Genomic DNA, 72089 nt, shown 5'->3' with positions numbered 1-72089 from the left:
ACGGTATATTCCGTTGTCATACTCCTACCATAAAACCCACAAGTAAAACAATCAAATGTTATAAATTGTCTCGAAGGCGCCTCTCTGTCTGGATGCACAACCTGGAGGGAGGGGCGATATTCCCTCCGACTTTCACCGACGCACAAAGAAATGGTTAAAAAGTTTTAAGTTAACATTTCATTTCATCAGAGTTCCACAGTTATGATTCTGTATTAATCCAAGGTCTGGGTCAGCTTCCCGTTGTGGTGTTTGACTCGTGTTTCCCCAAGCGTATACACACTCCTACCCCGCGCTGCAGGGATACAAAGACGGCCGGGATTTCCCTTTCTCTCCGACCCTGGGTTTAACATCACCCTTTGCTTACGTTGCAGTTTTGCTGTGCGCTTGCATTTCTTTTCCTCTCTACTCTTACTTTAACCCTGCTTATTATTTGTGTATGGGTGGATTTGAGCATTCATGTTGATTTAGGAAAACCTTATTGTTAGGCTTCGGGTCAAGTCGTATAGAAATTATTAAAATATGTAAATACATTTCATATTAAATTAATAGACGGGTGATGGTTACATTGACGTAGCTTGTGGCAGGGTTCAATTGAAGTGGGTGTGAAGATCAATAACTTTAGCCAACCCTGTCGTTAAATTCCGACTTTAAGTTACTTTAATAGTAATGCAGAACCAATTAGCTTTTTTGACTTAACTAGATCTAGGCTAACGCAACCTCCCAGTGACCCTGGCTTTGTGTTTACGTCAGCCCCTTTGCAATCCGCTGCGCTCTGCTCTCTATCTGCTCCCTCTGACCCTGGGAGGGCTCTGAACGTCAAAATCGTGTTAGTGGGTCAAGGTAAATATGACCTCCACATGCCATGCTGAGGCCTGGTTTGGTGTTTTTATTCATTATTAAAATTAAAAGAAACAATAGAAATATGTATCTATATGTATTGAAAAAATACTTGTTAATATTAAGATGGAAAGGGGGGCATATACAACACAGGGCACTCAGATTTCTAAACTCAAAATTCCACAGCCAGTCGACACGAGTCAACTTCTGTATGGCTAATCTTTATCTCTTGTGGCTCCCACGGCCATCTGAAGATTATGGTATGCTGCTGGTAGGGTCAGGAAAGTTGGTCACCCTTGGTATATATCTGTATATGCGTTGATGATTTTGTGCAATGTTCAGCTGCTCCGTCACGACAGGGGTCCCAGTCAGTTTGAGACTGCTAAATTAAGGTTCTCATGTGCTTTACAGATTTTGATACAAATTTCAGTCTTGAATTTCTCCCAACAGGTATGGACCCTGGGCAGGAGGATGTAGAGTATGTGGGTTTCATACGGCTATATGCTGTGGTTACATCCCACATGTGATCTCCGCTTTAAAGTCATGAAACTGGTTGTAGCCCATTTAAATTTTAATATACCCGTTTAACACGTAGGCTTTCGCGGCCAATATCATCCATAATATCGTTTTTTTTGGGTTAGATCGTTGAAATATAAATTTGTCGTTAAACCCGCCACCACCGACACAGCCAATTCGTAAGGTTTGTCACATAAACAGAACATTCCAATTCGTGAAGGGCTCACAAGTGACGTCATCACATCTATCCCTCCAAGGAATGAAACAAGAGGATTTCTCTACGAATTTGGCTGTCCACCTAATGATGATAGTTGTAATTACTGGCGAAACGTCATGCTCAGATTGTAAATGTTGTGGATTTTCTCTCCAACACTTCGGTTTGCTGTACTAGTAGCGGATTGGCATGTTCCGTTTACGTGACAACCTTACTAATTGGCTGTTAGGTGGTGGTAGGTTTAACGGCTCATTTATTTTTATGCGATCTAACCCAGAAAAAAACTATATTATAGATTTAATATACCCTTTTGTTGAAGGACAGCCTGGGTGACCAAAGTTTTATAGGAACGGCAATAATGTTTACTTGATTAAATTAGTTTTATCATGGAGCGGTGAAATCAGCTGTTGTTCAGATGTCAGTCTAATTAGTATTACATCGAAGAAATATGAGAGTCCTTTGTATAATAGTCTATTAACCACTGATGATGGTAACATTGGTTTAAGGTTACATTTTAAGAAGAACTAGATTGACTTACATTTTATCTTGCATAAGTACACAAATTTATAAAACAATATATTTGATTAAAAAATGCATATATTTTCTTCTATTGCACACAGTTGTACCATTGATAACAGGGCACAGAGTTACAACTGACATCACCACATGTCACTCAAGTTCCCTAAGAGATCGATCTTGCATAACCAGTGTTCACATAATCAGTTATGTTTTCGCTAATTACCAATTACACTCAGCCGGGTTTGACAGACTTGTATGAATGTATGTTGAACTTCCTTTCCACCGTACATAGCCAACCGTGCTAAGCGGAGTTGCGGGAATTAAGCGCAGAACCTATCGTTAGGATCAATGCTGTTGTAATTTTTTTATGAGGATATCAATTGGTGGCTAAAATGAGATGTTCAAAGACTACAGCATGATAATCGGTACATAACATGAGTGTCGAATTATGTCTTAAGAATTACCCAGCCATTTGTACATAAAATTCAACGTTTCTGGGTGACTGTGTTCTTCATTGCAAGGCCCGCGGGCCGGTGGCAGTCCCTGGTGTCCTTTTTACTGCGACCCCTGACGTGCAGTCCCCGACAATACACACAAGTGAAAGCACCCCATCATGCTGTCAAACCCCCCAATGGTTTCAAATGTGAGATGGCTCTTTCACTGATAATGTCTTATTCGCGAAAGTGGCCCCCATCCGAAAATGAGTGAATATCACTGTTTTAGGTCAAGGATTGGCCAAATGAAGTAGGTATTATTTGCTTATGTTTCTAAATGTCCGTAATAAAACTATATTTAGGCCACCAGCTGAATGAGTGGCAGGAGGACCGGGTGACGTTCTTCTCACGGCAGCGACTGCAGCTTCAGCTGGACATGATAGAGAAGGACTACGGTGAACGGGAAACCCGCGAGCTCTGGTCTCGGCTTCAAGTTCGTAAGCTGTTTCACTCTCGCCCTTAACCCTTTCCTGTTCCGAGACGACTGCTCATTTCAGGATGGGTCTCGTTCACCACCGAATCTCGGAACCCGCAAGCGGTTCAGCGGTAATTTTATTTAGAGAGGCATAGCGCCGTTGTTTTTAAAGACATTGTACTCGCCGCAGAGCACCGTAGCGACAGGACAGCACTCTATTATAGCTGGTACCAAACTGTGCTACACACCTTCCCGCACGGCCTTGTGGGATCCTCGGTACCGATAAAGTTATTTAATATTTACTTCCTATTACGTTCCGATGACGTACACGAGATTCAGCGGTGAACGGGATGCACCCCGCAACTTGCAGTCATCTCGGAGCAGGAAAGAGTTAATACATGCAGCAGTGTAGCTCATCATGTGCACAGCCATATGGGAAACCCATTTGATCGCAGTGGGTTTTCGAGGTGACTTTAAAGGTAAAGTGGTGTTTCACACGCAGGCTTTCGCGACCAATATTATTCATGATAAAGTTTTTTTTGGCTTAGATCGTGTCAGTGTAAATGCGTCGTACACCCACATCCACCCAACACAGCCCATTAATAATGTTTCTGACATGAACAGAACGTGCCATTTATGTTATTGCTTCAGCACTCTGGTGTGTTAGAGAGGAAACGCAGAACATTTTCAAACGAGTACGACCTTTCGCTGGTGATTACAACCAGCATCATCAAGCAATTGCCAGAAGCGTTCTGACCAAGTTGAGACCACAGCATTCCTGCCCTCAATTCGCAGGAACGTTTGTTGATAGATGGCTCACTGAATTTTGAACGGAGGACCTCAATGGCATTGGCTCGGTGCTCTGACATTTAAATTAACCTCGAGCCACTCAATTTCCTGCATTACGTTGAATTTGTGAAAATGTTGTTCATTGTTATGTTGTTCGTGCTGGAACAGCAGCATTGTAAGATTTTGAATGTTTGGTGTTGTTTGGGTACAGGATGTTCCAGGAGCTTTAGCTCCACGCTTCACTCATCCTACCACGCTCTCATCCCAAAGTCACAAGGCTTCGGCAAGAACCAGAAGCTCTAGCAACTCTTCCACTACCTGAACCACTGGAATCACTTTGAGACAGGATACCGAGGGTCATCCATCTCCACCATGCGCAGTCTCCTCAAGTGAATGAACGGTGCAGGAAATCGTGGGCTATGGTGTATGACTATAAAAATTCTTATCGGCCATGATATACATTGTTGAATAAAGGCCTTCGCTAAGCCACCACTCAATCTCACAAAACTAGTCCATTTACATGCTGTGCAATGCCCTAGGCATTCCACGTGAGTGTGACCGGGGGTCCCTTTGTTCCACATCCTGGCCGTGAACTCCACGTGAAAACTGGGTCAGTTAATGTCCGAATCAGAATCTTTAATTAGGCTGGACGAATCTGAGGAGCTATCCAGTCGGGGCGAGTCAGAAAATTACAACAACAAACAACAATACAAACAGATAGGAGGGCAAAGTAAAGGAACGCGAAGCAAATTTTGACTTAACTTTCGTGACTGCGGGAATTCATATTCTTGGTTCTTTCGGTAAAGTCACGTAAACAACAAACAATAAAATAAAGACCGCTTGTGTTGCGATTGAAACGTCCTGGGTTTTTTGCTTTTATTATTTTCAATAAATGTGTTATTTATTTATTTATTTTTATTTAATTTGACTTTTATTTCTTGTTTTCTATTTACGTGACTTTATTTACGTGACTTTACCAAGAATATGATCGCTAAGCAAGTCAGGAAATAAAAAATATATAAGAGTTCAAATTGCATTAGTGCATCAATTCCTGCCAATTTTTTTTTTATCACCAAATGCCATTTTGGGCAATGCAGCATAACAAAAACAATCCCAGATGTTTGGCTAGTACCAGTTACAGTGTATGTTTTCTTGTTGTTGTTGTTTTGCTATGGGAGTAAACCCATGCAGAGAAAGGGACCAGAATTAGGAAAGCGAAGCCAGGCACTCCTTCAGAAGATGCCATGCACGGGCGTGACCACTGCACCACCCTGACGCCCAAACAAATGTAATTCAAATAATCTACAATACTGGCAAATAAACCCTATTAGTATCAACCGAATGTCTGGACAATCTGACCCCTCTACACAAGCAACAGCTGAGAGTCAACGCTGTGATGTTGTGCGATTGGTGCAAGCGACCCATCGTTGTGTTTTAATGTTGAGCGGTTAAACTTGCACTGTTGTGGGGTGAGGTCAAGGCCGATGACTGCTTCCAGCGGTGTCAAGATGAGCGTTTTGAAGAGGCTCGCGAAGGATGATACTTGGCAGTTGGGTGCAGTCTCCCTCCATTAACAACAGAGGGCAGAGGAGCGACGCTCACAACAATTGGCTGAGCACTGGGCGTATACAACGCATGAAGTCGGCAGCAAGTTTATCTCAGGGAGTTGACCCGCACACGACAACTGGGTCTGTCCCGCGTGTTCACGCTATAACGCGGTTGCCTTCATTTAGGGAACGCGCACCGCCATAAGGCGACTTGTGAGTGGTCGCCGCCAAACTACTTTTTTGAGCTGCGCGGTTGAGCGAGACGAGACGGTAACGCGGCGGCGTCCCCTCAAGTTGTTTGTAACCCAATTCTGACTGCGCTTGGACATTCATTACGGGGGAAATAGTTTTCGCTTAGCGCGGCACTTTTCAGGAACGCATCTACTGCGTTAAACGAGGACTCGCCGTACAGGTGCTGTGCACACTGTACTCGGAATCAAAATCCGAAGCGCTATCAAGCTCTCACTCACAGGTGTCCAGTAAGAGGCGGTGGGGGGGTCACCAAGTGACACGCAGCTTGACCGTGGAGTAGACCGCGAGGACGCCAACGTCGCCTAGGCAACGCCGCCCCCCTCTGGCTCTGCCTGCCTCGCTCTGTGCACGTGAGGTGCCAACCACGTGACGCGGGCCACTGCGCGCGTTGCGTCACCGCTCACCGTGGGGGGCCCCTCCGCTACGTCCACATCGTACAGTCGCACATTCATTAATAGTCACACTCTTAATCATGTTTATGGTCATCGTCATTAAAGGTGAGTTTAATAATAATACCACTACACAATGTGTGCATTAATATATACGGCATGAATAAAACGCACCTGTAAATATCCTAAGTAAGTTTGACCTGACATTATTGCACAATTGCCCAGCCACCGTGGGATGTTTATCCTCCAATGTGTATCTGGCTCTGACCTGACGTATATAAAAGTGCAGCTCTGCAATTGCTTGGTCACACCACCGCTGGTGAAAAGACTTTCATGAGAGCGAATTCTTTACGAGTATTTGGTCTACTTTTCCATATAACAATAGGTTTTACCCTTTCTGGCAATACAACAGGTGTCAAGATGTTAAAACACCAAACAGAATCCTCATTCAAGGAATCCTGTCTGCATTAACCACACGTACTTGTGGTGAACATGCAAACATGCTCTGATAATATATGCATTGTCTTTGAAACTGATTAGTCCACACCAGGAAGGTCCCATATTCTACTTTTCCACGTTGACCAGATGTGTTGGAAGAGCCGGCTGAAAGCCACACTTTGCTGCATCACACGTGACTTGCCGATCAGCTAACTGTGGTGTGCCCATTTAGCGACCTCTGGTCTGTGAGTTCAGTTTACTAACCATTAACAGCATGGCAGCTTTCTAATTGGCTTGTGTGACAATTAACCCATGTCATTATCTCTTGCACAGCCTGAAATAAGTTTTGGCGTCAGGGATGGAAATTATGACTCACCCACCTGCACCTGCCTTGTGCTCCCAGACACCTAAGGACCTTACTACCGCTGTGAGAAATTGACGGGCGTAGACTGCTGCATGGCGATGATGTATTCACGTCGTTCCTGCTGTTTTCCTCTTTTGCTAGGTGATGCAATTGGTGTGCCAACACCTCCAGATGCAGTTCCTGAAGGACGTGGGCATTCGGGACATGTTCGTTTTGCCTGTGATGAATGAGTTTGTCCAAACACACAGGGAAGTCAGCCTGTTCATCGAGGTGCGTTTCCCATGTTTATTTCACTCGATTGGTCGTCTGTTTGCAAGGTCATGCTCTGCCCAGAGGTCACCCACTGAGATTTTTTTTACCGTAACATTACCGTCACTTGGGTTTGGTGATCGATTCAACGGGGCAAAAATATTTGTAAGAAGCGTAAACATGGCAACGTGATCATTGTCAGACCACGGAGGACCTTCAGAATGCCGAGTATGATCTTTAAATTGATCCTGGACTCGTTCGGGGGATATTTGAACAATTTGAATATTGGGGCGATATCGTCTTGCTACGGGTCTGAGTGAGAAGTCTCCCAGCCGTTTTTTGAGTCCATAATCGAGATTTTTGGGTTAGAGCACGTAAACATGCACTCAATAATACACTAAATATGCACTATTTATTTATATATACAGTGAGGGAAAAAAGTATTTGATCCCCTGCTGATTTTGTACGTTTGCCCACTGACAAAGAAATTATCAGTCTATAATTTTAATGGTAGGTTTATTTGAACAGTGAGAGACAGAATAACAACAACAAAATCCAGAAAAAAAGCATGTCAAAAATGTTATATATTTGACCCCCTCCCAATCAGAAATAAATTAGGTTAGCTTTACATTTGACTGACAGTGAATCAGCAGAAGAAGCAGTCATGTTGTTTATGTGATTCCAATCAGAAGGTGACATTTTTTGTGTTAACATTAAATGAGCTTGTAGGAGAGTCCTGTCTAAAGTATCGAGTTCAAATCGGAGTAGCCTTATCCTCTCTGAGATTTAAGATAGGCTGGCCTTAAACAGAATCTGTTTAGAATTCGGAGAAGATACAGCAGAAGAAATGAGTGTGAAAGCGATGGGTATTACCTTGTGATCGCGGCATCTTTTGAGGAAGGTCAGCGTCTCGATGAGCTGTGACTTCTTGTCCCGTTGTCTGTTAAAAGCTCTAACAGATAGGTGAAAGCCCTCCCCGTAGAGGTGATCAATTCTAGATTTAAAGCTTTCGTGACTGCAAGGATCCATACTCTTTGGTTCTATTCGGTAAAGTCAAGTAGGTAAATAATAAAACAACAAAAATCACGACGTTTCGGCCACAACACAAGCGGCCTTCATCAGGTGAAGGAACCAGGCTGTCTCGAGGACAGCGCTGGAGTGAAACACAGCCACGCTCAGACCGTGACCGTTAAGCTGTGTGCGAGGAAACAAGGTGCCTTGACAAAGGAATTAGCATAAAAATTAGCATTTGATTGGCTGACCTAGCATGATGAACGGTGTAGAGGTGGTATACATGTGGGTGCACATGCCGGTTGGTGCGGATTGGAATCACATAGACAACATGACTGCTTCTTCTGCTGATTCACTGTCAATCAAATGTAAAGCTAACCTGATTTCTAAATTCAACCAGCTATTAAAGAAGAACCCAGTTCCACGTATAACAAAACTCGACGTCAACAAAATCGTCATTAATCAGAGTAGCACGCCGATTTCGGACAATCTGAAAACAGTACTGGCTAGGGGACTGAATTTTGCTGTCACCCCAAAACACATACCAGTAGATGATATCATCTCTCAGGTCGATGTAGCCCTCAAAGGCGTGGCACACATCCAAGCAGACGTTGCGAGAGCTGAAATAGCCACTATTCTTAAGAATGCTAAGAAACCCATTAGTAACATCAGCAAAAATGAACGCTCTGAACTCGCGAATTTAAAAAAACAGAAGTGATATAGTCATATTCTCAGCCGATAAAGGCAACGGTACTGTAATTATGGATAAAGATTCATACAACAACAAAATCCAGAATCTGCTCAACGATGGAAGTTACTCAAAAATTAAAAATGACCCTACCAATAGCCTAGCGATGAAAACCAACAAGATCATCACAAGTTAGACCTCCCTAATCGACCCAACTAAACGTCCCTCCCTAAAACCTTCTGCTGCAAGACTCCCTAGATTCTATGGTCTTCTCAAGATCCATAAAGAAGGCACCCCACTACGACCCATCGTATCCACAATCAACTCCCCTACCTATAGACTAGCCCGTTTTCTGTCATATTCCTTGCTGCCTTTCACTGGCAAGACCGCCTCAGCAGTAGTTAACTCAGCCCAATTTGTCTCTATGGTCAAAGACGTTGTACTGTCCCCTGACGATATCCTTGTCAGCTTCGATGTGGTCTCTTTGTTCACCAAGGTCCCAGTACCTGATACCATTGAAATAATTGAAAATTTTGTCCAACATGGACTAGACGCCGATACACCTGCACTGGTTAGGCACTGCCTCAACAATACCTACTTTACTTGGAATGGCTCCTTCTACAAACAAAATGAGGGTACCCCCATGGGTTCTCCCTTGTCACCAGTGATAGCCAATATTTTCATGGAGAAATTTGAATCAGACGCCATCCAGACTTCCACCCTCAGACCTTCCCAGGGGAAGAGATATGTGGATGACACTTTCGTCATTTGGCCACATAGCCTCCCAGCTTTGAACCTTTTCCTACACCACATCAATTCCAGACAATCCCGCCATCAAATTCACCATGGAAGTGGAGAAAGATGGCAAGCTACCATTCTTAGATGTTCTGTTTCAGAGGAGACCTGATGGCTCATTGGGGCATTCTGTCTACAGGAAACCCACCCACACAGATTCCTACTTGAAGCCTGATTCCCACCACCACCCAGCCCAAAAGAATTATCTCATCAAAACTGTATACCATTGGATTCATTGCATTTCGGACCAACACCACCTGACCAGTGAATTAAAACATGTGCACCTGGCCCTCAAAAGGAATGGATATTCTGACCGTACCATCCGCCAAGCTGTTTCTCCCTCCATACAGAAACAACCACTTAATACTCTGGTCAAAACCATCACACTACCATATATAGCAGGCGTTACTAAAAAGATTTCCAAAATTCTAAACAAACACAAGATCCAGGTCCGGTTCAATACAGTACACAAAATTCGTGATCTTATCCCATCCGTGAAGGATGTCATTCCTGACTTACAGTACCCCGGGGTTTACAAATTGAGTTGTACCTGTGGTGATTGCTATATCGGGGAGACAAAGCGACATGTCTCTGACCGAATTCACGAGCACAAATGAGATTTGAAACACGGCAGGACGAATTCTTCTGCTGTGGCTGATCATTGTCACAACGCTATGGGTGATCATGAGATTGTCTTCTCCGATACCAAGGTTCTCTGTAAACCTATAGGTTATCACCAGAGATGTGTTCACCAAGCCATTCAGATATACAAATACAGGCATACCTTCAACCGAGAGGATAGTTTCAAATTAAGCAACCACTGGAAGGACGTTTTAAATCATACCAAACGTCAACTAATTTCTAACAGCAATTTCAAGTAGTGGTATACCAAGCATATTCCTTCCGAACTTTCTATTTCCCTTTTTTCTACTTCCCCCTTACAGCACATTCTTGCCGATCTTTAATTTTTCTATTTTTTTCCGTTTCTATTGCACACACACAGTGACCCATCCCCCGCACCCTCTACACAACAAAAGACGGATTAACTCAGCCCCGCACCCCACTAAGGTCCCCCTACATGGCTCCCCCCCCCCCCCTCCCTTAACCTGTATATAAGCCAGAGGTTCCCAGAGCCTCGCCACTTGGTGCAGCGATTTTTTGCTGTGACTGTTTCCACCTGAAGAAGGAAGCCTGTGTTGCCTTCAAAACGTCGTGTTTTAATTTTTTCTTTTATTTAATTTTACTTTATTTTTTACCTTCGTGACTTAACCGAATAAAACCAAAGATTATAAAATAAAACCCCAATTCAGGACCTTACTGTGTGGATTTCTTGGAGTGTATTTTATTATTATAAAGAATTACAGGGGCTGTTTGATGACACGACTAGCGAGCTGGCTTGCACTGCGGGGAACTTAATATTCAATTTGGATTCTGCAACCCTCAATGGCCTTTTTAAGTTCCATTTATGCATGTAAAACTCGCACAAACAACCATACCCAGAAACCCATAGACTCCAACAGAGACCCATGCATTCCTACAGACACTCAGACTCACACGGCAACCCCATAGACTCACTCAGAGTCCTTTTGACATGCACAGAGACCAATAGCCTCACACAGAGATCCATACACTCAAGAGACCCAAAAACTCACACAGAAATCCATAGATTCGCACAGAGGTCAATAGAATTTTAATTTGAATATTTATTTATACTGGATGAATCTGATGAGCTATGACGATCTGTTTTCACAGACGTCCAATCGGGCGGGTCAGAACATAACAAAAATACAATACAAAAACATGACAGGAAAGGTAAACAAATTGTTTAAATATATACAAATTAAACTGAACTGTTTTTATCTTACCATAGACTAAAATAAACCTGTTGGACTCGCACAGAGACCTTAACCACTAAACCTCGAACAAATAAAACCCTCTAAACCTCTAAACCCCGTAACTATCTAAATCCCTAACCATTTAAACCCATAACCATCTAAACCGCTAACCCTCTCAAACCCTTTACCCTTAAAACCCTAACCCACCAAAAACCCCTCACTCTCCAAACCCCTTAGTCTTTTAACCCTAACCTTCGAAGCCATTAAAAACCAAACCCTCAACCCTCTGAATCCCTAACCCTCTTAACCTTGAAACTCTATCCTTCTAAAACCCTAAATCCCTAAAATTCTAAATACCAACCAATCTAAACCACAACCCTCTAATGAACTAACCCTCTAGACCCCTAACCCTCTGAACTCATAACCTTCTAAATCCTCAACTTCTAAAACCCTAACCCTCAAAACCCTAACGTTCTAAAACCCTAAATCCCTAATCTAATCCCAACACATTTAAACCCCAACCCTCTAAAGAACTAACCCTCTAGATGCCTAACCCTTAAAACACCCATACCCCTAAAATGCTAACCCTCTAAACACATAACCCACTAAACCCCTAACTCTCTAAACCCATAAATGTTTTTTTGGGGTTAGATTGTGTAAATATAAATGTGTCGTTAAACCAGCCACCACCCGACACAGCCAATTAGGAAAATTTGTCACATCAACAAAAAGTGCCATTTAGTGTTGGAGACTAACCCAATATTAGTTGTGAAAGTCTAGGTGTTAAACCCTCTAAACTCTCTAACCACTAAACCCCTAACACTCTAAATCCCTAACCCTTGAAACCCCTATACCTCTAAACCCCTAAACACATACCCTTATAACCTCCTCAACTCCTAACCATCTAAACCATTCAACCTCTAACAATCGAAACCCATAAACCTCTAAACCCTCTAAACTCAAAACGTTCTAAACTCTAACCCTCTAAACACCAAATCCTATAAAGGACTTTACCCTGAAGACTCCAACCGTCTAAACACCTCACCCTTTAGAACCCTAACCCATAAACCCCAAAAACTCTTAACTGTCTAAACCCTTAACCTTCTAAACCAGACATGGGCAAAGTACGGCCCCCGGGCCGTATACGGCCCCGTTGGGATTTTTAATCCGGCCCGCCGAACTTGTACAATTATTATTATTAAATTAAATTTTACCTTTCTCCTGTAATGCCCCCATTTCCCCATTAGATGGCGCACTTTGACCGGGAGTTACGACGTTTTTGTATTGTTCATGCAATTTGTTAAATTGCCTTGCAAATAAATGCTTTGCTACCTGTTAAAGGCCAAATCCTTTCATGTTATTATTTTTACACGACATTTATATTAGTTCACACAAACACTCCATCCATCTGTTCCTGGCCCGGCCCCTCTGTCAAATTTTAGAACCCATTGTGGCCCGCGAGTCAAAAAATTTGCCCACCCCTGTTCTAAACCCTTAAACCCCAAACTGTCTAGACCCCTAAACCTGTAAAACCATAACCCTGTAAACCCCTCACCTTATAAACCTCTAATCCCCGAAACACTGAAACCTCTAAACCCAAAACCTTCTAAAACTCGTAACCTTGTAAACCACAACACCGAGCAATCAAAACCCATAAACCCCCTAAACCTCTAAACACCGACAGTAACTCTAAACCCTTAACCCTCTAAACCCATAACCTTCTAAACTCTACTAAATAAAAACCTCAACCCCTTCACCCTTAAAACCCTATCCGTCTAAACTCCTCACCCTTTGAAATCCTAACCCAAATACCCCGAAAACCCCAACCCTCTAAACCCCTCACCCTCTAATCCCCTAACCCTCTACACCCTTAACCCACTAAAACCCTAACCCTCAAAACCCCTAATATGCTCAACCCCTAAACATCATAACCCTTAAAACCACCCAAACCTCTAAACTGCTTACCCCCTAAAAGCCCCAAAACCTCTAAACCCCTAAGTCCATAACCTTATAAACTCCTAACCCTCTAAACCACTAACCCTTTAACAATCAAACCCCATAAACCCCTAATTCTCTAAATCGAGAACCCTCTAAAACCACAACCTTCTAAACTGTAACCCTCTAGAACTCAACCCTCAAAACCCCTTTACCCTTAAAACCATAACAGTCTAAACCCATCACCCTCTAAAATCCTAACCCATAAACCCCCAAACCTCTAACCCACTGAACCCCTAACCTAAACCCTTAAACACAAAATCTTTAAACCCAAAACCCTCTAAATCCCTAACCCTCTTAACCCCTCTACCCTTAAAACCATAACCCTCTGAACCCCTAAACCCCTAACTCTTTAAACCCCTATACCCCTAATAGCCTAATCCTCTAAACACCTAGCCCTTTAAACCCCTTTACCCTTAAAACTCTAACCCTCTAAACCCCTAACTCTAGAATCCCCTAAACCCCTAACACTCTCAACCCCTAAACCCTATAACCCTCAAAATACCTAAACATATAAACCCCGTATCTCCAAAATACCCCAAAACCTCTAAACCCATAACTTTATAAACCCCTAACCCTCTAAACCACTAGCTCTTTGTGTAGTGTGTGGTGGGTATCACGGGGTAGGTGGGTGCAGGGTGTGTGTGGTGGGTGGTGGGTATCACAGGGGGGTGTATGTGTGGAGTGTGCGTGGTGGGTGTGGTGACAGTGGTCGTGGTTCACAACTATCCATGACCACCACCTCTACTGTGTGGTGGACCGGCCACCACACAGCAGCGCGCGTCGGAGGAGTGCACGGATGGTTCTCCCTATGCGGGCCAGGCCCCCTCGCTTCCTCTTCTCCTCCTGCATCACCATCGCCTGATCCTCTTTCCTTGTCATCTCCTCCTCCACCACCATCTCCTGCACCACCATCTGCTCCTTCTTCGTCTCCACCTCCTCTGTCTCCCCCCCCATCTCCTCTTCGTCCTGCACCACCAGCTCCTCCACCCGGGTTTCCTCCTCCTGCACCACCAGCTCCTCTACCCGGGTCTCCTCCTCCTGCACCACCAGCTCCTCCACCCAGGTCTCCTCCTGCACCACCAGCTCCTCCACCCGGGTCTCCTCCTGCACCACCAGCTCCTCCACCCGGGTCTCCTCCTGCACCACCAGCTCCTCCACCCAGGTCTCCTCCTGCACCACCAGCTCCTCCAGCAGAGTCTCCTCCTCCTGTACCACCAGCTCCTCCACCAGGGTCTCCTCCTGCACCACCAGCTCCTCCACCAGGGTCTCCTCTTCCACCACAACCGTCAGCTTACATTTAGAGGCCAGGGCAAACGCGGAGGATGGGGGCAGCGCCGGCTCCGCTCTGTGAAGAGATGCGCACGACACCGTTCCAACTTCCTGCTACAGCAGAGATCGCAGTCCCCCCCCCCCCCCCCCACCATCATCCGCGTACGGACTAACTGTGTGCGGAGATATATTAACCAGGTTAATAACGCTGCAATAATGCAGCATACCATGCCCATCGTGGGTCTGGTTACAGAATCGTCATTAGTCTTGCGATATCACACTGGATGAAGGGCTACATGGCAAAGATATGGCTGCCTCATTATTTGTCCTCACCCAGGAACCAATTATAAAAATACATCCGTATATAACTGAATGTATACGTGGGGTTTGAACTGTACATGTGTTCGTTTGCAGGCAGCAGGGCTGGAACTCGGTCAAAGAGGGACCTGGGTTTGATTCCCATACTTGGGCCACTTCTCCGTGTGGAATGTGGAGTGTGTTCTACCCCCCCCCCCCCTCGTTTTGTCCTACATTGGTTTCCAAAATCAGAATACATTATTTAGACTGGATGAAGAGGAATCCGATAAGCTATGAAGCTCTTCCTTTACAGATATGCAGTCGAGGCACAGGGTCAGCAAGTTACAACAACAAACAAAAGGAGTGCAACGTGTAAAAATGTAAGCAAGTCACAAAAAATTGAGCACATAAGCACAAAGTACATAAAATCTGGCCAGATTTTCAACACTAAATGTAAACTTGGGCAAGGCAGCAAAACATCAACAAAACAGCCCCAGACCCCACCAAGACAACACACAGTCCCTCAATAAAATTGTACATTAAAATGTAACTTTCATTCCTTTGGGTTTGGCATTTTCCTCCACGTAACTGAACCCTACACACGCAACGCAACCAGTGTTGGATGGACATCCTCGCCAGTGTTAGAAATTGAACCTCCAAATCACTCAATTGGGATCGCATAGCAGCAGTAGCAAAAGCAAATTTGTTCTGTACTGCAAACAACTTGGCAGGACTCTACTGAAAAAGAGTCTTGAGACTGAGTGAGGCTCATGCTGGCTAAATAAGGGTAGTAGTAATAAATGTAAATACATTAACAGGAGCAGAGCCGTCCCCCGGGTACGGTGTACTGGGGAAACCGCCCCAGGCACCGTGCTTTTGGCGGCCCTGTGCTTCGATGTTACGGTGTCAGACGTAAAATGTCTTTTTAACACGTAGGCTTTCGCACCAGATTGGCTCACAAATGATGACATCACATTCACATTTATCACTATTTAAGACCGAAACAGGAGTATTTCTCCACAATTCTGGCCGTCACCTTATGAGGCTGGTTGCAATCCCCGGCAAAATGTCGTATTCGAATAGTAAATGTGGTGGGTTTACTTTCCAACACACTGGTGTGCTGATCTAGTAACTAATTGGCACATTTTGTTTACATGATACACCTTACTAATTGGCTGTGTTGGGTGGTGGTGAGTTTAACAACACATGTATATCTATGCGATCTAACCGAAACAACCCCTGTATTGTTGGTAATACTTCCGATTTAATTGTGACTTGCCCCGGGCCCCACACCTCCCTATGGACTGCCTTGAACATTGGACAAGCAGCTCATGGCTTACCGTCGCTCAGCAGCTCCAAAACACTGTACACTGCCAGGAGCAGCAATGGTGATGGCGGTGGCGTTGCTGGTGGTGCTGGTGGTCACGGTCCGGAGCCAGCTGTGACCCAGCGCCTGCGCTGGCGTCATGCGACAATCCGGATCCCATCTGTTGAGAGACGCACCGGGGTCACACGCAGCGCACGTGGTGAGAGAGGCGTGGTGAGAGGATTGACGTTCCTTCCCTTCTCCCATGAGGTCCAGGATCGCACAGCATCAGCGGTAGTCGCGGTAGCAGCGGCAATCCTTCAATACGCAGTACTCTAAAAATGCCCTGAGCCTCGCACTGCCGAGGATCATCTTTAACGGACCTCCAAAGAGGGCGATCTTAACACCGGTGGTACTGGTTATCGGCAGGTTCACTCAGCTCCACATCTTCCTGGTGATCGGTGGAGGGCATTCGTTGATCACCTTGGTGGGAGAAATCCTCATGGGGAGGGGGGAGGTGGTGGGGGATGATTCTTACCGCAGGCAGGAGCTGACAAAGTCAACAAACTCCGGGTCGTGGCTTTTGAGTGCCCCGTGAAGTGACAAGCTCCCTGGCACCCTTCTCTTGACTGGGGTGAACATCATGCCCAAACGATCTGCAGGAGACATGCACAGCAGGAGAGACACACAGTCACCAACCACCACTTTGCCCACCTACCCACTTGCCCACGCGCCCATTTACCCACCCACTCACCCAAGGAATTGAAAATACAAAGAGGCCCCCCCCCCATGGCCACCCCCCCAAAAAGAACTACAACAGCTCCAGGCCACACCCTAACACTGAATCCGGCCGGTTGCTCGCCCCACCCTTCAACTCACCAAAGTAGTGCATTCCGTCAGGAGCTGCATCCATCATGCATCTTGGAGGCAACCCGAGGATCTGCACATGGTTGAGATAAAGGCAAAAGTCACCCGTGTAGCCGCAGCAGACTGTAGGGGCAAGTGCTTTTAGTAGTGAGTAGAAACAGCAGCAGCAACAGTAGCGGCACCTGTTGAGGGCCAGGACTGTGGCACACACAGAGAGGGGATGGTTGGCCATATTGAAGCAGGTACACACGGCACCAGGTACTCATTTGAGGCTGATTTGTACTAGGGGATGCCCAGTACCGGTTCAGATAATCATCACTGATGTTGGCCGTGAATTGGAATCAAACTCGCATTACCGGGTTTGTAGCTGAGCACGCTAATTGCTACACCACTGCTCCCCCCACACGTACAAGACACACACGTGTACACACATAAAACATACGATGGCTGCCATTCGCCAGATCACCAAGTAGCCAATCGCCCCCCCTCTCCTGGCTCCCCCCCCCCCCCATAGCCTACAACTTCAAGAAAGGAGGGGGGAATCACGAGCGGGTGAACGCCCAGTTGGAAATACCTCCATGCAGCACGGGAGGTGGTCGTCGCGGCTGTCCGAATGGAATAATTCCCTGCCGGTTGCCAACTCCGCCACTGTGCAGCCCAGTGCCCACATGTCCACTGCACACGTTAATCTGTAGCCCAGCAATACCTCCGGAGATAGGTATGGCAGGGTCCCACCAACATGCAGAGCTGCACAACAACAACAAATATATATGTACGTGTGTGTGTATACTCACTGTGTCATGAACAGCATCGTTATCACACACTGTCACATGTACAGACACTAAGAGACTTGCACACACACACACACACACTGGAACACAGACACACCCACACGCAGAAACTCACACCCACACGCAGAAACTCACACCCAGGTGAGGTTACTCACGTTGCCTTTTCACAAAAAAGCTGGTGCCGAAGTCCGTGACCCTGACAGTGCCAGTCACGGTATCCTTGAGTAGAACATTTTCCTAAAGGAAGAAAGGCAGAAGGAATTCACACTCGGAGGTTACGCCGATAGCATTCAGCCAGCAGTGGATCAATTACGTACCACGGTACAAGCTAAACAGGGAACTAGGTGAGGCGTAGCACCGTCATCAACCTTGAGTCAAGTGCAACATTCGCTGTTTTCTGACAGCTGCCACTGGGGGTGCCCCTTTCAAATGTGTCAAGATGAGCGATGTTAGTCGAGGCTCATCACATTTAAAGCTCTCTGAAGCACCATCTAAGTAAAAGGGTGCAGCTCTATAGACAACTTATCATAGATGCTCACAGCTGCCCGATAACAAGTTACGGACCAAAAACCACACTCAAGGGCGCACGGATTTCGTGACACTTTCCACCGCGCGTTTGTCTTGGGAAGCTGACAATGAGCAGCTGTCAGTTCAAACGCGTATTTGGCACGTTTTGAAATTCATTCTTTTCAGCTCCGGTTTGTGTTTCCCAAAGTTTGGGGCAACGCTGTGATCTACATTGCTGGTTTTATCTGTGGTGAGTCCCGCAATAGCGACACGACTCTACACGACAGTTGAATTCATACCAGATCATCACCAGAGGTAACGTGACCCTGCTTCCTTCCAGATAGACGGACAGAGCTAAAACATCGACCCTGTGACCAACGTGGTTAGTTTTCTCTATGGACCGAGTCCCCAATAATGACACAACTCCGGAATAAAGTCGCGCTGAATGCTGTGTCCACTCACTGGCTTGATGTCTGCATGGATGATGCTCCTGGCCTTGGTGTGGCAAAGGAACTTGAGGATGCCCCTGGTGTAAGTTTTCACCATCCCCATGTGCAATTTCCGGAGCCTCCCTTCCGTAATCACATCATAGAGGCTCTCCCTGTGAAAGAGGCAGCAGCAGCAACAACAATGACAACAACGAACCAGCGTCAGTGTCATACCCTGCAATACTGCGTGGATTCTGATAACGACAATATTAATATTCTATTTGCACATTCACGACTAATATGATTCATAGCTCAGTGTGGGTTTAGGTCATCGGTTTGCTGATAAACCAAATCAGTTAGCACATTTGTCCACTTGCTTTCATTGGCTCTGTTTCCGGGTGGTGGAATTATCCATTAGGAGATACAAACTCCACAGAGAAAGGCGTCCGAGTTGAGAATCGAACTCAGGGATTTTCACCGAGGGGCTCAAGCATTACCACTGCGCTGATCGAGTGGAGGCGTGGCTATATAAAAGTGGGCGGGGCTGATTGAGAAAAGAGGTGTGGCCTCGTGCACCCGGGACACATGACAGCTCCACAGTATCACAATGCGTGGGTGGCACAGGAATCCCAAAAGTAACATCTAGCCCCGGTGGTGTGACGTTATCACCCTCCCCTGGTGTGGAAGAGATCGGGGCTTTGATCCCGACCGTGACGCATGTATATTTTGAGTTTGCATGTTCTACCCCTGGTCACGTGGATTTTTCTCCGGGTTCTCTGGTTTGTCCCTCCACATTTAGAAACTTGCTTTTAGAGTATTTGGCTACTATACATTTCCACATCAGCCACTTTTTTTAGCTATCATTTGTAGCCAGGCCGCTTGTGAAAAATAACTGATAGGGCAGTGGGCTTTACCTGTTAAATAAAAGTTTTAGTTTAGCTAATGAAGTTAACCACGCTATGGGGGGGGGGGGGGGGCGGTGGGAACACATGGTACGTACTTCAACAGCTCCAGGACAATGCAGTGGTGTCCTCTGAAGTCAAAATGGTTCAGGACTTTGATGACGTTGTAGTCCTCATCACTGCCCTCGCCCTGAAGTTCCAGAGCCATCTGGAGCTCCTTTCTCTGAAATTTATCATGCTTGGAGCTGTGCAGAGAAAATCCACAAATGAATCATGACTTAGACTTGCTTAAGGAATAACCAGAAACAAATTCTATTCAGAATTAATGAATAAATATTAGTTCCCCAAGTGTAATGGCATTGTGAGTTCCAGTAGTGCGCTCATGGAAGGTTCCAGAAAGGATCGGGAAGAGGATCAAATAAGCAAGGGATAGAAGGGGGTTTGGGGTGCTGCCTGAACGTAGTGATTCCCTAATGTGTGAATTGAACCGACTCTGAGCATGGCCCCAGCCACACTCAGGATTCCCAGGAGCTGAGCCAAGCCACGGCTGAGCCACTCATGTATCTTTAACAGCAGCTGAGCGGCTCAAGCCTGGGCCAAACCATGGCTGAGCTAGAGCTGAGCCTGAGTTTTAAAGACTGAGCCACAGCTGAGTCGTGACTGAATGTGGCTCTCACAGAGCAAGGCATTATAACGTGGAATATCATGGGACCTCCTTTGCCAGTACCAAAATATCAGAATATATTTTCTCCTTTTTTCTAGCAAGAAAACAGGTGTTAAGATGTTAAAACACCAAACTGAAACCTTTTACAAGGAATAATGTCTGCATTAACCACAATACTTGTGGTCAGAATGCAAACAAAAAACATACTCTGATAATATATGCATTGTCTTTGAAACTGATTGGTCCACACCAGAAACACCTTTCTTTTGAGCCTCGTCTCAAAAACGGTGTTAGACCAGGGGACGCCAAAAGGCGTACAGCACAAAGACAAGCGTTTTCAGAGTAATGAGAGCTCGGGGTGAATGGCTACATCATGGGACCTCCTTTGGGAGTATATTTTGGTACTGGCAAAGGAGGTCCCATGATGTAGCTGCTATAACGCAGAACGCACACGTTATAACACGGAACGCGCCCGTTATGACATGGGACAACTCCATTACAGTGTGGAACACGCCTTTTATAGCGTGGAACGTGCCCATGATAACGTGGAAGGCTCCCGTTATAACGCGGACCGCACCCATTATAATCCGGAATGCTTCTGTTCTAATGCAGGAAAGCGCCCATTATAACGTGGAATGTGCCCACTATAAAATTGCACAGTTGAGCGGTATGACACAGTAGGCGGAATGCGGAATGATCACGTGACGTGACAGCATGCCCTCCGTTATTGGTCTCTTCACATCACTGTGTGCATGTATTATATCTTGCAAAACTTTATCGTTACATTATATATGGGGATATTATGTTTGCTTAATGTGCTTTCCCTTAACGTGGCACTTTTCAGGAATGCCTCTACTAGGTTAAATGAAGACTTAATGTAATGTAAGAGTGAACTGATCCAGAACAGGGGGAGAACATACAAACTCCACACAGGAGGGCACCCGAGTCAGGAGTCGAACCGGGGACCCTCTACGTGAGGCACGAGTTGTCACCACCTCATCACACGGCCGCCCACAGCACTGGACGTAACAACAACGTCGTCCTTGTGACGACACCATTCTGAATTCTTACCTCAATGGTGATACCAAGATCTTCACGGCCACCAGGGTGTTCATCTTGTGGTCAAGGCACCGGATCACCTGGCCTTGACCTCCGTGCCCAATCTTCTTCAGCACCTCATAGCGGTAGTGAAGGTGCTCATGGTGGACCTGCACAAAATTACACAAATTTAGACTGATATATTTTAAAAATCACAACATGTGAGCATTATTTTACGAAATAATTGCTTTTATTAAGTGTTTGGCTTTCTTAAATCTGTAATTGTGGAATGCTCTGATGTCTGCTGGCCGAGTCACCCTAAAAAAAGCTCTTTAGCTCAATGGGCTTAACTTGGGAAATAAACTTATGATTGTGAAGTGTGTGGGAGAGTGCACGTGTGCTTTCTCTGGTTGGTTGGTGCTTAAGTTGCAATGACAAGAAGCCACGAACCCCGCGACCGCTGCGCCCTGTGACCGCCCCCACGGTGGGGGCTTTGTGGCGAGTCTCACCGGAATGTAATGATGTTCGTGGTCGTCGTATCCATCGTTGTTGTGTCCCCGGGATCTGTTGCTGAGCGCAAAGTACCATACTTTCTGTATGGCGACAAGCTCCAGCTTCTCCCGGTGGGTCATTTGTGGGCCAAAGAGAGCCAGGATTGCTGCAGGCAAGAGAATAAAAACAGCTGTCGGTGATCTTTCGTTTAAGCAGCACAGCCTCAAAAAGTCTCAAGATTCCTTTTTAGGAGGTTCCTGCAGATGATTTACAGAGAATGGGGGCGACGCTGCTGCCATTACGTCTGCTGTGTGATCCCAATTTGAGGAATTTGCAGGGGATTTGAATGTTTTGGCCAATACCAGTTATGTCCGTATGTTAAACTGTGCTTCGGCAGCCCTGCTAATCAGAAGTGAGGGGGAAAGACAACAAACTAACAAGTTCGCAAAAATGATTGATGTAAAAGTGCATCGCTCCAGTGGCTGCCTAATGTCGGAAGAGCATTCCAGATGACTGCAGAAGCACATCTGAAAGCGTGCCATGCAGTGACCATCTTTGTTCGATGTCCAGCTATATGCAGCTCTGAGGACATCTTAGGTTGCTTGGGTTTGAAAACGGGGTTAATGAATTAGATAAATATAACACAGATATGCAAGAAGGATTTTATAAAAAATAAGAATAGCTTTTACCCTTTCTGGCACAAAAACAGGTGTTAATATGTTCAAACACCAAATAGATACCTTTTGCAAGGCATCAAGTCTGCATTTACCACACGTACTTGTGGAAAAATATGCAAACAAACATGCTCCGATAATATATGGGCATTGTCTTTGAAACTGACTGGCCTGCACCAGAGACAGCCTTCTTTATGACCGTGTCTCGCCGGTGTTAGACGAGAGAACGGCAAAATTCGAACGGTACATCACCCATGCAACATGGCCACCATGAAGTCCCCCATGCATCATGGTCACTGTGACGTCCCCCTTGAAACATGACCGTCGTGATGTCCCACCATTCAGCGTGGCCATCTTGACGTCACTCATTTCTGTTCTTACCTTGTGGCGATTTGCTGCGGATGGAGCCGGTGCGCGCTGAGGACAGCGCACTCCACGTGGTGCAAGACTCGCAGTTACTCCGAGCCTCTCCAGCTCGGCTGATCTACACACGCAAAGACAAAGGTCCACCACATGGGCTTGATTAAGATGTTGGAGCAAGTGCAGTGGGCGAGCACTGAGCCAGCATCTCTGACATCCTGGGCTCCACATTCAGGAGGGTCCTGCCGAGATGTTGCCAGTTCTCAGCGTTGGGATATTTGGCCAATATCAGTTGCCATGCTTGGATTTACAATGAAAGACGTGTGGATTTCGAGGTCACACGCAGGTCAATGGGATCGTTCAAACTGTTAAGAGGAGTGAGTGGGACTCGGGCAGGACGAGCCATGGCTAGGAGGGACAACAATGGCTAACGGAATAATAACGGAGCGACAACCAAGGAACGGAACACATCAGAGAGCCGAGCCGCCAGAGAGATGGTGCGACGAAATCGGCGCTTGGCGGATTATTCTATGACAGCATGCGAAGGGTAGCAGGGTCTCAGGGAGGGAGGCGTTCATCCATCAGTGGATAGAAAACAGCGCCGTAGATGCTCGCGCGTAGACGGGCACGTACACCAACAGGATCTCGGAGAGACACTCTGATAGACGCGCACACACTCAGGCGGGCAAGGAGAAGCACACCCAGGTATACAGGTGACAGGTAGGCACACGCAGTGGGGAGAACACACGTCCACCCATACTTCACCACACGAGTCGAGGAGCCACATGTACCTCCATGGTAGCAACTTGCAGACGAGGGTGCTCAGAGCTCACGGTGTCTCTCGCGCGGTCCGGGTCTCTGCGTGGAGAGCGGGAGACAGAGGTGAGGGACACGCAGAGTTGAAGGGGCGTGACACACCCACGTCTAAACGCACGTCACGTCACAATGCGGACTCTCATCATCAACACGGACTCACATCCTCACCAGTCACACACAATACGAAAAACACAAAAAACAACAACTGCCATTCGCCACTAAGTAGCGGTGATGTGACCACGGCGCCTGTGCCAGGCCAGGTGCACTTTGAGACCACGTGAAGTGCCGAAGGCTCACTGACAGGCAGTCAGGTCAGACCCAGGTGCCATGAGTTGTCTGACTGAGATGACTGTGCCAACTTGCTGCATTTTAGATGCCCGGCTCAAAGGTTGTTGTCGTGAGCGTTGCTCCTCTGTTCGGACACCACTACTAACACTACTCCTAACACCACCAACACCACCACTACGAACACCACCACTACGAACACCACCACTACGAACACCACTACTACGAACACCACTACTAACACCACAATTAACACCACGAACAAAGACAAAGATCCCCCGTATAGCCTTAACAGACTGTTGGGGCAAGTGCTGTCCGCGAGCACCTATGAAGGCCGGCACGGCACACGAGGGGGTGGGTGGCCAACACCACGCCCGGCCGCCTTTGTCTCCCCAGTGGCAATGTTTGCACCTCGCACCAGGTACTCATTTAAGGCTGAGTCGATCTAGGGTGAGGCCCAGGACCAGTTCAGATAATCGTCACCAATGTTGGCCGTGAGCGGGAATCAAACCCAGGTCGCCAGGTTCTTAGCGCAGCACGCTAACCGCTACACTACCCCACTAACACCATCACTAACACCACTACTAACACCACCACCAATAATACCACCAACACTAACACCACCACTAAGACCACCACGAACACCACTACCAGCACCAATAATACCACCATCACTAACACCACCACGACTAACACCAGCAACAAAAATTCCACCATCACTAACACCAACAATCGCCATTCGCCTCTAAGTGGCGGTGATGTCACTACGACGCTTGTGCCAGGCCATGTGCACCTTGAGGCCACGTGAAGTGTCGAACGCCCGCCCGCTGGCAGGAGGTCACGGGGCAGACCCAGGTGCCACAGGTCGACTGACTGAGATGACTGGCTGATGCACCACCTGTGCCCCTTACTGTGCCAACTTGCTGTGCTTTAGCCATCCGGCGCTCTGCTCGTTGTTGTGAGCGTCGTTCCTGCGCTCTCCGTTGTTGTTGGAGGGCGACTGCCTCCAACTGCCCAGTAGCGTCCTTCACGAGCCTCTTCCACAGAGGCCGATCTTGACACAGCTGGTACCAGTTATCGGCAAGTCCACTCAGCTCCACATCCTGCTGTACCACATCATTCCATCTCTTCTCTAGCCCGTGCTGCGTCCGTTCAGCCCCCTCGATCCGGCCAAATAAAAGCTGCTTGGGCATGCGGTGATTGGACATGCGGGCTACATGGCCCAGCCAACGCAGCCTTGCCTGCCGGAGGAGCTCACTGATGGGGCTTTGTCCAGATCTTTCGAGGATTTGTGAGCTCCTCACACAATCCAGCCTGGTTAAACCCAGGATTGATCGGAGGCAGGCCAGCCTCAACGTTTCTAACCGGCAAAGATGTTCCATTAGGGGGGTCCACGTTTCACAAGCATAGAGAAGGGAGAGAATGACTGTGGCTGAGAAGACCCGAAGCTTCGTGTGGAGCGACAGACCAGGTAGCTTCCACACAGCGTTACGCAACTGCTGAAAAGATAATGCCGCTCGAATGATTCGGAGTGAGACCTCTGCTGTTAAACCGGAGACGGTCATGAGCACACTGCCCAGGTATGGGAAACTTTCCATTCTCTCCACAACTGCCCCATCACCGATTGGGAGTTGTGGAGGTGGAGTGCCCGATGGTACAAAATACCCAGGCAGGTGCTTCGTTTTGGTGGGGCTGATGGTAAGGCCCCACCTCTTAGTGGCACACTCCAGTTTTAGCAGCAGCGCCTCCAACTCCTCCTCTGAGTGAGCCGCAATTATCACGTCATCGGCATACATAACGTGGTTGACCAATAGGGAGCCATCCCTTGACGGCATCCGGGCATTGATCAGCCTCCCACTGTATCTGTACCAGATGGAAATTCCTCCGGTACAGCTACTGAAGGCCTCATGAACTACGTGGTCGAAATAGATGTTAAATAATGTTGGAGCCAGAGGACATCCCTGTCGGACCCCAAGGTGAACAGGGAATGGCTCCGACTCCCGGCAATGTAGTTTTACCCGGGTCCGCTGACCATAATGAAGGTCCTTAAAGATTGTGAGCAGCGGGTCAGGGACTCCGAAAGCACGAAGAACCCAGAGCCCAGGCCTACTGATGGTGTCATAGGCCTTTACCAGGTCAATAAAGCAGAGATGTAGGTCTTGTTGGAATTCCCTACACCTCTGCTTTAGCAAACGGACAGAAAATATGGCATCTGTGCAGGACCACCCTTTCCTGAAACCACATTGGGGCTCCACAAGCCTCTCCTCAGCATGCCTGGTAAGGCAGTGTTGAATAATCCTTGCCAGGACCTTTCCCGGCACACTGAGGAGTGAGATGCCCCTGTAGTTGTTACAGTCTGTGCGGTCTCCCTTCTTAAAGATGGGGACCACCATGGCATCCGATCACCTCACTTACACCACCATCACTAATACCACCAACACCACCATCACTAACACCAGTAACACCACCACTATCACCACTACTAACAACCACAATCACTAACACCACCATCACTAACACAACTAACAGCATCACGAGCACCCCCACCACTAATACCACCAACATTAACACCACCACTCCTCCCCCTGCCAGTATGGGACACCAAAGACAAAGATCCCCGTAGAGACTTAACAGGCTGTAGGGGCAAGTGCTGTTAGCCAGCAGTACGTATGAAGGCCGGCACGACACATGAGGGGGTTGGATTGCCAGCACCACGCCCGACCGCCTTTGTCTCCCCAGTGGCGATCTTTACACACCACACCAGGTACTCATTCGAGGTTGAGTCAACCTAGGGGAGGCCCAGCACCGGTTCAGATAATCGTTACTGCTGTTGGCCTTTAGAGAGAATCCAACTCGGGGTCGCCGGGTTCATAGCGCGGCGCGCTGTCAGCTCTACGACCGTTCCACACACACACAGACTCACACAGAGACTCGCACACGTACAGACTCACACACACAGAGACTCACACAGACTCACACACACACACAGACTCACACAGAGACTCACACACACACAGAGACTCACACAGAGACTCACACACACACACAGAGACTCACACAGAGACTCACACACACACAGACACAGAGACTCACACACACACACACAGAGACTCACACATACAGAGAGTCACACACACACAGAGACTCACACAGAGAGTCACACACACACAGAGAGTCTCACACACACACAGAGACTCACACAGAGACTCACACACATACAGAGAGTCACACACATACAGAGAGGCACACACATACAGAGAGGCACACACACACAGAGTCTCACACACAGACTCATACAGAGAGACTCACACACACACACAGCTTCACACACACACAGAGAGTTACACACACAGACTCATATAGAAAGCCTCACACAAACACAGACTCGCACAGAGAGACTCACACCACCACCGCCACCACTCACCCACAGCTCGGTTCCACTCCTGCTCTGGGGTCGGTCCGCGTCTCTCTAACGGCCAAACTGCCAGTCGGAAGCACGTGGCGCGAGACGCGGGGGCGGTACAAGGTAACCACGCCCCCCGTGACGTCAGAGCCATGAGCTCCTCCCCCTCACATCTGAGCTCCTCCCCTCTGCCCCCCCCTCGCGACCACGCCCCATGGTCCGCCATTTCCCTCCCCCTCACTACCCCCCTGCCCCCCCTGCCCCTCCTCGTGACCCCCCTTCCCCCCCCCCGCCCCTCCACATTCGCAACCCCCCATGCCCCCTCACAACCCCCCATGCCCCCCCTTTTTCTCCACCTAACGAACCCCCTCTATGCCCCCCCCTTGCCCCCCCTGCCCTCCCCCTCGTGTCCCGCCCCCTCACCCCCCATGCCCCGCCCCCCTCCCCCGCTGCTACTTCCGCTTTGGCCGGGGCCGAGTGGAGGCGGCGCGCGCTGTGGATTGTGGGTGGCGAGCGGCTGATTTGGTTTCCCGCTCATGGCCACCGTCAGTGGCTCGCGAAAGCTTCTGAAGCGGCGGCTCGCTGGGCCTCCTCTACGTCGACTCAGCCTGAAGGTGAGAACCTCGCGCGGTGTGTCCACATCAGCAGTGGCGTCGGCGGCGGTGGGGGGAGACAGAGGAGGCGCCTGGCCCACAGCCGTCACGTTCTGCTGAGTTCACGGCGCTGCTTCAAGCAGAGCTCGGCCCTGCTGCTGCTGCAGTTGAGAGGCACTCCCAGAGGGCCGTGTGGCTGATGGGAATTATAATTGTGGTTAAATTATAGTTGTGGTTACAGTTGTTGGTCGTGGTTATTGTTGTGTGGTTGTTATTGTGGTGGTTGTGCAGGTGGTGGCACACGAGTTAACCCATAGCACCAGGGTCTAGCCCTCCTCTTGTACCTAGCCAGGCAGAGCAGTCAACCCATGGCACCTGAGTCTGGCCAGTGACCTCCTCCTGAACTTAGCCTGGCACAGCCGTCAAACCTTGGCACCTGAGTTATTGTGGGGACATCACCGCCACGTAGTGGTGAATGGTGTGTGTGGGCTTGTGTGTGAGTATGATGGTGAATGCGTGAGTATGATGGTGAGTATAATGGTGAGTGTATCATGGTTAGTTAGTAATACTGAGTGTGAGTTTGACTAATTCTCCTCCCTCTCGCTGTCTCTGCTTTCCCCCCTAACTACCTCGCCTGGTGTACAGGAGGTTGTGGGTTCGACCCCGACCCTGATGCCTGCTGTATATTTGGAGTTTGCGTGTCTCTGTCTCTCCCTGTGGTCGTGTGGACTTTTTCTCCGGGTCCTCCGGTTTTTCCCTCCACATTTAGAAACATTCGTTTAAAGTTTTGACTTAAAACTTTAGTGACTGTGATGATGAGCCACTTCGTTGAGCTATCATTGGTGCCAAGTCGCTTCTGAAGAAGAGATGTTTAGCTCAGTGGACCTTAGTCTAGTTTTCTCTCTCCTTCCCGAGCACAACAACAAGCAGGAGCAGGGGTAGGAGCATTCTCCACTTAGTGGTGGTGACGACACCACGGTGCTTGTGCCAGGATATGTGCACCAGAGATATCCATCACATAGAGACCCATAGAGTCATCACACATAGACCTATACACTCACCACGCACATACCCTCAGACTTGCACAGAGAACCATAGACTCACCACAGAGACCCATAGACTCATCAGACAGAGAACCACAGACTCAAACAGATCCACAGGCTCACACAGAGCCCTATAGACTCACCAAACAGAGACATAGACTCACCACAGAGAGACAGACTCACCAGACAGATACCCATAGACTCAATCGTACCCATACTCACATAGAGACCCATAGACTCACCACAGAGACCCATAGACTCAGAGAGAGACCCATAGACTCACCAAACAGACCCATAGAATCACCACATAGAGACCCATAGAGTCATACAAAAACGCATAGACTCATCACACAGAGAACCACCGAATCAAACAGACTCGCACAGAGCCCTATAGACTCATAAAACAGAGACACATAAACTCACCACACAGAGACCCACGGACTCTCACAGAAACCCATAGACTCACCACACACAGATCCATCGACTCACAGAGAGACCCAAGGGCTCGCATGTGTGGTTATTTAGTTGAAGGTGGAGGGGGATTACCAACCCATTGCACCCATCCAGAACTCCCTGTTGCCATTGTGTGGCTGCGAGGCGACGTGAGGTTTACAGCTGGTCAGATTTGGCGCCCCCCCCCCCAAAATGGCATTTCTCACAACCACCGCTGCGTTATCGACCGTCGCCATTCGCCAATAAGTGACAGTGACGTCACCACGGCGCCTGTGCCAGGCCAGGTGCACTTTGAAGCCACGTGAAGTGTCGAAGGCTCGCTGACAGAGATGACTGGCAGATGCACCACCTGTTCCCTGCACTGTGCCAAATTGCTGCATATTTATCATCCGGTGTTCCGCTCGTTGTTGTGAGCGTCACTCCTCTATTGTTGGTGGAGGGCGACTGTCTCCAACTGTCCAGTAGAAGCGTCCTTCACGAGCCTCCCTCGCAGAGGCCGATCCCGACACCGCTGGTACCAGTCGTCGGCAAAGCCCACTCAACTCCACATCCTCCCGTACCGCATCAGTCCACCTCCACTCCAGCCCATGGCGTGCCCGCCCATCTACTCTCAACCACTTACACCACATATTCGTTAACGATGCGCACCCTAATCTGCCACTACGGTTGTGTGCAGGGTGTTGTGATGTCACGTAGTATGACGTTTCTCCTGGTCCCCCCCCCCCTCCGTTATAACGCGCCGTCTATCTATGGCCTCGTCGCATTGGCCTTCATGGACGAGTGGTGATGGTGAAAGATGATTCAGCGGTGGACACTGAATTACCGGGGCCCCATTTAACGTTCAGGTGACACGGGGCACGGTACGTGAAGAACCTCTTATCTGTCCTGTAAGCAGACTCCTCTACGTGGGATATTTAACACCTCTTAATGCACAGACAACAGCCAACTCAGCCTTGCCTGCCGGAGGAGCTCGCTGATGATCGGACAGTGTCCAGATCTCTCAAGGATCTGTGAGCTACTCGCACACAAAGATCCCCCGTGTAGCCTTTAACAGACTGTTGGGGCAAGTGCTTTATAACATCATCAAAGGGGCGCTGCAATATGATGCAATCAAAATCACAGATCAGAGATTTTCCTATATATGGTCTTTGTTGATCGTGAATCGAGACTAATTGTATTGATTCCACTCAATCGATCCGGCAGCAAGCTCAAAATGTCCGATTTTATCTGCAATATTCTGCGTTTCACAGATCATACAAAGCAACGGTATTGATGCCCGATTTGTAGGAGTGGGTGGGTGGCAGGGTGAGTGGGTTTGTGAGTGGGTGAGTGAGTGTGTGGGTGGCTTTTGTAGTTGAGCGGGTGGGTGAGTCAGATAATGAGGCGCCGCAGTGGCGAGATGTTAACTCCCTCGCCCAGAATACAGGCTGTAATCAATTCGATCCCGACCCTGAAGCTGTATATTTGGAGTTTTCATCTTCTTCCGTGGTCGCGTCGATTTTTTTGATTCCTTGGGGTTTGTTTTACACGTAGGCTTTCGCGACCAATATTATCCATAATAGAGGTTTTTTTTGGGTTAGATCGCGTAAATATATAAATGTGTCGTTAAAACCCACCACCACCCGACACAGCCAACTAGTAAGGGTTGTCACGTAATCAGAACATGCCAATTTATCACTAGTACAGCACACAGGTGTGTTGGAGAGTCAAGCCACAACATTTACAATCTGAGTACAACGTTTCGCCAGTAATTACAACTAGCTTCATCAGGCGACAGCCAGATTTGTGGAGAAGTTAGTCTGTTTCGTTTCTTATAAAGAGGCATAGATGTGGTGACCACACTTTGGCGCTCTTGATGCAAAGTGGGGAGGGGGGGGAGATTAATGAGTCAACGTACATTATGCATGCGCATTATGCGAACCCTTTGCGCTTGTCCTTCCGGTCCATTGTGTGCATTAAAATAGCCGGGGTTTCCCTCCGCATTTCAAATCAACATGCGTTTAAAGGATTTGAATGCAATAAATGTTTACGTGATAAGCCACTTCGTCGACCTATTATTTGTAATCAGGTCACTTGATATACCTCTGTGGGCCTTACCTGGTAAAATAAAAAAAATTGTTTAGTTTCAGTTTATTGGATGGTTGAGTGGGTAGGTGGGATTTTGAGTGCGTGGGTGGGTCAGTTGGAGATTGAGTGGGTGTCAGGGTGAGTGGGTGGGTAAATTGGTGAGTGAGTGAGTGTGTTTGAGATCCAGTGGGTGGGTTTGTGAGTGGGTGGGTGAGTAGGTGGCTGAGCCGGAGAGTGGAGTGCCATGGTGGCGAGTTGTTAACTGCCTCGTCTTTTATAAACTAGGTCATGGGTTCGATCCCGACCCTGACGTCTGTATATTTAGAGTGAGTGGGTGTGTAGGTGGGTGCATAGGTAAGTTCTTGAGTGAGTGGCTTGGTGTGTTGATGAGTCAGTGGGTTAGTGAGTGAGTGGGTTTGTGAGTGGGTGAGTGAGTGTGTGGGTGGCTTTAGTAGTTGAGTTGGTGGGTGAGTCAGATAATGAGGCGCCACAGTGGCGAGATGTTAACTCCCTCGCCCGGTATATTGGAGTTCGTAGGTTCCCCCCAACCCTAAAGCCTGTATACATTTGGAGTTTGCATCTTCTCCCCATGGTCGGGTGGAATTTTCTCCGGGTTCTCCGGGTTGTCCCTCCGTATTTAGAAACATGCATTTATAGAATGTGACTGCTATAACGTTCTACGTGAAAAGCCACTTCATTGAACTGTTATTTGTCATCACGTGGCTTCTGAAAAATATCTATTTTGCTGTGGGCCTGACCTGGTAAAATATAAAAAAAAATATTCAAAATTTAGTTTAGTGTGTGGATAATTGGGTGGGTGGATGAGTGGGCAAGTGCATGGGTGAGTGCCTGGGTGGGTTTATGGGTACTGAGTGGCTGGGTGAGTCAGTGCCTGGATGCATGTGACGGTGGGTGTTTAAGTGAGTGGGTGACTGTGTGGGTTAGTGGGTGGGAGAGTCATATAGTGGGGGGCCACAGTGGCGATATGTCAACTACCTCGCCTCGTATACAGAAGGTTGTGGGTTCGATCCTGACCCTAATGCCTGTATATTTCCCTCCACATTTAGAAACATGTATTTAGAGGAGTTGGTTGCTATAAATGTATACATGATAAGCCACTTTTTTGAGCTATAATTTTTGGCGATGGTGCTTCTGAAAACGATATTTATAGCTCGGTGGGCCTGACCTGGTAAAATAAACCTGGTTGAGTTAGTGGGTGGTTGAGTTAATGGGTGGTTTAATTATTGGGTGGCTTTATTATTGTTTGGTTGAGTGATGGGTGGGTGGATGATTAGTTATTTGGGTAGTGGGTGATTTGGTGAGTCGGTGAGTGGCTGAGGGAGTGGGAGGTGGTTGGGTGAGTGTGTGGGTTAGAAATGGAGTGGGTGGCAGGGTAAGTGGATGTGTAAGTGGGTGAGTGAGTAGGTGCGTGGCTGGGTAATTAGGTGAGTGGCTCGGTAAATTATTGAGCAGCTGGGCGAGTAGGTGAGTGTATGGGTGAGTGTGGGTGGGTATGTGGTTGGGTGAATGAGTGTGTGGGAAGGAGGTTAGGTGGGTAGTGGGTGGGTTATACATTGAGTGAGTGCGTTAGTGACTGGGTGAGTGAGTGGGCAGGCGGGTGGGTAAGTGGGTGGGTTAGCAATTGAGTGGCTCGGTGAGTGAGTGCTGGGTCGGTGAGTGGGTGAGTAGGTGAGTGTGTCGGTGTTAGTTAGTGGGTGGGTGATTGATGGGGTGGGTGTGTGAGTGAGCAGATGGGTGGGTGGGTTGGTGAGTGCATGAGGGAGTAAGTGGGTGGTTGGGCGAGTGCATAAGTGAGTGGGTGTGTAGATTAGTTTGGTATGAGATTGAGTGGGATGCTGGGTTAGTGGTTGGGAAGATAGGTGGGCAAGTTAATGAGTGAGTGGGTGGGTAAGCGGAGGGGTGATTGACAGGTTGGGTGAGTGAGTGAATCGGTGAGTGACGGCTGGGTGGGTAATTTAACATGGGAAGTTGAGTGGGTAAGTTAGCGTGTAAGTGAGTGGATGGTTGAGTCAGAGAGTGAGGCGCCAAGGTGGTGAGATGTTCACTATTTTGCCTAGTATACAGGAGGTGGTAGATTCGATCCCGACCCTGTCGCCTGTATATTTGGAGTTTGAAAGTTCTCACCCGTGGTCGCCTGGATTTTGTTCTAGAACCTCAGGGTTTTCCCTCTGCATTTAGAAGCAACATGCGTTTAGAGGATTTGGCTGCAATAAATGTATCTGTGATAAGCCACTCGTATATCTATCATTTGTAGCCAGGTCTATTCTGAAAATGATCTATATAGCTTAATGGGCCTTGCCTGGTGAAATAAAAAGTAAATTTCAGTTTAAAGCTTTCATGACTGCAAGGATTCATCTTCTTGGTTCTTTCGGTAAAGTCACGTAGAATGGGAATAAAATAATAAAATAAAATAAGACAATAAAATTCTCACGACGTTTTGGCCACAACACAAGTGAGTGGGATGCTGGGTTAGTGGTTGGGAAGATAGGTGGGCAAGTTAATGAGTGAGTGGGTGGGTAAGCGGAGGGGTGAGTGACAGGTTGGGTGAGTGAGTGAATCGGTGAGTGACGGCTGGGTGGGTAATTTAACATGGGAAGTTGAGTGGGTAAGTTAGCGTGTAAGTGAGTGGATGGTTGAGTCAGAGAGTGAGGCGCCAAGGTGGTGAGATGTTCACTATTTTGCCTAGTATACAGGAGGTGGTAGATTCGATCCCGACCCTGTCGCCTGTATATTTGGAGTTTGAAAGTTCTCACCCGTGGTCGCCTGGATTTTGTTCTAGAACCTCAGGGTTTTCCCTCTGCATTTAGAAGCAACATGCGTTTAGAGGATTTGGCTGCAATAAATGTATCTGTGATAAGCCACTCGTATATCTATCATTTGTAGCCAGGTCTATTCTGAAAATGATCTATATAGCTTAATGGGCCTTGCCTGGTGAAATAAAAAGTAAATTTCAGTTTAAAGCTTTCATGACTGCAAGGATTCATCTTCTTGGTTCTTTCGGTAAAGTCACGTAGAATGGGAATAAAATAATAAAATAAAATAAGACAATAAAATTCTCACGACGTTTTGGCCACAACACAAGTGGCCTTCTTCAAGTGAAGAGACAGGTCTGTCCGGAAGACAGAGCTTGAATGAACGCTGACATGCAAGGACCGCGTCTATTAAGCTGTGTGGGCGGAGTTAAAATATGAATTTGCATGTTACCTGCATCACCTCCGGAGAGGAGGAGGGAGGGGGCTGGGAACACAGGCAGAGAGGAAACAAGAAAAGGGGCAAGTGCAACAGCCAAGGTGCGCTGTTGTGTCCTGAGTTGCCTTATGACTATGCTGTAAACTGGACTACTATATAATACAATAGTATACCTTCCAATCTAAACTACATGGTATAACATCATATCATAGACAAATTCCACTTTTGAATTATACAATGCGTTACTTTACACTACCCTATACTTTAGATTATAAACTATTAGACTTGTGATATTACACTATGTCTTATTCTATGAACCCAACTATATACCACACTGATGTAGATTCATTATGCAATTACGATGCTATATATTGCCTTATGAGTTATGTTAAACATTACAATGTTATACTATTAATTATTATACTACATGTTGTAAACCATACCATTGACCGTGGTGTGAGAAGTATTAAGAGGCAGTGCCAGCGAAAGGGCTGCGGTCTGAAAATCACCATAAAATACAATCAATTAAGAACTGAAATGGTTTAAAACATCTTTCCAATGGTTACTAAGCCGGAATCCATCTTCTCGGTTGAAATTGTCTCTGTGCTTGTATATGTGGATGGCCTCATGAACGAATCTCTCATGGTAGCCGGTTGGCTTGCAAAGAACCTCTGTCTTGGAGAAGTCAATGTCATGTGAGCCCACTGAATTATAACAGTGATCTGCCACGGCAGAGGAGTTCGTCCTACCGTGTTTCAAGTCTGCTTTATGTTCGCGGATGGGGTCCCATATATGTCGCATGGTTTCTTCAATGTAGCTGCTACCACAGAGGCACTTTAGTTTGTAAACGCCCGGGTACTGTATGTCTGGAACCACATCCTTTACAGATGGAACCAGATCACGGATTTTTTGTACTGTGTTGAATCGGACCTGGATCTTGTGTTTATTCAGGATTTTGGAGATATTTTTGTGACCCCCACAATTTACAGTGAGGGAAAAAAGTATTTGATCCTCTGCTGATTTTGTACGTTTGCCCACTGACAAAGAAATGATCAGTCTATAATTTTAATGGTCGGTTTATTTGTGGTGAAGGTTGTTTTGAAAACGAGCTATGTAGCTCATTGGGCCTCACCTGGTAAAATAAACATCATTTAGTGTGTAGGTAAGTGAGCGGTGTGTGAGTGAGTGCATACGTGTGTAGGTGAGTGGGCGGTGGGTGAGTGAGATATTGGGTTAGAGATATAGTAGTGGGTGGCTTGCTGAGTGGGTGAGTGGCTCGGTGGTTAAGTTAGTGGTGGTTGAGGTAGTGGGTGGTTTAATTAATAGGTGATTTAGTTTGTGAGTGGTTGAATTATTGGGTGGTTGACTGATGGGTGGGTGAATAATTCCGTGGTAATGGGTGAGTAGATGAGTGGGCGGGTGGTTGGGTGAGTGGGGGATTAGAAATTGAGTGGATTGCAGGGTAAGTGGATGTGTAAGTGGGGTGGGTAAGTAGGTGAGTGGCTGAGGGAGTGGGCAGCTGGTTGGGTTAGTGGGTGGGTTAGAAATTGAGTGGGTGGCAGGGTCAGTTGATGTGTAAGTACTGGGTGAGAAGGTGAGTGGCTCATTGAGTAAGTGAGTGGATGGGCGAGTAGGTGAGTGGATGGATGAGGGAGTGAGTGGGTGGGTGAATTAGTGGGTGGGTGAGTGGATGTTTGGGTGGGTGGATGAGTGAGTGAGTGTGTGGGTGAGTGAGTGAGTGTGTGGGTAGGTGGTTAGGTGGTTAGTGTGTGGGTTAGAAGTTGAGTGGGTTAGTACCTGAGTGAGTGAGTCGGCGGGTGGGTTGGTGAGTTCGTTGTTGGATGAGTGGGTGAGTATTAGTGGGTAGGTATGTAGGTGAGTGATTGACTGTGTGGATGGGTGAGTGAGTGAAGAGATGGGTAGGTGGGTTGGTTGGTGGGTGCGTGAGTGAGTGAGTAAGTGGGTGCGTGAGTGCATAAATGGGTAGGTGAGTGAGTTAGTGGGTATGAGATTGCGTGGGTGGTTGGGTGAGTGGTTGAGAATTAATTTTGATGAGTTAGTGGGTGGGTGAGTCGGTGAGTGAGAGGTTGGGTTAGCGTATGGGTAGGTGAGCAAGTGGTTGGGTGAGTGTGTGGGGTAGTGAGTGATTGAATAAGTGGGTGAGTGAGGGGCTGGGTGGTTGGCTTGGGTAGTGAGATTGTGGGTGGGTAAGTGAGTGGGTGAATGGGTGTATTGGTCGGTGAGTGTGTGAGTAAGTTAGTCGGCACGTGATTGAGCGGGTGGCTGGCTGAGTGCGGGAGAAGATGGGTGGGTGAGTTAGTGGGTAGGTGAGTTGGTGCGTGGTTGGGTGAGTGAGGGGGTGGTTGGGTGAATGGGGGAGTGACTGGTGGGTGGGTAAGTTAATGTGGGAGGTTGAGTAGGTGAGTTAGTGTGTAATTGGGTGAGTGGGTCAGAGAGCGGGGTGCCACTATGGTGAGATATTAACTACCTCACTGAGTATACAGGAAATCGTGTATTCGATTCTGACCCTGCTGCCTGTATATTATGAGTTTTAATGTTTTTGCCTGTGTCCTCGTGGATCTTTCTCCCGGTCCTCCAGATTTATCCCTCCGCATTTAGAGTCAAGATTTGTTTAGAAGATTTGGCTGCAATGAATGTCAGCGTGATCAGCCACTTCGTTCACGTATCAGTTGTAACCAGATCACTTCTAAAATGGTTTATATAGCTCTGTGGGGCTTACCTGGTAAATGACAAAATAGTTTAGTTGTAGTTTATTGGATGGGTGATTGGGTAGGTGGGTAGTTCGGTGCGTGGGTGGGTTAGAGGTTGAGTAGGTGGCAGGATGAGTGGGTGGGTGAGTAGATAAGTGGCTGGTGAGCATGTGGGTGGGTGAGTGCGTGAGTTATAGATTAAGTGGGTGGATGGGTCAGTGTGTGATTTGGGGCGTGAATAGGTGAGTGGGTGGGTTAGTGGAGTGTTGAGTGAAGTGGGTCGTTGAGTTAGTGAGTGGGGGGTATGCAGGTGGGTTCGTAGGTAAGTGCTTAAGTGAGTGGCTGGGTGTGTTGATGAGTGAGTGGGTTTCGCGATTGAGTGGGTGCCAGGGTGATTGGGTTCATGAGTGCTTGGCTGGGTGTTTGAGTGGGTGGGTGGGAGGCTGAGTCAGAGTGGAGCGCCAGGGTAGCGGAATGTTAACTCCCTCGCCATTTGTATAGGACATCGTGGGTTCGATCCCGATCGTGACGCCTGTATATTTGGAGTTTGCATGTTCTCCCTGTGGTTGCATGGATTTTTCTCTGGGACCTCCGAGTTTTTCATGCATATTTAGAAATATACATTTAGAGGCTTTGGCTGCTATAAATGTCCACGTGATAAGCCACTTCTTTGAGCTACCATTTGTTTGCCACGTCGTTTCCGACAAGGATCTGTATAGCTCAGTGGGCCTTACCTGGTGAATTTAAAATAATTCAATTGTAGTTGAACTATTTTAAGTGAATAGGTGGATGAGTGGGTCGGTGGGTTGGTGAGTGGCTGGTTTAGTAAGTGAGAGGTTGGATGAGTGGGTGGGTGGTTGAGTTGTTGGTTTAGAAATTCAGTACGTGGCAGGGTGAGTGAGTGGGTGGGTGGTTGAGTTGTTGGTTTAGAGATTCAGTACGTGGCAGGGTGAGTGAGTGGGTGGGTGGCTTTACGAGTAGGTGGGTGGGTGGATAAGTCAGAGAATGGGGCGCCATGGTGGCTACGAGATGTTAACTACCTCGCCTGGTATATTGAACTTCGTAGGTTCGATCCCGACCTTGACGCCTGCTGTATATTTGAAGTTTGCATGTTTTCCCCGTGGTCGTGCAGGTTTTTCTCCAGTTTCTCCAGTTTTTCCCTGCACATTTAGAAACATGAGTATTTTGAGCATTTGGCTGCTATAAATTTCCATGTGATAAGCTACTTCGTTAGGCTATCATTTGTGGCCAGGTCGGTTCTGAAAAATAGCTCTTGTAAAATAAAAAATGGTTTCATTTATAGTCTACATAGGATTGACTTCCCAGGAAGTAACACACATTGTATAAACCCCAGAAGAATATTGTTTTGAGTCACCCAAACCAGAATGTGAACTGATATATTCGTATTTTCCAGCGAGGTTCTCGGCCACAGACCACCTGGACAAATATGATGTAGTTTAGGTTGCATATGAATTATTACTTGGGGTTTGTTGACATGATAAAGTTAATGTTTTCTTTGACAGGTCTATTGTGTTGTACACTCTGACAGGGGCTCAGGCTTGTTGGGGCAGCATCTGGCTGAAATGCACCTTCACAACAGGAAGATTGGAGAGAGGCTTCACAAGGAAGAGAAAACTATCGGTATTGAATCATGAAAATGTAAAACATGTGTAAAACTAGGCCCACTGATCCAACCCTAGCATCATGTCAACTATGTATTATGTTGACATTCCTTCGCACTGAGAGTAGGCATGCTAATCGGATCTAATGAATATGTGTAAACAAACACACATTTCATACAGCTGTTTATTAATCGTAAAAATCAAGCGATTGAGCTAGTGAATGAGATAGACACATGCTGTCATTATTTCATACATGAACACAACCAGCCAGCCAGCGGTCATGATTTTCCACACCTAATCACATTCATCTCTTTGTTTTAGCCATCTTTGTGATGAAGGGAACTGTATTGTTCATGTGTGTGCAATGTACTTTTCAGAATATGAATTATGTTGGGTAATATATGAATTATGGCTATTAAAAGTATCTGTATTTAAGTCCATCAGGGCAAACTCTTCTGCAAAGGAGACTTAGAGCATTCAACATTGCGTCCCTTTATATTTTTGCTAATCGCAATTTTTTTCGATTTAAAGCTTTCATGACTGCAGGGATTCATATTCTTGGTTCTTTCGGTAAAGTCACGTGGAAGGGAAATAATAAAATAATACAAATAAAACATATAATAAAATTTTCACGAAGTTTCGGCCACAACGCAAGCAGCCGTCCTCAGGTGAAGAAACAGAGCTGTTGGAAAGACAGCGTCTTAATGAACACTGCCCAGTGTTCACTGCCCAGTGTTCATTAAGACGCTGTCTTTCCGACAGCTCTGTTTCTTCACCTGAGGACGGCTGCTTGCGTTGTGGCCGAAATGTCGTGAGAATTTTATTATATTATGTTTTATTTGTATTATTTCCCTTCTACGTGACTTTGCCAAAAGAACCAAGAATATAATCGCAATATGTTCAGGAGATAAATGTCAAGGTCTGCTAGCCAAAAGAAGGCTTTAGGAGAGAGTTCATGTAGTTTTGCTATTCATTCATTAAAGGGCAATACAGTAAATGCTAAAATAAATGTTTCCAGCTAATTTTTTTATATACGCCAGATTTACAAGTCTGTAATGTACAGAAAATACCATGGTTGGCCAGACCATTGCTCGGCATCTGCATGTGGCTCCTGGGCAGTTCAAGTGTGGCTCTGCAGAGGCGCTGCTAATTTGTAACTCTTCAATTTAACTTTATATGAAGTGAGAACAATCTGGTATCGGAGGCAGGCCATGAGTACTCTCAGGGCACTCAGATTTCTAAACTCAAAATTCCACAGCCAGTCGACACGAGTCAAATTCTGTATGGCTAATCTTTATCTCTTGTGGCTCCCGCGGCCATCTGAAGATTATGGTATGCTGCTGGTAGGGTCAGGAAAGTTGGTCACCCTTGGTATATATCTGTATATGCGTTGATGATTTTGTGCAATGTTCAGCTGCTCCGTCACGACAGGGGTCCCAGTCAGTTTGACACTGCTAAATTAAGGTTCTCATGTGCTTTACAGATTTTGATAAAAATTTCAGTCTTGAATTTCTCCCAACAGGTATGGACCCTGGGCAGGAGGATGTAGAGTATGTGGGTTTCATACGGCTATATGCTGTGGTTACATTCCACATGTGATCTCCGCTTTAAAGTCATGAAACTGGTTGTAGCCCATTTAAATTTTAATATACCCGTTTAACACGTAGGCTTTCGCGGCCAATATCATCCATAATATCGTTTTTTTTTGGGTTAGATCGTTGAAATATAAATTTGTCGTTAAACCCGCCACCACCGACACAGCCAATTCGTAAGGTTTGTCACATAAACAGAACATTCCAATTCGTGAAGGGCTCACAAGTGACATCATCACATCTATCCCTCCAAGGAATGAAACAGGAGGATTTCTCTACGAATTTGGCTGTCCACCTAATGATGATAGTTGTTATTACTGGCGAAACGTCATACTCAGATTGTAAATGTTGTGGATTTTCCCTCCAACACTTCGGTTTACTGTACTAGTAGCGGATTGGCATGTTCCGTTTACGTGACAACCTTACTAATTGGCTGTTAGGTGGTGCTAGGTTTAACGGCTCATTTATTTTTATGCGATCTAACCCAGAAAAAACTATATTATAGATTTAATATACCCTTTTGTTGAAGGACAGCCTGGGTGACCAAAGTTTTATAGGAACGGCAATAATGTTTACTTGATTAAATTAGTTTTATCATGGAGCGGTGAAATCAGCTGTTGTTCAGATGTCAGTCTAATTAGTATTACATCGTAGAAATATGAGAGTCCTTTGTGTAATAGTCTATTAACCACTGATGATGGTAACATTGGTTTAAGGTTACATTTTAAGAAGAACTAGATTGACTTACATTTTATCTTGCATAAGTACACAAATTTATAAAACAATATATTTGATTAAAGAATGCATATATTTTCTTCCATTGCACACAGTTGTACCATTGATAACAGGGCAAACAGTTACAACTGACATCACCAGATGTCACTCAAGTTCCCTGAGAGATCGATCTTGCATAACCAGTGTTCACATAATCAGTTATGTTTTCGCTAATTACCAATTACACTCAGCCGGGTATGACAGACTTGTATGAATGTATGTTGAACTTCCTTTCCACCGTACATAGCCAACCGTGCTAAGCGGAGGTGCGGGAATTAAGCGCAGAACCTATCGTTAGGATCAATGCTGTTGTAATTTTTTATGAGGATATCAATTGGTGGCTAAAATGAGATGTTCAAAGACTACAGCATGATAATCGGTACATAACATGAGTGTCGAATTATGTCTTAAGAATTACCCAGCCATTTGTACGTAAAATTCAACGTTTCTGGGTGACATCTTAAGTCCGTGTTCTTCATTGCAAGGCCCGCGGGCCGGTGGCAGTCCCTGGTGTCCTTTTTACTGCGACCCCTGACGTGCAGTCCCCGACAATACACACAAGTGAAAACACCCCATCATGCTGTCAAACCCCCCAATGGTTTCAAATGTGAGATGGCTCTTTCACTGATAATGTCTTATTCACGAAAGTGGCCCCCCTCCGAAAATGAGTGAATATCACTGTTTTAGGTCAAGGATTGGCCAAATAAAGTAGGTATTATTTGCTTATGTTTTTAAATGTCTGTAATAAAACTATATTTATGCCACCAGCTGAATGAGTGGCAGGAGGACTGGGTGACGTTCTTCTCACGGCAGCGACTGCAGCTTCAGCTGGACATGATAGAGAAGGACTACGGTGAACGGGAAACCCGCGAGCTCTGGTCTCGGCTTCAGGTTCGTAAGCCGTTTCACTCTCGCCCTTAACCCTTTACCGTTCCGAGACGACTGCTCATTTCAGAATGGGTCTCGTTCACCACCGAATCTCGGAACGCGCAAGCGGTTCAGCGGTAATTTTATTTAGAGAGGCATAGCGCCGTTGTTTTTAAAGACATTGTACACGCCACAGAGCACCGTAGCGACAGGACAGCACTCTATTATAGCTGGTACCAAACTGTGCTACACACCTTCCCGCACGGCCTTGTGGGATCCTCGGTACCGATAAAGTTATTTAATATTTACTTCCTATTACGTTCCGATGACGTACACGAGATTCAGCGGTGAATGGGATGCACCCCGCAACTTGCAGTCATCTCGGAGCAGGAAAGAGTTAATACATGCAGCAGTGTAGTTCATCATGTGCACAAAGGTAAAGTGGTGTTTCACACGCAGGCTTTCGCGACCAATATTATTCATGATAAAGTTTTTTTTGGCTTAGATCGCGTAAGTGTAAATGCGTCGTACACCCACATCCACCCAACACAGCCCATTAGTAATGTTTCTGACATGAACAGAACGTGCCATTTATGTTATTGCTCGGCACTCTGGTGTGTTAGAGAGGAAACGCAGAACATTTTCAAACGAGTACGACCTTTAGCTGGTGATTACAACCAGCATCATCAAGCAATTGCCAGAAGCGTTCTGACTTCTGGCAATTGCCTAATGGCAATTGGAGTGGGTGTACGACGCATGTAAATTTATGCGATCTAACTCGAAAAAAACGTTATCATGAATAAAATGGTGTTGTTTTTTGCGTGGTGTGCAGCTTCGGTTGGGGGATTTTTTCCGGGACGTAGAGGTGGTTCCGGCACTGCTCCACGGTGACCTATGGACTGGGAACGCTGCAGAGATAAATGAAGGGCCCGTCATCTTTGACCCAGCCTCCTTCTATGGGCACTCGGAGTACGAGCTTGCCATCGCTGGGTAAGAAAAAACTACAAACAACCAAAACAATAGCAGCAACTGCCGTTCACTGCCCTGTCTGTGGCATGCAAGGTTCATTCGTATAACCTCAGTGTGGCAAGGGCTGGCTCATTAAATAAATAACAGAGACCAGGTAGAGTTGTGGTTGAGATGTCTACATGCTGAGGTCTCCACCCTCTCTATTTGCTAACTTACAAAGATTCATCCTTCCTTGCTAAGGCTTTTTGGGCAAATCCTGTTAAAGCTGATACGGTGCACAAAACAATAGTGGAACGATAAAACTCTTACTTATCCACGGCACTTGAGGATGCTTGAATGTTCCAAAAACACAGTTTGTCGAACAAGGAACCCCTGGTTCAGAGACAAGTTGCCACTGATGTGCTTTACCAGAAATCCAAGCTGAAGATAATTCATTACACGTCAAATGGAATTCAAACCCTCAGAGCTGGGATATGCTTCAGTGAACAAAAACACATTTGACATGATGTTTACTGTGCAGCCATTGGTGACCAAGTTGAGACCACAGCATTCCTGCCCTCAATTCGCAGGAACGTTTGTTGATAGATGGCTCACTGAATTTTGAACGGAGGACCTCAATGGCATTGGGTCGGTGCTCTGACATTGAAATTAACCTCGAGCCACTCAATTTTCTGCATTACGTTGAATTTGTGAAAATGTTGTTCATTGTTATGTTGTTCGTGCTGGAACAGCAGCATTGTAAGATTTTGAATGTTTGGTGTTGTTTGGGTACAGGATGTTCCAGGAGCTTTAGCTCCACGCTTCACTCATCCTACCACGCTCTCATCCCAAAGTCACAAGGCTTCGGCAAGAGCCAGAAGCGCTAGCAACTCTTCCACTACCTGAACCACTGGAATCACTTTGGGACAGGATACCGAGGGTCATCCATCTCCACCATGCGCAGTCTCCTCAAGTGAATGAACGGTGCAGGAAATCGTGGGCTATGGTGTATGACTATAAAAATTCTTATCGGCCATGATATACATTGTTGAATAAAGGCCTTCCCTAAGCCACCACTAAATCTCACGAAACTTGTCCATTTAAATGCTGTGCAATGCCCTAGGCATTCCACGTGAGTGTGACCGGGGGTCCCTTTGTTCCACATCCTGGCCGTGATCTCCACGCGAAAACTGGGTCAGTTAATGTCCGAATCAGAATCTTTAATTAGGCTGGACGAATCTGATGAGCTATGAAGCTCTTTTTTTCACATATGTCCAGTCGGGGCGAGTCAGAAAGTTACAACAACAAACAACAGTACAAACAGATGGGAGGGCAAAGTAAAGGAATGCGAAGCAAATTTTGACTTAAAACTTTCGTGACTGCAGGAAATCATATTCTTGGTTCTTTCGGTAAAGTCACGTAAACAACAAACAAAAACAATAAAATAAAGATCGCTTGTGTTGCGATTGAAACGTCCTGGGTTTTTTGCTTTTATTATTTTCAATTGATTTTTTGGGGGTTATTTATTTTCTTATTTTTTTTATTTCATTTGAATTTTATTTCTTGTTTTCTATTTACGTGACTTTACCGAAAGAACCAAGAATATGAACGCTAAGCAAGTCATGAAATAAAAATATATAAGAGTTCAAATTGCATTAGTGCATCAATTCCTGCCAAATTTTTTTATCACCAAATGCCATTTTGGGCAATGCAGCATAACAAAAACAATCCCAGATGTTTGGCTAGTACCAGTTACAGTGTATGTTTTTGTTGTTGTTTTGCTATGGGAGTAAACCCATGCAGAGAAAGGGACCAGAATTAGGAAAGCGAAGCCAGGCACTCCTTCAGAAGATGCCATGCACGGGCGTGTCCACTGCACCACCCTGACGCCCAAACAAATGGAATTCAAATAATCTACAATACTGGCAAATAAACCCTATTAGTATCAACCGAATGTCTGGACAATCTGACCCCCTCTACACAAGCAACAGCTGAGAGTCAACGCTGTGATGTTGTGCGATTGGTGCAAGCGACCCATCGTTGTGTTTTAATGTTGAGCGGTTAAACTTGCACTGTTGTGGGGTGAGGTCAAGGCCGATGGCTGCTTCCAGCGGTGTCAAGATGAGCGTTTTGAAGAGGCTCGCGAAGGATGATACTTGGCAGTTGGGTGCAGTCTCCCTCCATTAACAACAGAGGGCAGAGGAGCGACGCTCACAACAATTGGCTGAGCACTGGGCGTATACAACGCATGAAGTCGGCAGCAAGTTTATCTCAGGGAGTTGACCCGCACACGACAACTGGGTCTGTCCCGCGTGTTCACGCTATAATGCGGCTGCCTTCATTTAGGGAACGCGCACCGCCATAAGGCGACTTGTGAGCGGTCGACGCCGAACTACTTTCTTGAGCTGCGCGGTTGAGCGAGACGAGACGGTAACGCGGCGGCGTCCCCTCAAGTTATTTGTAACCCAATTCTGACTGCGCTTGGACATTCATTACGGGGGAAATAGTTTTCGCTTAATGCGCCACTTTTCAGGAACGCATCTACTGCGTTAAACGAGGACCCGTCGTACAGGTGCTGTGCACACTGTACTCGGAATCAAAATCTGTTTTGACCCTGGAGAAATCCGAAGCGCTATCAAGCTCTCACTCACAGGTGTCCAGTAAGAGGCGGTGGGGGGGTCACCAAGTGACACGCAGCTTGACCGTGGAGTAGACCGCGAGGACGCCAAAGTCGCCTAGGCAACGCCGCCCCCCTCTGGCTCTGCCTGCCTCGCTCTGTGCACGTGAGGTGCCAACCACGTGACGCGGGCCACTGCGCGCGTTGCGTCACCGCTCACCGTGGGGGGCCCCTCCGCTACGTCCACATTGTACAGTCGCACATTCTTTAATAGTCACACTCTTAATCATGTTTATGGTCATCGTCATTAAAGGTGAGTTTAATAATAATACCACTACTACACAATGTGTGCATTAATATATACGGCATGAATAAAACGCACCTGTAAATATCCTATGTAAGTTTGACCTGACATTATTGCACAACAATTGCCCAGCCACCGTGGGATGTTTATCCTCCAATGTGTATCTGGCTCTGACCTGACTTATATAAAAGTGCAGCTCTGCAATTGCTTGGTCACACCACCGCTGGTGAAAAGACCTTCATGAGAGCAAACTCTTTACGAGTATTTGGTCTACTTTTCCATATAACAATAGGTTTTACCCTTTCTGGCAATACAACAGGTGTCAAGATGTTAAAACACCAAACAGAATCCTTATTCAAGGAATCCTGTCTGCATTAACCACACGTACTTGTGGTGAACATGCAAACATGCTCTGATAATATATGCATTGTCTTTGAAACTGATTAGTCCACACCAGGAAGGTCCCATATTCTACTTTTCCACGTTGACCAGGTGTGTTGGAAGAGCCGGCTGAAAGCCACACTTGGCTGCATCACACGTGACTTGCCGATCAGCTAACTGTGGTGTACCCATTTAGCGACCTCTGGTCTGTGAGTTCAGTTTACTAACCATTAACAGCATGGCAGCTTTCTAATTGGCTTGTGTGACAATTAACCCATGTCATTATCTCTTGCACAGCCTGAAATAAGTTTTGGCGTCAGGGATGGAAATTATGACTCACCCACCTGCACCTGCCTTGTGCTCCCAGACACCTAAGGACCTTACTACCGCTGTGAGAAATTGACGGGCGTAGACTGCTGCATGGCGATGATGTATTCACGTCGTTCCTGCTGTTTTCCTCTTTTGCTAGGTGATGCAATTGGTGTGCCAACACCTCCAGATGCAGTTCCTGAAGGACGTGGGCATTCGGGACATGTTCGTTTTGCCTGTGATGAATGAGTTTGTCCAAACACACAGGGAAGTCAGCCTGTTCATCGAGGTGCGTTTCCCATGTTTATTTCACTCGATTGGTCGTCTGTTTGCAAGGTCATGCTCTGCCCAGAGGTCACCCACTGAGATTTTTTTAATCGTAACATTACCGTCACTTGGGTTTGGCGATCGATTCAACGGGGCAAAAATATTTGTAAGAAGCGTAAACATGGCAACGTGATCATTGTCAGACCACGGAGGACCTTCAGAATGCCGAGTATGATCTTTAAATTGATCCTGGACTCGTTCGGGGGATATTTGAACAATTTGAATATTGGGGCGATATCGTCTTGCTACGGGTCTGGGTGAGAAGTCTCCCAGCGTTTTTTTGAGTCCATGATCGAGATTTTTGGGTTAGAGCACGTAAACATGCACTCAATAATACACTAAATATGCACTATTTATTTATGTATACAGTGAGGGAAAAAAGTATTTGATCCCCTGCTGATTTTGTACGTTTGCCCACTGACAAAGAAATTATCAGTCTATAATTTTAATGGTAGGTTTATTTGAACAGTGAGAGACAGAATAACAACAACAAAATCCAGAAAAAACGCATGTCAAAAATGTTATATATTTGACCCCCTCTCAATCAGAAATAAATTAGGTTAGCTTTACATTTGACTGACAGTGAATCAGCAGAAGAAGCAGTCATGTTGTCAATGTAATTCCAATCAGAAGGTGACATTTTTTTGTGTTAACATTAAATGAGCTTGTAGGAGAGTCCTGTCTAAAGTATCGAGTTCAAATCGGAGTAGCCTTATCCTCTCTGAGATTTAAGATAGGCTGGCCTTAAACAGAATCTGTTTAGAATTCGGAGAAGATACAGCAGAAGAAGTGAGTGTGAAAGCGATGGGTATTACCTTGTGATCGCGGCATCTTTTGAGGAAGGTCAGCGTCTCGATGAGCTGTGACTTCTTGTCCCGTTGTCTGTTAAAAGCTCTAACAGATAGGTGAAAGCCCTCCCCGTAGAGGTTATCAATTCTAGATTTAAAGCTTTCGTGACTGCAAGGATCCATACTCTTTGGTTCTATTCGGTAAAGTCACGTAGGTAAATAATAAAACAACAATAATCACGACGTTTCGGCCACAACACAAGCGGCCTTCATCAGGTGAAGGAACCAGGCTGTCTCGAGGACAGCGCTGGAGTGAAACACAGCCACGCTCAGACCGCGACCGTTAAGCTGTGTGCGAGGAAACAAGGTGCCTTGACAAAGGAATTAGCATAAAAATTAGCATTTGATTGGCCGACTTAGCATGATGAACGGTGTAGAGGTGGTGTACATATGGGTGCACATGCCGGTTGGTGCGGATTGGAATCACATAGACAACATGACTGCTTCTTCTGCTGATTCATTGTCAGTCAAATGTAAAGCTAACCTGATTTCTAAATTCAACCAGCTATTAAAGAAGAACCCAGTTCCACATATAACAAAACTCGACGTCAACTAAATCGTCATTAATCAGAGTAGCACGCCGATTTCGGACAATCTGAAAACAGTACTGGCTAGGGGACTGAATTTTGCTGTCACCCCAAAACACATACCAGTAGATGATATCATCTCTCAGGTCGATGTAGCCCTCAAAGGCGTGGGACACATCCAAGCAGACGTTGCGAGAGCTGAAATAGCCACTATTCTTAAGAATGCTAAGAAACCCATTAGTAACATCAGCAAAAATGAACGCTTTGAACTCGCGAATTTAAATAAACAGAAGTGATATAGTCATCCTCTCAGCCGATAAAGGCAACGCTACTGTTATTATGGATAAAGATTCATACAACAACAAAATCCAGAATCTGCTCAACGATGGAAGTTACTCAAAAATTAAAAATGACCCTACCAATAGCCTAGCGATAAAAACCAACAAGATCATCACAAGTTCGACCTCCCTAATCGACCCAACTAAACGTCCCTCCCTAAAACCTTCTGCTGCAAGACCCCCTAGATTCTATGGTCTTCCCAAGATTCATAAAGAAGGCACCCCACTACGACCCATCGTATCCACGATCAACTGCCCTACCTATAGACTAGCCCATTTTCTGTCAGATACCTTGCTGCCTTTCACTGGCAAGACCGCCTCAGCAGTACTTAACTCAGCCCAATTGGTCTCTATGGTCAAAGACGTTGTACTCTCCCCTGATGATATTCTTGTCAGCTTCGATGTGGTCTTTTTGTTCACCAAGGTCCCAGTACCTGATACCATTGAAATAATTGAAAATTTGGTCCAACATGGACTAGACCCCGATACACCTGCACTGGTTAGGCACTGCCTCACCAATACCTACTTTACTTGGAATGGCTCCTTCTACAAACAAAATAAGGGTACCCCCATGGGATCCCCCTTGTCACCAGTGATAGCCAATATTTTCATGGAGAAATTTGAATCAGATGCCATCCAGACTTCCACCCTCAGACCTTCCCTTTGGAAGAGATATGTGGATGACACTTTCGTCATTTGGCCACATGGCCTCCCAGCTCTGAACCTTTTCCTACACCACATCAATTCCAGACATCCCGCCATCAAATTCACCATGGAAGTGGAGAAAGATGGCAAGCTACCATTCTTAGATGTTCTGTTTGAGAGGAGACCTGATGGCTCATTGGGGCATTTTGTCTACAGGAAACCCACCCACACAGATTCCTACTTGAAACCTGATTCCCACCACCACCCAGCCCAAAAGAATTCTCTCAACAAAACTTTATACCATAGGGTTCATTGCATTTCGGACCAACACCACCTGACCAGTGAATGAAAAACATGTACAACTGGCCCTCAAAAGGAATGGATATTCTGACCGTACCAACCGCCAAGCTGTTTCTCCCTCCATACAGAAACAACCACTTGATACTCCGGTCAAAACCATCACATTACCATATATAGCAGGCGTTACAAAAAGATTTCCAAAATTCTAAACAAACACAAGATCCTGGTCCGGTTCAACACAGTAGACAAAATTCGTGATCTGATCACATCCATGAAGGATGTCATTCCTGACTTACAGTACCCCGGGGTTTACAAATTGAGTTGTACCTGCGGTGATTGCTATATCGGGGAGACAAAGCGACATGTCTCTGGCCGAATTCGCGAGCACAAATCAGATTTGAAACACGGCAGAACGAATTCTTCTGCCGTAGCTGATCACTGTTACAACGCTGTGATTGATCATGATATAATTTTCTCCGATACCAAGGTTCTTTGCAAACCCACGGGTTTTTATCAGAGATTTGTTCACGAGGCAATTCAGATCTACAAACACAGACACAATTTCAACCGAGAAGATGGTTTCAAATTAAGCAACCATTGGAAAGATGTTCTAAATCGAACCAAACATTAAACTAATTTTCAATGGTACAGTATATTTTTCAAGTAGTGGTACCCCAAACTTTCGCAGCTCTTAAAAATTCCCTTTTCACACCATCAATAGGTAAACTCCCCCTCCCCCCCCGCGCCAACCGGCATGTGCACCCGCATGTACACCGTTCATCATGCTAAGTCGGCCAATCAAATGCTAATTCTTATGCTAATTCCTTTGTCAAGGCACCTTGTTTCCTCGCACACAGCTTAAAGGTCGCGGTCTGAGCGTGGCTGTGTTTCACTCCAGCGCTGTCCTCGAGACAGCCTGGTTCCTTCACCTGATGAAGGCCGCTTGTGTTGTGGTCGAAACGTCGTGATTTTTGCTGTTTTATTTTTTACCTACGTGACTTTACCGAATAGAACCAAAGAGTATGGATCCTTGCAGTCACGAAAGCTTTAAATCTAGAATTAACCTAATCCTCTCTGAGATTAATGATAGACTTGCCTTAAATAGAATCTGTTTAGAGTTCGGTGAAGATACAGCTGCAGATGTGAGAGTGAAAGTGATGGGTATTACCTTCTGGTCGCGGCATCTTTTGAGGAAGGTCAGTGTCTCGATGAGCTGTGACTTCTTGTCTCGTTGTCTGTTAAAAGCTCTGACAGATAGGTGAAAATCTTCCCCGTAGAAGTTGTTAATTCTAGATTTGAAGCTTTCGTGACTGCAAGAATTCATACTCTTTGGTTTTATTCGGTTAAGTCACGTAGGTAAAAAACAAATTAAAATTAAATAAATGAAAAAATTAAAACGACGTTTCGGAGGCAACACAAGCTTCCGTCTTCAGGTGGAAACAGTCACAGCAAAAAATTGCTGCACCAAGTGGCGAGGCTCTGGGAACCTCTGGCTTAAATACAGGTTAAGGGAGGGGGGGGGAGCCATGTAGGGGGACCTTGGTGGGGTGAGGGGCTGAGTTAATCCGTCTTTTGCTGTGTAGAGGGTGAGGGGGTGGGTCACTGTGTGTGTGCAATAGAAAAGGAACAATAGAAAAAAATATAAAGATCGGCAAGAATGTGCAGCAAGGTGCGGAGTAGAAAACCGTGGAAATAGAAAAGCTTAAATGCAGGTTAAGGGTGGGGGGGGGGAGGAGCCATGTAGGGGGACCTTGGTGGGGTGCGGGGCTGAGTTAAACCGTCTTTTGTTGTGTAGAGGGTGCGTGGGATGGGTCACTGTGTGTGTGCAATAGAAACGGGAAAAAAATATAAAAATTAAAGATCGGCAAGAAAGTGCTGTAAGGGGGAAGTATAAAAAAGGGAAATAGAAAGTTCGGAAGGAATATGCTTGGTATACCACTACTTGAAATTGCTGTTAGAAATTAGTTGACGTTTGGTATGATTTAAAACGTCCTTCCAGTGGTTGCTTAATTTGAAACCATCCTCTCGGTTGAAGCTATAATGAATGATGAGTGCTTACACAAGTGGGGGAAACCAGAGCACCTGGAGAAAACCCACGCATACGAGGGGGCAGCACTTTAAACCGTACATGCAAAGATGGCGATTATCCCAATTTCTGTACCGTCTTCTCCTGGCCAGCCAGCCAGGAGAAGGCACCTCGACGCCCACGGGAAGGGGGTTTCACAACATTCACTGTGTGGTCCACTAACCTTTGCTGCCTTCCACTGCTGGATTACAGGCTTGCAACACGACCGCCTGGTGAATAAAAGTAATTATTTAAAGTTTTATAGCGCGCACAAGAACGACTCAGAGGCATGAGGAACCACACACGTGCAGGAAGGAAGCCACGTGGTGAGCCAGTACCAACGATTGTCCAAGCTCTGCAGTCCTCTATGGAGGCATTATGCGCCAATTAATTACGAGTGTTTATACACGTGGGGGAAACCGGAGTACCCATAGAAAACCCATGCGTGCGAGGGTGAAACACTCTATCCCTGTACAGATATACAACAAGGTGAAGATGGTGATTAGTCCACTTGCTCTACTGCCTTCTCCTGGCGAGTCAGGTTATAGCACCTTGACGCCCACGGGAAGGGGATTTGACAACATCATTGTGCGGTGATTCGCCAACCCTCGCTACCTTCCACAGTGCTGGATTAGAGACGTGCGCTACCAACACCAGGCGAATGATAACAATAATAACTTTCTACTTATAACTTGATAACAACAGGCGAATGAGAACAGACGAATGGTAAGAACAGGCGAATGATACCAATAATTATTATTTCCACTTACAACTTGATAACAATAATTATTTCTTCTTTTAACGAAATAATCACAATTTTTTCTCCTTATAAAGTGATTACAACAATAATAACAACTATTTCTACTTTTAAATTGATAACAGGCAAATGATAAAGACGGGCACGACATCTACGTCTCTATATAAGGAACGAAACAGGGTGAACGCCTCCACAAATCTGGCAGTCGCCTGCTGAAGCTAGTTGTAATTACTGGCGAAACGTCGTACTCAGATTGTAAATGTTGTGGCTTGACTCTCCAACACACCGGTGTGCTGTACTAGTTACAAATTGGAATGTTCTGTTTACGTGACAACCCTTACTAGTTGGCTGTGTCGGGTGGTGGTGGGTTTTAACGACACATTTATAGATTTACGCGATCTAACCCCCAAAGAAACCTCTTATGGATGATATTGGTCATGAAAGTCTACGTGTTAAACAAACCCGAAGGAATCAGAGAAAAATGGACGCGACCACGGGAGAAGATGCAAACTCCAAATATACAGGCTCAGGGTTGGGATTGATGACTTCCTGTATTCTGGGCGAGGTAGTTAACATCTCAACACCATAGTAACCCATTTTCTGACTCAACCACCCACTCACACACTAACTCACCCACTCAACCTCCCACACTAAATTACCCACCCACCAGTCACCCAACCATTTATCCAACCACCCACTCACTCAACCACCCACACATTCACCTACTCACCACTCACATATTAACCTATCCACTCACACAATGACCCACTCACTCAAACACCCACAAACCCACCCACCCAACCACCCAGGAACCCACTCACTCACTCAATAAAAAAAAAAACTACAAGTTAGTTATATAGATCTTTTTCAGCAGCGACGTGGCCACAAATGATGGTTCAACCAAGTGGGTTAGCACATATAAATGTATAGCAGCTAATTTCCTATAAAGGCATGTTTGTAAATGTGGAGGGAAAACCCAGAGAACCCAGAGAAAAATGCCCACGACCACAGGGAGAACATGCAAACTCCAAATATACAGGCATCAGGGTTGGGGTCAAACCTATGAATTCCAATATACCAGTTTAACACGTCAGCTTTCGCGACCAATATCATCCATAAGAGGGGTTTTATTTTATTTCTTACAATGTCCAATATACCAAGCGAGGGAGTTAACATCTCGCCACTGTGGCGCCTCATTATCTGACTCACCACCCAGTCAACTACTAAAGCCACCCACACACTTACTCACAAACCCACTCACAAACCCAGTCACCCTGCCACCCACTCAGCCGCCAACCCACTCGCTCATGGACACAGCCAGCCACTCAAAAACTTACCTGTGCACCCACCTACACACCCACTCATTAACTCTACGACCCACCCACCAACCCACTCACTCAATCACTGACCCACTCACTCAAGACTCCACTCACCCACCCACTCACCTATTCACTCCCCCACTCACAAACCCACCCATCTACCCACCCACTCTCTAACTCACACTCACACGCCCGCTCACCCGCCCGCTCACCCAGCCACTTACCTACTCACCCACCTACCCAACCACCCATGATTCAATCACACACCTACCCACTCAATAAACTAAAACTGAACTATTTTTCATCGTACTAGCTAAGGCCCACAGAGATATATAGATCTTTTTCAAAAGCGACCTTGTTACAAATGACAGGAAAAAAAGTGGTTTATCACATATACAGTGAGGGAAAAAAGTATTTGATCCCCTCTTCTTTGGTTCTTTCGGTAAAGTCACGTAGAATGAGAATAAAATAATAAATTGATAAAATAAAATAACACAATAATATTCTCACGACGTTTCGGCCACAACACAAGCGGCCTTCATCAGGTGAAGGGACGAGACTGTCTGGTAGGACAGCGCTGGAGTGAAAGAGCCACGTTCAAATCACGGCCTTTAAGCTGTGTGAGAGGAACAAAGCGCCTTGACAAAGGAATTAGCATATAATTTAGCATTGAAATGGCTGAATGATTAGCTTGTGACTGGTCACAGAAATAGTTATGTTAAAAGTTAAAGCATACACATCCGCAGAGGCACCCCTTGACAATGGAATTAGCATAGAATTTAGCATTGAAATGGCTAAGTTAAAGCATACACATCCGCAGAGGCACCCCTTGACAATGGAATTAGCATAGAATTTAGCATTGAAATAGCTGAGTGATTAGCTTGTAACTGCTCACAGAAATAGCTACTTTAAAGTCAGACCATACACATTCACCGAGGCACTTAGTACAAATCAAACAGGAGAATTTAGCATTGAAATAACTAGGCGAATTTAGCATTGAAATAACTGAGTGATTAGCTAGTGACTGGTCACAGAAATGACTATGTTGAAGTCAAGGCCTACACATCTGAGCTATTCACAGTACCATATAGTGAACCAATACAAAACTAAAATATAAATTACCTTCATGTTATCAATAAACTCTATATTCTCCAATCAGCTAAGCTACCATCAATAAGTCGTTATATATCACAATGCTATATGGCGAAAAAATGGGTGGATTCTTACCCTCAACTTCAGCACCACGGATAGCTACGGGCTCCGTTCAGACGGACGAGTTCGTCCATGGTCGGAACAGAGGAGGGGGAGAGAGACAGCTGCGAGGCCCTAGTTTACTCCATGTTGTAAAACCATACCATTAACCGTGGTGTGAGAGGTATTAAGAGGCAATGCTGGCGAAAGAGCTGCGGTCTGAAGGTCATCGTAAAAATACAATTAATTAAGAACAGAAATGATTTAAAACATCTTTCCAGTGGTTACTAAGCCAGAATCCATCTTCTCGGTTGAAATTGTCTCTGTGCTTGTATATGTGAATGGCCTCATGAATGAATCTCTCCTGGTAGCCGGTTGGTTTGCAAAGAACCTCCGTCTTGGAGAAGTCAATGTCATGTGAGCCCACTGAATTATAACAGTGATCTGCCACGGCAGAGGAGTTCGTCCTACCGTGTTTCAAGTCTGCTTTATGTTCGCGGATGCGGTCCGAGATATGTCTTTTGGTTTCTCCAATGTAGCTACTACCACAGAGGCACTTTAGTTTGTAAACGCCCGGGTACTGTATGTCTGGAACAGCATCTTTTACAGATGGAACTAAATCACGGATTTTATGTACTGTGTTGAATCGGACCTGGATCTTGTGTTTATTCAGGATTTTGGAGATCTTTTTAGTGACCCCTGCAATGTAGGGTAAGGTGATGGTTTTCAGTGGTTCCACAAGAGGATCCTTCTTCATGACTGGAGTGATGGCTTTGCGGATTGTGTAGTCGGAGTAGCCATTAGCCCTGAGAGCCTGGTGTACGTGCTTGAGTTCACTGGTAATGTGTTCCTGGTCGGAAATGCATTGGGCTCTATGGTATAGAGTCTTGATGAGGGAGTTCTTCTGGGATGGATGGTGGTGGGAATCCGGTTTCAAGGAAGCATCTGTATGGGTAGCTTTCCTGTAGACAGTGGCTCATTGAACCATCATGTCTCCTTTTAATGAAGACATCCAAAAAGGGTAGTTTGCCATCTTTTTCGACCTCCATGGTAAATCTGATGGCTGGGTGTATGGAATTGATGTGGTCGCGGAATTGGTCTAGAGCAGGCTGGCCATGTGGCCAGATGACAAAGGTGTCATCAACGTACCTCTTCCATAAGGTCGGGCGTAGAGTGGCAGTCTGGATGGCGTCAGTTTCAAATTTTTCCATTGTTGGTAGCTTAGCTGATTGGAGAATATAGAGTTTATTGATAACATGAAGGTAATTTATATTTTAGTTTTGTATTGGTTCACTATATAGTACTGTGAATAGCTCAGATGTGTAGGCCTTGACTTCAACATAGTCATTTCTGTGACCAGTCACTAGCTAATCACTCAGTTATTTCAATGCTAAATTCGCCTAGTTATTTCAATGCTAAATTCTCCTGTTTGATTTGTACTAAGTGCCTCGGTGAATGTGTATGGTCTGACTTTAAAGTAGCTATTTCTGTGAGCAGTTACAAGCTAATCACTCAGCTATTTCAATGCTAAATTCTATGCTAATTCCATTGTCAAGGGGTGCCTCTGCGGATGTGTATGCTTTAACTTAGCTATTTCAATGCTAAATTCTATGCTAATTCCATTGTCAAGGGGTGCCTCTGCGGATGTGTATGCTTTAACTTTTAACATAACTATTTCTGTGACCAGTCACAAGCTAATCATTCAGCCATTTCAATGCTAAATTATATGCTAATTCCTTTGTCAAGGCGCTTTGTTCCTCTCACACAGCTTAAAGGCCGTGATCTGAACGTGGCTCTTTCACTCCAGCGCTGTCCTACCAGACAGTCTCGTCCCTTCACCTGATGAAGGCCGCTTGTGTTGTGGCCGAAACGTCGTGAGAATATTATTGTGTTATTTTATTTTATCAATTTATTATTTTATTCTCATTTTACGTGACTTTACCGAAAGAACCAAAGAAGATGAATCATTGCAGTCACGAAAGCTTTAAATCGATAATTGATCCCCTGCTGATTTTGTACGTTTGCCCACTGACAAAAAAAATGATCAGTCTATAATTTTAATGGTAGGTTTATTTGAACAGTGAGAGACAGAATAACAACAGTGGGTGGCATGGTGAGTGGGTGCGTGTGTGAATGGCTCGGTGGTTGAGTTTGTGGGTGGTTGAGTAAGTGACTGGTTGAGTTAGTGAGTGGTTAAGTTAGTGGGTAGGTGTTTGAGTGGGTGAGAGAGTCCAAGAGCGTAGCGCCATGGTGACGAGATACTATCTTGCCTGGTATCCAGGAGCTTCTAGGTTCAATCCCTACCTTGTTGCGTCTCTATTTCCTTAAAGTCTAAACATTTAGAAACATGCATTTAGAGGAGTTGTCTGCTATAAATGTATCCGTGATACGCCACATTGTTGAGCTATCATTTGTGGTGAAGGTTGTTTTGAAAACGAGCTATATAGCTCAGTGTGCCTTACCTGGTAAAATAAACATAATTTAGATTTAGTTTAGTGTGTAGGTGAGTGGGAGGTGGGTGAGTGAGTGCATAAGTGGATAGGTGAGTGAGTCGGTGTGTGAGTGAAATAGTGGGTTAGAGATATAGTAGTGGGTGGCTTGCTGAGTGGGTGAGTGGCTCGGTGGTTGAGTTAGTGGGTGGTCGAGTTAGTGGGTGGTTGAGTTAGTGGGTGATTTAATTAATAGGTGATTTAGCTTGTGAGTGGTTGAATTATTGGGTGGTTGACTGATGGGTGAGTGGGTGAATAATTCCGTGGTAATGGGTAAGTAGATGAGTGGGCAGGTGGTTGGGTGAGTGGGTGGGTTAGAAATTGAGTGGGTTGCATGGTAAGTGGATGTGTAAGTGGGTGGGTAAGTAGGTGAGTGGCTGAGGGAGTGGGCAGCTGGTTGGGTGAGTGAGTGGGTTAGAAATTGAGTGGGTGGGTTAGAAATTGAGTGGGTGGCAGGGTCAGTTAATGTGTAAGTACTGGGTGAGAAGGTGAGCGGCTCATTGAGTAAGTGAGTGGATGGGTGAGTAGGTGAGTGGATGGATGAGGGAGTGAATGGGTGGGTGGGTGAAGCAGGGCCCATATATCTACTGAGAATTTCATCATCGCCTGCGGCTGGGGTTGGCATCGTCCCCCACTCCTCCTGATGTCGAGGGTAAATGGGCGAGGTTTAGGACTGTGACTCATGCAGCTGCAATGGCTGCTTTGGGTACGCGGTCCAGACCTCCCCAGATACCCTGGTTGACAGAGGAGGCGTTCAAGATGGTTGAGAAAAAGCGACAGGCCCACTGTCATCGGCTACAGAATCCCACGTCAGAGAATGAGGAGGCTTACCGCAGCCTTCGCTCGGAGGTTCGGAGAGCCGTGAGGCACTGCAAGGATGGGTGGTGGTCGCGGGTTGCTGAGGAGATGGAGTCTGCCTCAGTGGCCCACGATCACAAATCTCTATTTAACTCCATCAAAAAGTAACCTGCAGCGCCACACCTATTACCATCATTAGGGGAAAAAACGGTGATCCAATCTCTGACCCCCCGGTGAAACAGGTTTGCAGATCTGCTGAGCATTTCTGTGAGGTCCTGGGGGAAGGAAAATCCCTCAGCCAGGAAAAAATCGTGGCACAAAGTGAGGATGACTCTGCTGAGGCTGCGGTGCCTCAAATATTGGAAGAAGTCACCGCCTGTCAGTGGCTGGCTGAAGTGCCATCTGTTGAGGAAGTACTGAAGGCAATCCGGAGTCTGAGATCAGGAAAGGCAGCGGGCAAAGATGATCTCCAAAAGCGAAGTGCTGAGGGAGGGTGGCGTTGGTGCACAGACTGCCCTATATGACATCATAACAACAGTCAGGACCACTTGACAGGTTACGCAGGATTGGAAGGATGCCCTGGTGGTCCCCCTCTTTAAGAAGGGAGACCGCACAGACTGTAACAACTACAGGGGCATCTCACTCCTCAGTGTGCCGGGAAAGGTCCTGGCAAGGATTATTCAACATCGCCTTTCCAGGCACGCTGAGCAGAGGCTTGCAGAGCCCCAATGCGGTTTCAGGAAAGGGCGGTCCTGCACAGATGCCATATTTTCTGTCCGTCTGCTACAGCAGAGGTGTAGGGAATTCCAGCAAGACCTACATCTCTGCTTTATTGACCTGGTCAAGGCCTATGATACCATCAGTAGGCCTGGGCTCTGGTTTGTTCTTCGTGCTTTTGGAGTACCTGACCCTTTGCTCACGATCATTAAGGACCTTCATGAGGGTGAGCGGGCCCGGGTAAAACTACGTGGCCGGGAGTCCGAGCCATTCCCTGTATACCTTGGGGTACGACAGGGATGTCCTCTAGCTCCCACATTATTTAACATCTATTTTGACCACGTAGTTCGTGAAGCCTTCAATAGCTGTACCGGGGGAATCTCCATATGGTACAGATATAATGGGAGGCTGATCGATGCCCGGGTGCGGTCAAGGGATGGCTCCCTATTGCTCAACCACGTTATGTATGCCGATGATTTGGTAATAGCTGCTCATTCAGAGGAGGAGTTGGAGATGCTGCTGCTGAGACTGGAGCGTACTACTAATAGATGTGGCCTTACCATCAGCAACACCAAAACTAAGCACCTGCCTGGGTATTTTGTACCATCGGACACTCCACCCCCACAACTCCCAATCGGTGATGGGGCAGTTGTGGAGAGAGTAGAGAGTTTCCCATACTTGGGTAATGTGCTTATGACCGGCTCCAGTTTAACAGCAGAGGTCTCACTCTGAATAAGTCGAGTGGCAATATCTTTTCATCGGTTGCGTAACGTTGTGTGGAAGCTGCCTGGTCTGTCGCGCCACACGAAGCTTCGGGTCTTCTCGGTCACGGTCATTTCCTCACTTCTCTACGCTTGCGAAACGTGGACCCCCCTAATGGAACATCTTCGCCGGTTAGAAACATTTAGACAGGCCTGCCTACGATCCATCCTGGGTTTAACCAGACTGGATTGTGTGAGGAGCTCACAAATCCTTGAAAGATCTGGGCAAGGTCCCATCGGTGAGCTCCTCCGGCGGACAAGGCTGCGATGGCTGGGTCATGTAGCCCGCATGCCCAGCCACCGCATGCCGAAACAGCTTTTGTTCGGCCGGATCGAGGGGGCTAAACGTGCGCGGCACGGGCTAGAGAAGAGATGGAGTGATGTGGTACAGGAGGACGTGGAGCTGAGTGGAGTTGCCGATGACTGGTACCAGCAGTGTCAAAATCGGCCTCTGTGGAGGAGGCTCATGAAGGACGCTACTGGGCATTTGGAGGTAGTCGCCCTCCAACAACAATGGAGGGCAGAGGAGCGACGCTCACAACAACGAGCGGAGCGCCGGGTGGCTTGGGCACAGCAGGTTGGCACAATAGGGGGCACAGGTGGTGCATCAGCCAGTCATCTCAGTCATCTCAGTCAGTCGACCCGTGGCACCTGGGTCTGCCCCGTGACCTGCCAGCGGGCGTTCGACACTTCACGTGGCCTCAAGGTGCACATGGCCTGGCACAAGCGTCGTGGTGAAGTCACCGCCAATTAGTGGCGAATGGCGGCTGTTATTTATCTACTGTAATCACCCAGGAATGTATGTCCTTAACGTTCGTGACGTCACTCCACATCGACCAGCCCCCCTCATTAATATTCATGAGAAGGTGACGTCCTCCAAATGGACACACCCCCACCCCTCATTCATAATCATAAGCGGGTGACGTCACTCAAGATGCAGTACTCCCCCCCTCACTAATAATCATGAACAAGTGACGTCACTCCACATCGAACAGCCGCCCTCAATAATCATGAACAGGTTACGTCCTCCACATGGTACCCCCCCCCCCCCATCTCAGTAACATCTGGCAGTTCACCAGTTCAAGCGAGCCTGACTGCTGATGAGACACTGAGAGACGAAGCCTGTTTCAGGGTGCTGCTTGTGTTGAGTTAATGTTGATGATGAGATGCACTCTTAGAAGCTTGTGCGGCTGAGTAGCACCACTCGCATTGTGTGCGTGGAGAAGTGGCGATGTGGAGGCTGTACAGCTCGGATATCTTGTTCCTTGAGCTGCAGCAGCAGCAGCTGTAGTTATGCGTTTGTCCACTAGAGGGCATCACGTGCCTTGTGGAGAACCTGCAGTGCCCCTACATCCTGTAGCCCTAACCCTATAGCCCTGACCCTATAGCCCTGACCCTATAGCCCTGACCCTAACCTAATACTTTTGGTGTCCTTCCCCGGCACCTCCGATTAGCACGGTTGGCTATGTACGGTGCGAAAGAAATTCAGCCTTCAATAGCTGCCCCCAGACATGAGTTATCATTTGTGGTCAAGTGGCTTCTTAAAAATAAGCTAATGCCTCATTGGACTTTACCTGATAATATTTTTAAAAATTGCTTAGTTTATTCTTTTTTTAGTGATTTGTTTACTTTTCCTATACCTTGCACTCCGATCGTTTTTGTTTGTATTGATTGTTGCTGTAACGTACAAAGCCGTCCCTACTGGACATCTCTGAAAAAAGCTTTATAGCTCATCGGATTCCTCCAGTATGATTACATATTCAGATTTTGATTCTTATATACATATCTGGGGCAGCTCGTGTTGGTAGTGAGCCCCGATGAAGGCCAGCAAGGCGCTCGAAAGGGACGGAATGGTCAGAACAGTGTCTGGTCCTCAGACTCACCAGAGACACTCACCAGGGACAGACTCACCACATATCGACACACTCACTCACCCACCCACTCATCCACTCACTCAATCTCCCACCCACCCACTCACCCTCACCCATCCACCCACCTACTCACCCATCCACTCTGACTCACCCACCCACCCACTCTCACTCACCCACCCACTCACTCATACACACACTCAGCAACTCACCCAATCACTCAATCATTCAAATACCACTAAACCCACGTACTTATTCACCCACTCACTCAATTACCCACTCACCCACCCACTCAACTACTCACCCACCCACTCACCCACTCACTCACCCACCCACTCACCCACCCACCCATTCAACCACCCACTCACCCAGCCACCCACTCACTCACTCACTCACCCGCTCACTCACTCACCCACCTACTAACTCACCCACCCGCTCTCCCACCCACCCACGCACCCACTTGCCCACCAGCTAACTCACCCACTCACTCAATCACCTCCCCACTCACCCACCACTCATTCACCCACTAATTTACCCACTCACACATCCAACCACTCCATTACCCTCTCACACACAGACTCACGAACTCACCCATTCACCCAATCACTCATTCAAAAATCCACTCACCCCTATACTCATTCACCCACTCGCTCAATTACCCACTGACCCACCCAAGCACCAAATCATGTATCCAGCTCCCCATTCATTTAATTAGCCACTCAACCACTGATTCATTCAAACTAACTCACTGACCCACCCACTCACTCATCCACCCACCTAATAATTCACCAACTCAACCATCCACTTACTCATTAACACATCCACCAATTTACACACTAACCCACTCATTCAATTACCCATCCACCCATTCAACCACCAACCATCCACTCACCCAGGCACCAACTGATCCAATTACCCATCCACTCACCCACATATCCACACACCGATGCACTCATTCATCCACCACCTACCCACCCACTTACTCAATTTCCCACTCACCCAAGCAGTAATGTGATGGTTTATAATGTGCAGTCAATGGCAACCGCGCTGAGACCATTAATTCACCAGACTTGAGAACCTGCTTTAATCGTAGGTGAATGCCTGGATTCAACCCCATTTTAGTGCTCTGACCTCTGAGCCACTGGACCATTTCTAAACAATCAACATCCCCCCCCATGTTAAATACATATGCAGCCTGTTTAGTAAGAAGCATTATTGGAATACTTTGCCAAGACAATTGGTATTGTGGAGCAGTCCTGCAATTGCTTTCTCATGCCTCTGCTGGCAAGAATAATTTACACAATAGAGACCTCTAGAAAGGCGTTTGAACGATATTTTGGTCTATTCTTCCATACTCGTCAGATGATTTTGAAGAGGAAGGAGTACCCCACTTTTACCCACCACACGCAACTTGCCACTCGATTTTGGTGTACCCAGTTGTACTGTTTGGCGGACAGAGGCAGGGGAACTTCAGATACTCGACCATTTGTTTCAACTGCTGTGCCAGAAGGTGGAACCAGCAATCTCTCTATTGCCAGTGAAGTTTACGAGCCATTGCATCATAGCAGCCCCCTTCAGTATGCAATGCTAAACGAGGGTCTCTCTCTCTCTGCGTGCACATCAGGGTAATATTTAATGAGGTGGTATGGACGTCTCGCTGCTTCGTGATGGATGTGATGGCAGTGGGAAAGTGGAGCAATGGAACAGCGGGGCATTAGGGCAGAGTGGCATCAAAGCAGTGGGGCAGCGGAGCAGAGGGGCAGTGAGGCAATGGGGCAGTGGGCAGAGGGGCAGCAGGACAGCGGAAGCAGCTTGGCAGAGGGGCAGTGAAGGGGTGGATGTGTCAGACGAATCGCCTGATGATCTTTTCCCACCACTGCTTGTACACGTTCTGAAGAAGGGCCATTGCCTGAAACTTCTCTCATGACATAGTTGTCATTGTACCGCCGCACACACAGCCGGGACACTGCACACGAGCCAAGGCACATTGAACCAACCCAGGCAGCGCTCACAAGCAATGCAAAGTTACATTGTTTCCTCATAGGTTTATGTCATAAAGTTTATAATAAAAACAACAATGATAATTATTACATAATGCATTGGATTGATGCTAACTCTTAACAGAATTAGTCTGTTGGCAGCAGTCAGTGTCCAGTACAGTCCTGGCATCTGCTGCTCAGTTTCCTTCCCTGGCTGCGGTCCCAGTGGCACCTCCATCACCCCAACTGTGCGGTCGACCGGCCGCAACCAAACAGCATCATGCTGCGGAAGAGCGCACGGATCGCGTTCGCCACACGAGACAGACCCTTTCGTTCCTGCACTACCACCGCCTCCTGCCACTCTGTCTCCTGTCTCCTCCTCTGTCTCCTTCCCCGTCGCCTCCTCTGTCTCCTCCGTCTTCTCTTTCTCCGTCTTTTCGACCTCCTGCATCACCATCTCTTCCACCACCACCACCATCTTCTCCTTTTCCTCCTCCACAGCCATCTTCTCCTCCATCTCCTTGTCGTCCTCTTCGTCCTCCACCGCTATCTCCTCATTTGTCTTCTCCAACTCCCTCTCCACCTTCTCCATTTCCTCTTTCACCTCCTCCTTCACTTCCTCTTTCATCTTCTTCTCCACAACCTCTCTCTTCTCTTCAACGGCCTGCGAGGATTGCTGCGCTGACTCCGCTCTGTGAAGAGACGCACATGACACCGTTCAACCTTCCTGCTACGGCAGACATCGCAGTCGTCTCCTTATAATCTGTGGGTGGACTATGTGGCGGATTAATTCGAATTTAATAACCACACAAAACAACACAATCAGTGAGTACGCTTGGCATTGCAGCTGTCATTCTCTCAATGCAAGGCTAGCACGAAGAAAGATGCTGCTGAATCTAACACAGACTCCTGTAGTTTCACAGCAGTGGCTGGCATTGCTGTGTAAATACAATCGAATCACTTGCAGTGACATTTGTATATGTGTATTATAATTGATCCCTGGCACACAATGGCCTACTCATTTCCAATGACAGGGGAGATTTTTAACGTCTGCTACGAAGGAGAGGGTGTGCGTGTCTTTGTGGTTAATGCAGCAGCAGTAATACCCAGGGCAGGACGCCAAAGCGGAACTGTGAGCAGTGAGTGATGAACCTGCTATCGCTGGCCCGCTTCACCCATGCACGATTGTGGAAAATATCTATGGTGATTCGTGGTCGACTAAGTCGCCCCCTTTGACTTTGATGGCATCTCAGAGCGCTTTACACGTGATGAGCCACTCACATCTTGCATTTCTCGTCTCAATGCATTTGAAAGGGGGCACCCCTCCTCCCAATGGCAGCTATCCTTGTGCAGTACAAATAAACTTGGCAGTTGGCCATGAAACGAGCATTAGTCTGGCAACAATATAGTGGATGTAGGGTTACATGGTGAATGTATGGCCGCATTGTTACATGGTCTCACCCAGAAACCAATTATGGAGAACATTTATATAGCCGAATGTACATGTGGGGTTTGCATTGTCTGTGTGTTTGTGCGGGTGGCAGAGCTGGAACACCTGTGCCTCATAGCTAGAGGGATCTGGGTTCGATTCCCAACTTGGGCCAATTTCTCTGTGTGGAGTTTGTTCTCTCCCCTTGTTTTGGGTGGGAAACACTTGTGAAACCAGCTGCATTAAAGATGGCGAATCTGATACTCGGAACAGCGGCCGAAGGTAAATTATCCCAAATTCCCCTTTCAAATGACACCGTCAGTGACAGAATAGAAGACATGAGTAAAGACATCTTGGCTCAAGTAGCGCGGATCTGATTTCAAGCCCGGCAAAATTCAGCCTTCAACTCGACGAAACCACAGACGTTTCTGATCTAAGCCAGCTTGCTGTTTTTGTACACTATGTGAAAGAAGACATGATAAAAGAAGAGTTTTTATTTTGTAAGCCTCTTACAACAACAACGAAGGCAGCCGATGTGAAGAAGCTTGTGGATGACTTCTTCAGAGACAACAATCTTTCATGGGATATGGTTTCTGCAGTTTGTACGGACGGAGCTCCAGTCATGCTGGGAAGAAAGTCTGGTTTTGGTGCGCTAGTAAAGGCCGATGCACCACACATCATTGTGACGCATTGTATTCTGCACAGGCATGCGTTGGCAACAAAAACCTTACCTCCAAAAATGGCAGAAGTATTAAAAACTGTGGTGGAATGTGTGAACTATGTGCGAAAAAGTGCTCTGAGGCACCGCATCTTCAGTGAGCTGTGTAAAGAAATGGGCTCTGAATTTGAGGTACTTCTGCTCCATTCTAATATTCGGTGGTTATCCCGGGGACAGGTGCTGAATCGTGTTTTTGCCATGCGTGTGGAATTAGCCCTGTTTTTGCAAGAGCACCAACACTGCCATGCAGATTGCTTCAAAAATCCTGAGTTCATTCTCATTTTAGCGTACATGGCTGATATATTCGCAGCTCTCAATCATCTCAATCAGCAGATGCAGGGTGGTGGAGTCAATATCATGGAAGCGGAAGAACACCTGAAGGCTTTTCAAAAAAAGCTACCGTTATGGAAACGACAAACAGAGAACAATAACTTCGCAAACTTCCCGCTTCTGGACGACTGTGCAAGTAAGATCGAAGATGTGTCTGGAATCGGAGATATTTCTGTATCCACGGAACTGAAGCAAACAATTGCCACGCACTTAGATGAGCTTGCAAAGTCTCTCGACGGATATTTCCCTACAAGAGAGTCATCCAGCATGGGTGAGACAGCCGTTCACGTTTGCTGTTGAAACAGCAGATGTCAATGATGAATTCCTCGACGAAATCATTGACATTCAGCAGAGCCAGGTTCAACAGCAACTCTTCAGAACAACAACGCTCTCAACGTTTTGGTGTCGACAAATGAACAAGTATCCAGTTATTGCTAAGAAAGCCCTGGATTTTTTTTATACCATTTGTTACAACATATCTTTGTGAGCAATCCTTTTCGAGGATGCTGGACATAAAAACGAAGAAAAGGAACAGACTTTGCTGTGAAAATGACATGAGAGTGGCACTTGCCAAGGTGAAGCCACGCATATCTGAACTGATCTCTCAAAGGCAACAGCAGAAGTCACATAGATTTCCAGGTATGTAATTTGTTGTGAGTTTATGCATTGTGTTGGTTTTATTCTTTGAACAAGGTAATGTTCATGCACGGCTCATTTTGTGTACCAGTAAAAAACATATCTATGTCTTGAATTTGAAAAAAATCACATTTTATTTTTCACTAAAGATGGGTTCTGTGAATGCGCATATGAAACTGGTGGGGTTCGGTACCTCCAACAAGGTTAAGAACCACTGCTCTAAACGCATGTTTATAAATGTGAAGGGGAGAACCCGGAGAAGAAAAACGACGCGACCCTGGGGAGAGAGACATGCAAACATCAAATATACAGAAGGTGTTAGGGTCGGGATCGAATCCACGACCTCCTGCACACCAGGCGAGGTAGTTAATATCTCGCCACCGGGGCACCCAAAATAGGCGGATATAAGCGTCCATGGGGGGGTCCAGAATATTTTAACCGGTTCTGGGCACCCCCTAGGTCGACTCAGCCTCAAATGAGTACCTGGTTCCCTGTGTAAACACCAGCATTTGGCAGACAAAGACGGCCGGACGAGGTGCTGGCAACCCACCCATCAGAATAATCGGCTATGATCTATCCACTGCTGGATGGTGGACTCCTCCAAATCCGTCGTCACCTGTCTCGAACTGGTGCCGCAACAATCCATGTCATCTCCAGCGCGTGAGCTGATGTCGTCGCTCCATCTCCGCGCTGGATTTCCTCCCCGCGGGCGCGTTCACACCCTTTGGGTGTCTCTCCGTCGTTAGTCTCGACCACTGGTCGTCGTCTCTTCTCGTGACGAGTCCTGTGTGGCTGGCTTCACTGGCGAGAGGAGCGGTGGTGCAGTGGTTAACGTGCTGTGTTATGAACGGAGTTTGATTTATGGCCACGGTTAACAGTGGAAAGTAATACTAGAACCGATCCTGCCCACTTCTCCTTCCCCCCACCCCGCTCAACTTCACCAACACTGAACACCGTGGGGGAAGTAAAATCAACCATCGCCAACATGGCGTGGGGGAGGTCTTCATCCAGCAGGGGACTGACAAAGGCGCTGTAAACTATACATTATTTTTATTTAATTATTGCAGTACTCAAAGACTGTCTACATAGTAACTGAGCCAATGCATTTTCAACCCAGCTTGTCTTCAATTTCTATCCTTGTGATGAGGCCAATGGGTCTGTCGTTCTTCAAGTCAAGTTTATATATATCAACGTTGAAGCGAGCAGTGGGTGGGGAACATTTTCCTTACTGAGGACCGAATAGGAGTTTTTGCGGGCCAATACAAAACCCCTACATGAACTTAACAGACTGTTGGGGCAAGTGCTGTTCCCTAGCACCTATGAAGACAAATACGGCATATGAGGGGGTGGGTGGCCAAAACTTCACCCGGCCGCCTCTGTGTCTCCCCAGTGCTGATATTTACACATCGCACCGGGTAACTCATTCGAAGGCTGAGTCGACCTAGGAGATGCCCAGGACCGCTTCAAATATCCGCACTGTTATTGGTCGCGAGTAATCATATAAATTAATACAGCAGTCACTTTTAATAAAATAAACATTTAACAAATTACTTTCTGATCTGGATTCAAAACTGAATTTTGAAGATCACATTGATTATATTGGAAAAAAGACAAAAATAAAAATTGGTTTTCTATATCGACACAAGCACTGCTTCCCCCCAATGTTCCGTTTGGAATTGATAAAAGCTACCATTCTGCCTCTACTTGACTACTGTGACATCGTGTATAAATCAGCCCCAAGCACTGTACTGAAGAAGCTTGATTCCATCTATCACTCGGCCTTAAGATTTACATTGAACTGCCCATATAGGACTCACCACTGTGATCTCTACATTGGGTCAAACTTAACATATCTTAATGTTCGACGGCTTGTGCACCAGATCTTATTTATTCACGATGAACTTACAAAAAAATCCGCAGACTACCTGCTGGATCTCCTCTCTGTTTCAAAGAACAAATTTGACCTCAGGTCTTCGCTCATTTGCCAGCTTCACCTTCAATATTGCCGTACAAAAACTCGAGGAAGGGCCTTTGCTATTGATGCCCCCAGAGTCTGGAATGCTATTGCCAATAAACTGCAACTTGAATCTTTACCAATGAGATCTTCTCTCAAAACTGCTCTAGAGGAGTTGTACACCCCTAGCTGCCACTACTATTCATTGGCGTAAAATAAAATAAAATGTTTCGCTCCGGATGACGCTGCCAAGTATTATGTATTTTAATTTAGCGTGCTGATCTTAAAGGTGCATTGAAAAATTTGATACTCCGACCAATGCTTCTGTTGTTGTGGAGTAACTAATGCAGCCAGCTATGTTTCTAGGGTTTGGTGTTACATGTTATTTATGTAGTTTATTGTAAAAATTCGGTTACAGCCCTTGTGATCACTGTTACGTTGCAATTATAGCTTTATTTTTTGGTGATTAGGAAAACGTTTTTTGGCTTGGACATGTTTGTTTTGTTGCAGTACGGAGTTAGACTGATGGCCTTAATCTAAGTTTTTGTGGTTATTGTTGTTTGACTTGCATCCCACTGGGATTTTTTGCACACAGCGTTGGTGTACGGTGCTTTTTTTTTCAAGGATTTTCTGTTTGCACAGTCACATAGTCACTTTAAGATGTTTTTCTTGTTCGTGTTTTTGTTTTTTTGTTTGTTGTGGTTGCACCCGCTTCAAGAGCCGGATGGCTCACAGGGCTATACCAAAATAAACTGAAATATAGAATTATTGTAAAATGGTTAAACCATTACAGTATTATGATTTAAGCCTTAAGACAAATAATTAATGATTTGCCTCAACTTTAATTACAGCATATTTCCCTATCGATTTTATTGTAATCATATACAAACATGCAAAATAGTTTTTTTTTATCGTGTAAGCTACGGAACTATGTTATTGTGAGTGTTTAAATATACATATCACATATTTAACATGCTTTTATAGACTTTAACAGCTATAAATGCTATATTTATTTCAAAAATATTTTTTATACAGAATTCTTACCAATCATATCGACTTTTGATTCTAGTCATAATTCCGCGTTTTGAGAATTACCTCAACTATATAACTGTTACTATGAATGTTGACATTAGCAACTTTAATCTGTAATGTTATTAAAGATTTACCTCAGAACGCTTGCAGACGCGTTAAATCCTTAATCAAATAACTCTATGCGTACAAGTGGTGACCGTATCCCACTGATACTTAACTCCAAGTATAATACATTAAACCAACCCAGTGACCCTTTATTTCACGTACCTGCACGCAAAAAGCGACACTTTGATTTCAGCCCTTTCCACTGGGGCGGAGACGGAGAGACGGAACGAGTTTGACGTGCAAGAGACGGATGCACGCTGGGAGCGAGGGGACCGTGAGCGACGACCGGTGGAAGATGCCTTCATCCAGCAGTGGAGAGACAATGGCAGAAGCCGACTGTGACGCGCGACACTCTTCTCCCTGTTGAGCGACGCGGCGTCTCTCGTTCCTCGTCTCTACTCTCAGCAGACACCGACACAGAGGCCGCGAGGCCTTCCCGCGTGCCTACACGCCGCCCACGGGCACGTGGTTATTTTACCTCAGCTGAACAAATATTTGAGGCAAACATTAATTTGTGACGAAGAAACGACAACAATCCGACGAGTGGCAACTCTCCCTGCGCTTGTACTCACGCAAACGTTAACCATAACTGTGAACAAACGTTGAGTAACTTTCATCGCGGCACAAATCATTATCACGATTGCTCCTATCTCCGAGAATGTCCGTGTCTCCGAGCTCTCGACAAGATGGCGATTCCTGCCAATCTATGCCGCGGCCACTTTCCCTTACGAAGATGCCTGCTCCTGTTTCCCTTGGTGATGCTGCCCCTTGCACTGCCCTATCCAAGATGGCAGGTCCTTTTAATTCTCAGGGGACTTGTTTTCCATTACGAAGATGGCCGTTATTGCCTCTTCACTGGGGCGTCTCGGGTTCAGCTGGCGCTTTGCATTACCCTTACCAAGATGGCCGTCGCCGCCAAATCTCGTAAAAAGGTCGCCGGTACCGTTTTGTACGATGAAACACAATCCTCGTGAATAAAGAAATTGAGAGGCTACATGACATAGGGAGGTGGAACCACAACGGGGAACTGCAGAGATTAGACTCCCGACCCATGCTGCTGAATGTGAACGTTAAGAGCACCACTGAGTGGACGGAGCCCCGCTCCTACAGCTCGTGGCTGTGACGTGCGGCGTGATCGACGGGCAGCCACGAGGCTGCCGGTTGGGGCAATTAAACACAGGAATGAGATAATAGACAAATAGGGGAGAAATAGCAGTTGGAGTTCTGTTAAGCCTGGAGAGGAGAGGGAGTGGCTGCGTTAGTCAAACTTAGACGTTACACCAGTGCTGCGGGGATTATTACATTAAGTGAAGCGATGTGAAGACAGTTTTAAATTTATTTTGCTTAGAGACAAGGACGGTGTCATTTGCAAGAGTAACTTAAGTCACCAAAATTACAAATACAAGAACATAAAGTACAACAATCATCTCGATTGAATATATCGTGAGACAAAGCATGCAAAAGGGCACAATCATAGATCAATATAAACTAAAATACATTTCCTGCAACGAATGTTATCTTGAGATAAATTACTTTTAAAAACAATTCATTATTAACATTCGTTCAATTACAGACATAAAATGAATATAGGGTGCTTGTTGCACAGGCAACGAAAATCACATTCCCACGGGGCACCATGTGACCTCAGTGCGCTGTGACATCACTGTGACATCACCATTATATCACGAATACATAGACCGTGTGACTCCAGTGCAATGACATCACTGTGACGTCACCATTATATCACGATTACATACACAACCATGTGACTCCAGTGCAATGACATCACTGTGATGTCACATCCGCCCACAAATTCAGTTGCTCATCTGGCACCGTGAGGGTCAGACGTGTTCTGGGTTTTCTGTTGCAAATTTTTCAACAAATCAAATCCAGCCATCATCATCTTGAGGACACGTTTTTGGATGCATTTTTATACTTTGCAACCACATCGCCACAATGTCGAAGGCCAAGAAAAAGGGCTTCATTAAACATCTCAAGAACATCTTCTGTTGCTTC

At 46.4% G+C, this 72089-nt stretch overlaps 1 protein-coding gene across 1 annotated transcript; it reads left to right on the top strand.

Moving 5' to 3' along the window:
- Nucleotides 1-27900: 27900 nt before the first annotated feature.
- On the top strand, nt 27901-45278 carry LOC142930463 (fructosamine-3-kinase-like). The gene is made up of 4 exons (XM_076072817.1): nt 27901-28063; nt 42283-42405; nt 43214-43371; nt 44125-45278. The coding sequence occupies exons 1-4, from the start codon at nt 27986-27988 to the stop codon at nt 44141-44143; spliced, it is 378 nt and encodes a 125-aa protein (XP_075928932.1). The 5' UTR covers nt 27901-27985; the 3' UTR covers nt 44144-45278.
- The last annotated feature ends 26811 nt before the right edge of the window (nt 45279-72089 follow it).

The sequence above is a fragment of the Petromyzon marinus genome, chromosome 39 (genome assembly GCF_048934315.1).
Source record: "Petromyzon marinus isolate PM22_M1 ecotype Great Lakes invasive population chromosome 39, UKy_Petmar_22M1.pri1.0, whole genome shotgun sequence".
Classification (NCBI taxonomy): domain Eukaryota; kingdom Metazoa; phylum Chordata; class Hyperoartia; order Petromyzontiformes; family Petromyzontidae; genus Petromyzon; species Petromyzon marinus.
This window is presented reverse-complemented; position numbering and strand designations above follow the sequence as displayed.

Excerpts from the sequence above, each read along its gene's own strand:
- LOC142930463 (XM_076072817.1), top strand. The coding sequence starts at position 27,986 with ATGGCCACCGTCAGTGGCTCGCGAAAGCTTCTGAAGCGGCGGCTCGCT. Across the intron at positions 28,064-42,282 it reads TACGTCGACTCAGCCTGAAG|CTGAATGAGTGGCAGGAGGA; the intron begins GTGAGAACCTCG and ends TTATGCCACCAG. Across the intron at positions 42,406-43,213 it reads AGCTCTGGTCTCGGCTTCAG|CTTCGGTTGGGGGATTTTTT; the intron begins GTTCGTAAGCCG and ends CGTGGTGTGCAG.